The 72,089-nt window shown below is 42.9% G+C and overlaps 1 protein-coding gene and 2 long non-coding RNA genes across 3 annotated transcripts; 2 read left to right on the top strand and 1 right to left on the bottom strand.

Moving 5' to 3' along the window:
- The first annotated feature begins 27,485 nt into the window (after nt 1–27,485).
- LOC132323933 (uncharacterized) lies at nt 27,486–39,972 on the top strand. Its single transcript, XR_009485469.1, has 3 exons — nt 27,486–28,316; nt 33,833–33,991; nt 34,166–39,972. It is a non-coding gene; the product is annotated as an uncharacterized LOC132323933 (long non-coding RNA).
- Nucleotides 39,973–51,429: 11,457 nt separating this feature from the next.
- On the top strand, nt 51,430–52,625 carry LOC132324307 (uncharacterized). Its single transcript, XR_009485568.1, has 2 exons — nt 51,430–51,558; nt 52,575–52,625. It is a non-coding gene; the product is annotated as an uncharacterized LOC132324307 (long non-coding RNA).
- Nucleotides 52,626–68,224: 15,599 nt separating this feature from the next.
- On the bottom strand, nt 68,225–69,894 carry TMSB4X (thymosin beta 4 X-linked). The gene is made up of 3 exons (XM_059839772.1): nt 69,748–69,894; nt 69,061–69,174; nt 68,225–68,689 (listed from the first exon to the last, which is right to left on the bottom strand). Exons 2-3 carry the CDS (start codon nt 69,158–69,160, stop codon nt 68,655–68,657), a joined length of 135 nt encoding a protein of 44 aa, XP_059695755.1. The 5' UTR covers nt 69,161–69,174; nt 69,748–69,894; the 3' UTR covers nt 68,225–68,654.
- Between the last annotated feature and the right edge of the window lie 2,195 nt (nt 69,895–72,089).

Here is a 72,089-nt window from a genome sequence, read left to right as displayed (position 1 = left end):
ATCCAGTGATAGGTTTGGCCTCTACCCCCTAAGAGATATATCAGGCATGTACCTTCATGTTTATTTTAAAAAGCTCAAGCTGATCTCTCCTCTGCAGAGCATCATGTAGTGATTAGTACATGGAATTCTGAATCCACCCTCTACCTCCTGAAAAATGTCTCCTGCTGCAGGAACTCGAGCAGCCTGACACATCAGCTGAACCATGACCTCTCGAAAGGAGCTCACATGAGAAACTGAAGATTATTATAATAGGAGGTTACTGTGCAAACACCTGTGGATGCTTAAAATGTGCCTGCTCTGCTGGCAAGGGTGACTTTCCCTCAGCAGGTTGGCAGAAGGACTGGAGTATCTGAGCCTCAGCTGCTGCATTCCCTCACCTGGGCCTCTAAGGATGTGGTTTTGTATTACACCTCAACTAAATATGAGTCCTTCAAAATGGTCCTGCTTCTTGGCCTTTCCTTCTGTCTCAAACTGGACCTAGCAGTTGTCTGGATAAAGGATAAGATGTAGTAGCTGAGCTAATGAAAAATATTTTCATCCCTCTGCCTCCTGTTTTTGCACAGATGATCCCTGCCAGCTCAGACAGCTGAACTGACTCACCTTGCAAGGATGGGGAACCTGCACCAGAATTGGCAGGAGGGACCAGGCAGGAGCAGAATAGCTTTATGCCACAGAAGTTAAAACAACCAGCAGGACTATTACATACCACTACTGCATAGTGGTGTGTGAGGGATTGCCCCCCACCCAAGCAGAGCTGAACATTTCATGTTTCTCTGAGTAGTGCTGGCATCATTTGGTAATAGGTTCAAGTGACACTTTTTCTCTCCGTTTTAAGGGTTATGAGATCAAGGCTTGAAAAAATAGATAAGTGCTGCTCTCCTGTTAGCAGAGGTAGGTAATGCTTAACACAGACTCTCAGTCTCACTTCCCTTACACCAGAAGTACAGGGCATGTTTAGCTCTCAGACTCTGTAAACTAGTATTTCTTTTTCAGTCTCATAATGGAAAATAGCAGAGGAGCTTGTGGTGACACAAATTTTTAGTGATCCAATCCCAGCCTTGCTTCCTGCTTTCTGTTTGAGAAAGGTGGCAGGCATGTTGTAGCCTCATCAAGTGACAGCCATCTCCTTCAGCTCTTTAGAACAGCACTTTTTGGAGGAAGTGCCAGCTCCTTGCCACCTTTTTTGAAGGGTGCTTTGTCTGTGAGATGAGGAGAGATGCTGAAATTGTATGTACCAGTGATCCTTCATTTCTCTGAAGCACCTGCCTGAAGCAGTGACACAAACACAAACCCCAAAGCCATGGTAGCAGCATCCCCAGTGGGACTCCATGGGAGGGAAGACAAGGTGATTCTTATCTCCAAGACAATTTATATCTGAGCAACTTCTTTGACGTCAGCTCTGGGCACGAGCTTACATGGGTGAACATCAGAGCTGCAGTGCAGAGCCCCTGCAGGTGAGTACATGTGTGCAGGTCCCTGTGTGCCATGTCCCACTTGTCCCCAGCAGAGACCCTATGCAGGTGAGCGTGTGTGTGCAGGTCCCTGTGTGCCATGTCCCACTTGTCCCCAGCACAGGCCCTGTGCAGGTGAGTACATGTGTGCAGGTCCCTGTGTGCCATGTCCCACTTGTCCCCAGCAGAGACCCTATGCAGGTGAGCGTGTGTGTGCAGGTCCCTGTGTGCCATGTCCCACTTGTCCCCAGCACAGGCCCTGTGCAAGTGAGCACGTGTGTGCAGGTCCCTGTGTGCCAGGTCCCACTTGTCCCCAGCACAGACCCTGTGCAGGTGAGCACGTGTGTGCAGGTCCCTGTGTGCCATGTCCCACTTGTCCCCAGCACAGACCCTGTGCAGGTGAGCACGTGTGTGCAGGTCCCTGTGCAGACCATGTCCCAGTTGTCCCCAGCCCACAGTGTCTCTGCAGTGCCAGGGCCACCCCTCAGTGGCAGTTTGCTTAGGGGCTCCCCTGCACATCCACACCCAGCGCAGGCAGGGCCCCCACTGCACTGCTGGCACACACTGACTCTCTCCTTCTCCCTCTCATGGCTCAGGGGCCTCTGGTTTCCAGGAGGAACAAACTGAAGAGAAGTCATTATGAGAGGAGAGTGCAGGGGATGCAATCCACTGCAGTGGAAAGATTTCTATGCTGCAATGACATTCTCTGTTTGTGGCTGCTAGCTACCAGCCTTTGCTCTGATCTGAAGCATGGCCATGTTCATAACTTTAATGATGCTGTACTAGGCACCACAGATACCCATATCTTGTGCTCTTATGGGGTTTTTTTCTTCTATTTTTTAGGAGATGGGATGATCCTTTTGTGCAAAATGGCTTTAACTATTGTGAGAAGTTATAAGCTGGTTGAAATAGAGTTAATTGTAGATCCTTCACTGTAGTTGTACTAGAAATCAGCTGCTGTAAAGAACTGAGCTCATGCTGTGTGCAACCTTTATCTTGAACCAGAGCAACAGGAAACCTGTGTGGGTTTTCTTGCAACAACCCAACATATATAGTTGCTTTAGGAGCACCAGCTAGGGAGACTATGCACCACAGCTCTCAAAGGGTAAAAATTATCATGAAAGTTATCATATCTGTATAACATTTACCATGATTTGCTGCAATTTACAGTGATCAGCTCTTCAGTCTCAAAATGAAATTTGGAGCCAGCTCTGGAGAGTAGCCTTAAATCTCTTTAGGTGCACCAAGGTCCTGCATTTCCCAGTCCACACATTCATGATTTGGCAGTTCTTTCCTCACTGTTATCCAATGGGATCCTAAGGAAACAAAATCCACCTTTCCTCCTGCTCTGCACAGGCCTAAGAAAGGGCTAAGGATTATGAATACTCCCACTTGCCTCTCACCCTGTGCTGCCAGCCCACAGTCTGTGTCATAATTGCCATAATCTCTCTAAACTGGGGAAGTACTGTGTGGGACAGGCACTTTCAAAAGAAACTTTCTTAATGCATTACTTTCTAATTGTCATGTTTGGCTGCTTACTGAGGGTTAAAAATGAGGCTTGATAGCAGAGATTAGAGTGGCTATGAAGAGATTGTTTGTGGAGTCTACAGAGTCTACAGTTTTTCTTTCCTTTTTTTCTTTCTTTCTTTCTTTTTTTTTTTTTTTTGAGTTGTGAAAATGGTATCCATCCAGGGAAGAAAACTAATGAAACAGATTGGAACAGCATGTAACAGTTTTTGCATGTTGCTATGTATGCTTTTAGCACACATATGTGCTTAGTGTTACTAAATTTTTATTTGATAAACAGTTGGGATTCTTGTTGATGAATAATTTGGTCTTTAGAGTTTTCTGACAAATAGAAGAAAACTATGAAAAGCTGGGATTCCTCCTAGAAAACACTATTTTAAAAAAAGTTTTTCTCAACTAGAATTTGAAACTCTTTTTCTGGTAGATCTTTCTTCTTACAGTGCCTAGTCCTATCACTGCAGACAGATTTTCAAATAGGCTCATCTCCCATTGCCATACTAGATGCAAATGAGATTAGCTGAGAGCACTGGGGCTTTGTGTATTTTGGGGTCTGGCTAGAGCGTCCTCACTTGAAAGGGCAGAACCTGAGAAAGTAGATTTATATCTGAAAGCCAGCTCCTTCAGAATTGAAAACTGAGGAGCTATATAGCCAATAAGCTGTATGCATGGGCTCAGTTTTCTGCCACTTGGTTGTGTTTTCTGCAGAATCACTAATTGCATACTTCCCACCCAAACCCAGTCTTCATCAGCATTCAGAAATGGTAAAGATATCCTTTCTTCCATCATGACAGATACTGGAACTGAAGCTGAAAAATGAAGCACCCAAAATTGAAAAAATGAAAGAGGAGTCTTTTCTTCTTAAATTGTACTTTTTGATTTTGTCTTAGAAGTACTGGAGTAAAAATAAAAAGCCTGATACAGGAAGGTGTCCAGCTCCGTAGCTGTTAACTGTCTGTTAAAACACAGCATACCAGGTCCAGTTTTCTAGATGAAACAGTTGCATTGTCTAAATGTTTAATTGTTCAAACAGTGTAAAAAACTTCCTGCTGGAAGGGCCAGAAAGAGCCCCAAGTGTATTTATGTACTGAAGAAAGGCAGGTGGGAGCAGGGGGAATTGCAGAGGTGTGACCAATCCCTCCAGAAGGCTGTGCTGGCTGAGCCCCTGCCAGAGCTCAGGGGAGGAGCTATGGGCAGCAAAGTCCCTCTTCAGTTTCAAATCTGCACAGGAAGCACACGATGCTATTTTTTAATTTCAGAAGGCCTTGTGCAAGCTCTCTGTGGGACAGCCTGTGGCATGCCACTGAGAGGGACTTCCTGCCTGCCTGCCACGATGATTTGGACACTGAAGGTCCTTGTGCAGTCTTCACTTTTTTCTCCTGTCTTTAATAGTCACAGAGCCCACACTGTGGAGCAGGCAGGCAGCTTTTTTGTCAGACACATAGCACAGTTTCAAGTACCTTCACAGGAGGAGAGCAGTAGCTCTGAAAGCATAATTAACTTTAAAAAGAAAGAAAGAAAAAAGGGGAAAAATATGGAAAGGCTAAGGAGTTCCTTAGCTAATAAATTGTTGTAAGCATAAGCAAACAGAAAGAAACCATTGGAATAGAAAGTTGTAAGCCCTGCTTTAAAACCTGGTCAAGGTGGAGACTCTAATGTACTGGGTGGCATGCATGGTGGCTGCTGTCTTCCCTGCAGGGTTGCGTGGAAACTGCAGCGCCTGGCTGCCCTTCCCAAGGATGTTGTTGCATCCCAGCTCCCCCTTGGAATGCACAGCCTTCCCTCATTCAGGGGAGGTCTGGGCAACTGGGAATGTCACTTCTCCAACAAGGCCCCTGTTCTGTCTGCCTGGGGAGTCAGGGCTGTGAGGCACAGTGCTGAGCACAAGTCCAGATACAGCCTGGAGAGCACTGGCTTCCCCAGTCAGGCTGTCACCATCCTTTTCCCAGCCAGACTGGGTCATAGCAACCTTCCCTAATGGTGGGGATGCTCTCAGGATGCCTGTCAGTTTCTGTTTGCAGGTAATTGCAACAGGGCTTTGTGCAGAGCACAACTGAGGAATGCCAGCTTTGGATGCATGGATGCACCCAGAAAATAAACTAGTTCCTAATTCAGCTGAGTGGGAACTACAACTGCAAGCACTTTTTGCTTTCCTTGCTCTATCAGGCTCTACCTCAGGCTGCTGTGTGCAAGAACCTTCCAACACACCACCACGGTTTTTGTCTCCAGTTGGAGGGAAGAAAGTGAAATGGCTTTTCAGTCAGCAGTCTCTTGACTAGTGGTGAGCAACAGGATCCCTGAGTGCTGATGGCAATAGTACCCTGTGCTCTCTCAGCCCTTTCTTCTGTGTTCTTTGAAACAGAATTCAACAGTGGAGACTGTTGAATTTTATATGCAGATGTTTGAACTCTGACTCAGTTTATGTTATGAATAATAAGCCATCAACATTTCATCATTTAAAAAAAAAGAGTAAATCAGACTCTAAAAATTATTTGCATATTTTGCAATACCACAAAAATGTGGTGGTTTATTATGTCAGATCTGTCAGGATAGGATTATTCCTGTACATGTCACATTCTGGGCTCCTGCAGAGCCATGGCAAGTAAACTGCAAGAACAAAACCAAATGTGCCTGCTACTTAAAACAAGCTAATTCTGTAGAAAAAGCCTCCTCATTTTGCTGATTCCCTCTGTGTACTTTTACTTATATGTAGCTAGTCTTTTTTCTCTCTCAGGAACTATTTAAAAAGTAGTAAAAGATATAATAAACCCTAAAAGAGAAATGAAAAATTACCTTGTGACTGATCTCAGTTCCCTGTGTGGTCTGAGGCTCCCTCCAAACCTACCCAATGGAGACAATGAGCCCGGGTGGGGAGAAGGGGGATGCACTTCCCTCACTGCAGTGGTTTGGTGCTTTGGAGAATTATATCCAGTGGGATTGCTTGCCTCACCCTGAGGCAATCTGTGAGACTGTTTTTTGATTTGTTTTATGTTTTTAAATGTGGGAAAGCCTGTCAGCCTAACACCTTCTTAAAATTACCTTTAAGTCCTGGAGGTTCTTTAAAAATTATCACTTTGCCTTGGTTACCCCAAATGGAGCAAATCGCTAGAGCAGATGTTGTAGAATCATCTCATGTAAAAGATGATTGACATGTTCATAAAGTTGAAGTTATTTGAGCTGCTTATACAGAGTTAAGCCTAAATGAAGCCCTCCATTACTTTCTTTCTATGGTAGGAATAAGTAGCTTTGATTGTAAGAATTAAACAATATAAAGTGCCAGAATAAGTAAAAAGAAGCACTGGTGGTTCAGTATTGCTTTCAGTTAAATTTATTAAGGAATTCCTCTTGAATTTGTTGGAAATTAAATATTCATGAGATGTGCTACACACTTTTGATCTGTTATTTTTAAAATAAAAAACAGCCACACATAATTTTCACATAATCAAATAGATACACGTAGCATACCTAGAATTTGTCAGGTTTTGGATTATTGGTGTTATTTTTAATTGCAAATGCTTTCCATGAGAAAATACTATGCTAACTCAGAAACTTGTGTCCACTCTGACAAGACTAGGAGCAGCTTGTCAGGCCCAGGGATTCCTTGGTAAATAAAAGGGGTTGGGAGCTACCCATCAGAAATGGCCTATGGTGTACAGTCAAGATGCCAGAGACTCAGCACACCTCCAGAGCTCAGTCTCCCTGATGGAAATCTGAGTGAGGGACATAAATAGCTGCACCCCAATTGCAGTGAAATGTCAGCTCATAGTAGGCTAGACACCCATCTTTTCCTTCTTCGTTGCAGTTCTCTCACAAGAGAATATCTCCAGAAAGAGAGAAGCACTCATTTCAGATAGCTTTGAGATGTAGTAGTGTGAATCAAAGTTGGTGTAGGGATTTGAACCCTGGTTGTCTGCACCCTATAGCAGTGTCAAATTAGCTCTAAGGCACAATTACTCCCAAAATCAGCTTGGCTTGGCTTTAGGGATTCGTTTCCCTGTGGATCCTTTTTGGATTTGGTTTCCACAAGGTTCAGTTCAGCAGGTGGATCATAGCCTCCTGGTGGCTCTCAGACTACTGACCTGTAGGATTTCCTCCATCATCCTTTTCCCCATTCATTACAGCAGGGAGGGAAAAAAATGCTTGTGGAATTCAGGCTTTGGCTTGTGCTTTTGTCACTGGGGAGTCACAGATGCCACCAACAGTGATTGTTCTTTGGGCAAGCTTGCCTGACAAACAGGAGGGTTCTCACACCAAGACTTTGACACAGGCTAGAGGAAGTCACAGGGTGTAATACAAGAGTGACCCCCTTAGCTGGTACCAGTCCCCCACTGCACTCTCTGGTGCCCCAACACTGGTGTAAAATCTCTGTAGCTGGCATTATCATGTCCGTGGAGCAGCTTTAATTCTTTTTTACCCACTCCTCCATTTTGTGTTGTTGATGATTTCCAGCTGCAGCCAAGCTCCCCTGAGATCTAAAGGAGACGGCAAATTAGTGATAGCCAATCTGCTGGTGCTCATCTGAGACACCCACTGCAAAGTCTTCTGAGGTTTGGGTTGCAATAAGTGGCTTGGTAAAATTTCAGCAATTTTACCAAGCACTGTAGTTATTCTGTGCAGTATTTTGGCAGCACCAGACAGAGTCGTCTGTACTAAAATTCTGAAATACTGAATTACAGCTAGCACTTCTATAACACCAGGTCCTAGAAGCCAAGATTTTCTGTGATCATTCTTGAGGCTACATCAGCTGTTGATGCCCAACCTAACACCAGAGTGGTGTATTTTTCAGTCTGATGGCTGAATCACATTATATCTAAAGTACACTTATTAAATTGCATGACTTTAAAAAAAAAAAGAAGTGAGGAGGTTTTTAAGTTGTGCTTGGTAGAACCCAAATATTCTATTTAATCTAAAAGTAAATGCTAATTTCAGTTTTCAGTATTTAAACCCCCTTTATTATTGGCTTATTGCTCCAAATTTTGGTTTGGAAAGTAATGAGAATAACATTTTTTTCTTAGTATTCCTTTTCTACCTGGAGAAATCACAAGATTCATTAAATTCTAGGAACAGATTCTGTCTTCCTAAAAACCATAATTTTGATGAATAACATATCTCTCAACAAAATATCTGAATGTTACCTGGTTTGCAGAAAATGTCACAAAGTGCTAAGTTTTTGTCAGCAAAGTTGTTACTTCTTGGTTTAATCAAAAAGACCACTGGGAAAATGGGAACTCTGGATGTTATTCAAGATAAAAGCCTTGTGGGCTAGCTAGGGTGCTATGATAGGTACACAGCTCTTTTGTTATTAAACACAGTATAATGGAGCTTTAGATAAAAATTGTTCCAAGGAGGACAAAACAAGAGCATTGAGTGGTGTATTTATGATTCAGAAAATTTTCCATAGGATCAACTGAAAACAACAGAAACAGGAAAATATAAAGACATGGAATGTCAACCAAATATAGCACCAAGGGCACATAGCAATTGTCCAGTGTTAAGCCGAAAAAAAAACCCCACATAAAATCTCTTGGAAAGCTGAGATTTCTTTTCTGCATTCAGGTGCATGAGGAGCTCCCAGCAGGAGCTTTGGTGGACATCACACATGGCTGGTGGTGGACAGCAGCTCAGGTGTCCTGCTGGTGCAGGGAGAGTGGAAATGACAAAAGCCTGTGCAGAAACCAGGCCAGGATCATGGGCTGGCTCCATCTCCTGTCAGCTCAGTGAGTGTTAATCCTGCTGCTGTGCTCAGCACCCAGGACTGGATTCACCTTTCCTTTGTTCAGGGCTGAGCTGAGCTCTGGATCCCCCTATGCAAGGACTTTCCACTGTTTCAGATGGGGCCCTGATGATTCTTTTCCTAATTGCAGCACTTCACAAAAAAAATTCCTGGGATGGCTCTGAACCCAAACATTAAATTAATAAGATCTGATAACTCAGCATCTCTATTACATCTTTCATTTCTGTGTGTAGTTTGTTTCAGCTGCAAGATCTTTAAAGCAGCATCTGTCTTTCATTACATGATTGTATGGCATCAGGGACTGTGGAGTTAGGCATAAAACACAAATGAGAACTGTATTTAATTTATTTAACTTACATGTAACTTCATTGTGCTGAATGGCGGTAGGGAAGGATGACCTCCAAATAAATAGCCTGCTATTTACTCATGATGATTTTTATTCACGTCTGGTGCACTGTGGCAGTTTCTCTTCAGAGGAAAAGCCAACATTGAAATGAAAATACCAATGCTGTGTTATTGTGCTGTGCAGTCTCTCCAAAAGCCTCGCTAGCTCCGTTCCTTTTGTCTGGGAGGGCATTTTATGTATTTGTATGTGAATCGTTCCTAAAACAAAGATGCATTCTCACTCTCAGGCTGTGGACCTGGCACATATTTTCTTCAGAAAACACCAGAGCTGTCTGAATAAAGGCTACTTCAATATTGCCTTGTTGGTGTGCTCAGCTCCGTAGGAAAATGTACAATGGGTTTGTTACTAAAAGTGCCATAAATTATATTTGATTCTGCTTACTGCCTAGAGAGTAATTAAAAAGCCATTTAAATGGAAAATAAATGATGTGTAAAACATAAATTGAATTTTCATGCCACAAGATGGTTCAAGAATATAATAGCACATAAAGTTCATGGTGGAGAGTTGTGCTTTTTTTATTTATTGGACTTCTGAGGCAAACTGTCCCCCAAACTCTAATGAAATGTACACACATACACTTTCCCATTAAAAAAATCCATTTAATGATTTGTCAGATATGGCTATTCTTGTATAGCATATTCTGGATGCTCTGCTTATGTAAATGCTTTTCTAGTGCTGCCACTAAAAAGCTGAACACAGATACAGTCAAGATCAGCTCTGAAGGTAGCTATGTATATCATGCCAGAGATTGTGCCTTTTGGTTTGGGTGGGAGGCACATTTCTCATCATCAGGTTTTCAGCACTCTGCTCAGCTACACAAAACCAGTGGTAGTTATTCACAGCAGGACCAGCAGGTCCCTCCCACACACAACAGGCTGAGGCAGGTAATGCCAGCTTCTCAGAAAATATAGAAAACATTACCACTAATAAGCCTGTTTGCCTCACTCTGTTGTTTGGCTAACAGGAAAAAATGAGGCGTGAGCAGAAGAAGCAGAAATTGGGATCAGAGCATCTTTTGCCTGGAGCTTAGCATAGCACTGGGGTGAAGGAAAATCCTGCAGTATCAGCTAATTGAGAGATTTTGCAATGAATCAGAAACTTGTGGTTCATTCCTATTATCCTAGACATGCCTGCAGGGAAGGCAGCAGTGTGGGGTGAATGAAGGGTTTGCTCTTGAGTCAGCCACATCCCTTTGCTTTTCCTTCATTTCCTTGTCTGTGACTCTGACAGTCGTTTGGATCTGTTGGTAAAAATCTCCATTGGGACTGTGCAAGGCTGTGCCAGGGACATCAGTGGTGTGCTCCACACCTGTGAGAAGTTCATCCTTAACCAGAGAGCTGGATGAGATTCTCCTAAAAGGCTGAAAGATGGACGGCTGTGGTGTTGAATTGGAGGGACTGGCACAGTTCCTGTCAGGAGACCCAGATGACACCACAGCTGCATGAGAACACTGAGACATCATTTGCTGATAAGGTTTCATAAACTGATCTGTATTGTTGGGGCAAGGACAGCAGGGCCACCCCTAAGGGGTTCTGCCTGGGACTGGGGGATTACATTGCATCAGAGAATGTCTGGGTTATCAGTATAAAACCAATTCAAATTCTTCCTCCTTTTGAGCTGGATGTTGGTCCATGATAATGTCATCCCTTTGACAGTGACATGAAGGAAAAGCCACAGAGAGCCAGGCGTAAACAAGTGGAACTCAGGACAGTGTCACTTTCTGTCCTCACTAAGTTGTTATGTGAACTCAGCATTACTGTGGCAGCAAAAATACATGGGGAAGAGGCAAGAAACAGTTGCTGTATTTGAAATGTGTTAGACTGTTTCTAATTTTTTTAGGAGAATTCATTTGATAGGCATGGGTTCAAAACAGAATAAGAAATGTTTTAAGTGTTTGAGACTGCACTATTGTGACACATGTCCCTCACAGAGGTGCTGAGAGAGAAGCTGGGCAGTCTCATTGTCTCAAAACCTGAAGGCGTAAGGATGGCCACTCAGGGAAGAAAAACAGATCCTCTCACTAAAGAAATCCTAAAGATTAAAGGAAGTAAAAAAGCAAACGTTTTGCACCAGACAAAACAGGAGATGCTTCTGCATAGTAGATGGGGGCTAAATATATCCCAGTGCTTGAGGCATCAGCAGAGCTCTGGAAGGGGCCTTTGGATAAACATTGCATGGCACTGTGGTATGTCACTTTGTCCTGGGAATCCTTTTGGGTTCCATTCATAGCCAAAGGTTTTCAGGAGAGAATAGAGCTTGAGAGGAGCTGTGCTCTGTAGCAGAGCATGCCCCTGAGTCCCCAGCATCTCTGGAAGCAGTAGCAGTGGCATCTTGTGCGGGCCAGCTCTTAGCGAAGCCTCGGCATTGACCAGGAATTCCAGGGAGGGCAACTCCGTCCTTCACAAAATGTTTGGTTTTTGCTCATGAGAAAGCACTGTTAAATTAACCTGGCCATAAATTATGTCTTTCCTCTGGTGAACAGAGCTGATTTTCAGTTCGAAAGCATGAATTTCTAATCAAAAAGAAAGCTTGTGGGGAAAGCTACTTCCAGCACACTCTCTGGAGGTTTTGTTGAAAGTGCTGGGGAGTAAAATTCAGAGCTGGGGATTGTTATGAAGTGCTGTGACTTAAAAAAAAAAAAGCCATAAACAAGCAAAATCCTGCCACAGTCACTAACAAAACTCACATTGTTATTACCAGAGCAGAAAAAAGATGCTGTATAAAATGACAGAGATTGTTTACACTGCGTTGCTGACACAGCATGTTCCCTAGCTCTTTTCACAAGTGAAGGCCATGCTCTTGGTGGTCTGCTAACAGAATTGGCTGCATAGTTTTTAGATTTTCAGCAAAGGTATACATGGTTTAGGGATGGAAATACTTAAGAGAAGGATAGGGATTAATAGAAGTATTCTGTTAGCTCCACAGGAACACTCATGTCAAAGAAGTTCATCTGGCAAAAATGCAAGAAAACCAAGTAAAGGAACACATATTGCTATCATTGGGAAGAATTTGTTTGTTTTTTTGTTAGTTTGTTTTATTTAGAGAAAAGTAGCATAGGTAGGTTTAACTTGTTTGGAAGAAAGGCTGTTAGTCTCAAGATAGAATTACTAACTTTTCTAGTCGTCAGGGTACACGTGAAATAATAATGCTTGACGCACAGTTTGGTTGGCAAGGATTTTGACATAATATTACAATGGATATACCAACCCTCATCTATGATCCTCTGTGACCATTAAGTGAAGAAGGCGTCAAAATAATATGTCTCATAAAAATAGCATGGAGTCTGTCTCCAGTCTGTGTTTATCACTGCTGCTGAACAAAGCTTCCCTAGCAAAGCATGGATTAACACCTCCTGATGCTTAGCTCCCACAGAAAAAGGTGTGCTTCATCTTTGGACCTTTGTACACTTAGGGTACTTTTTTCTAAATGGTAATTCTGCACGAGGCCCCCACCGGCAAAACAGCTCAGTATAAGCAGGATTGCTGATACATTTTATTCAGACTGGACACCATGGATTCAAATAGCCAAAGAGTAAAAATACACAGGCTTGTAAAATGCACTTTGAGAGAATTTCCTCTTCTGTCTGGCTTCCAAAGGAAATGACACTGGTGCAACCACTCCATCTGCCTCTGCCCGACTGTTTGAAATCTGAGCCCATTCACAGGTGCCAACAATTTGTAAGGGGGCAGAAGTGTCAACAAAATCTGTTTCATGAGAGCCTGTGGCTGGGAGAAGGCTCTTGGTCAGTGTAGGAGAAAGGCCATGGTGAAACAGAGGGGAAAGGCTGGAGTCAGGGCTTATAAAGCCAGCCCCTACCACACCAGAATGAATATACAGAAGTTGGGAAAACACAACATAAAGCCAACACTTGATCAGAACTTGAACCTCACTAGATGTAAATCAGCCAGAAGACAAAAGTCTACTGGAAACAGATTTTCATAAAACTACCTCAATAATAAATCTAGTTTTATTGGGTAGCCCAGCATTAGCTATACCCAGTTTTTTATCCACTTCAAGATTTTATCCAAGATGTTTGGTTGCAAAGAGATTAGACATTAGCACAAACTATGATAAGATGTGTTCATTTAAGTCATGTAGGAACATGTGTGAGATCTTGGTAGCAGCAAGGCCACAGCTTTTTGTGTTTGTAGCAAGAGGAACAAAGTCTCTGGGGACCCAGGCTAACTTCACTAAACTGTATTCAGTTTTGGATTTGAAACAACATGCTAGTTTCCAGTACTAGCAAGGACTTAGCAAAATTTCCGTCTGGATTTTCCAATAAAGACAGTAAAAATAATGTTTCTATATTGTTAGAAGGGAACTGAAAAACCTGAGGAAATGGGGAAGAGCTGAAGCCTTATTTCACCACTCTTACCTTTTTCTCGAGTTTTCTGTATACAATGCTTGCAGGATGTAGGACAGGATTTAAGCTTCGGACATGAATAGCTGACAAGAAAATCTGCAATTGAAATGCAGCACTCAGAATCAAGTGATACCAGGAGGTACCTTTGCCTTGGACTCCTCTACACTTTTGTCCAGTCAAAAGTTTGAATCCACTGCAAGAGGGGAAGCTAGAAATTGCTACATCCAGCTCCTGTTTCTGCTTTTTTCCCTGCCACCAACCCTAGAGAGAACACTGAGGATAGTCTCAATACATGACTGCAGTTGCACAACTGCAATTGCACTTGTTGCCTTAAATAAGTCTTACCTTTCAAATTTTAAACATCTGTGGTCCTGGTCATGACTAAATCAGCTGAGGGTAAGTCAGGTAATCAGGCTGTATTTTACATCTGTTTCTCTAAGACTATTTTTTGAGGCATTGTCTTATACTATGCTTCGTCCACTTGTTATGCAATGCATCAAATCACACTCTGCTTTGCAGCACTAGATTGTAAGTTAAGCATTTTCCTTTTCACCACACTCACAAATATTTTGCCAGCAGTTGTTACAAAGTTAAGCTTTTTGACAATAACCAGTCACACCATATTAATGAGAAAAATTTAGCTTGGGCTCCGGAGTTCTACCACCCACAGACATTGTACCACCCAGAGATGTGTTGCTGTAACCTTGTCTTCTCCTGTTATTTTCCTTCCCTCTTTGAGCTCACACTAAGCCTGTGGGCCCTCCAAGAGCGAGGCTCCCTGCAAGCCCCTCTGCCCTTCAGTCCTGCCCCCTTGCTTTGCCTCACTGGGAGATCTGTGGGAAAGCACTGGGCTGCTTTCTGTGGGAAGCAATGCACAGGGAGCATGAGTGGGACCAAAATCAAACCCATGTTGATCCAGGTCCCAATTTAAAATTCAGGTGGGATCTGCTAGCTGTGTTCATCTCTACCTTCCAACTTGGAAGTGCATCTGGGTCTACTGCTTCAAGGTAGTCCAAAATGTCTTCTTGAGCATTTTTTAAGATGCTCTACAATAAATGTGGTGTTGAAGTATTTAACAGTTTCCTGCTCTCACAATTCAAACTACAATTGCTGTGGTAGATAACATATTATTACACACAGCTTTAAATGCCTCCACGTGAAAAGTACTCAGACAAGACAGAGAAAATTCTGAAAAGGAAAAAAAAACCCAAAAAGTAGAGTGAATAGTGAATGGCATGGGTAGAAAACTGCAGAGCACAAAATATGTGTTAACATTACATTTGGTGAAACAATGACAAGGCAAACCCTGGTAACTGTCCACAGCAAAGTAAGATTGCAAAAGGAGAAATGGGGGAGGAAGAGGGAGGTGGGGCAGAAATTATTCGGCCTGGCAGTCAAAAGCCATTCGGGGTGGTGGCACCACAAAACCCAAGAACCCCAAAAAAACCCCACCCCTAACAATCAAAAAAAACCCCCACCAAAACCACTGCCAGAGCCCCAGCAGCAGTGTGCATGCTCAGTCAGGCAGAAATTGCCTCTGTGGGTCAGAGATCTCCTGTTGTGCAGGGCCAGCTGCTGCCCTAGCACAAGGGACATGTGGGAGCCACAGGCACCGCTTCGTTTTTGCCTCCCAGACAGGATTGTGAAAGTGGAGCCCATTGTTCCTGGAGTCTTTAGACATTGCTTTACTGGTCGCCTCATTTCCATAAAGCTCCCTGGCCTCCCAGTAGCCCAAACTGATTTCATGAATACAGTTTTGTGTGTTTTAGGATTCATTATTCCCCACGTCCCACCCTCTCTGTTTTGTACGAGGTAATCTCGGTCCCTGAGCAGAAGGATCCTGCTGGAGCTTTAATTAAAAGCTGTGGGCACAATATAAAAGTGTTTTCCTTTGCTCCTCTGAGTGCCAGCCACATACTTCTGCCTGGTTTCCTGTTTCAGCTGAAAATGAACAGGAAGGAAGGAGACATCACAGCCTGTAGCCCTGGGATAGGCAATAATATGACTTGCAAGAACGTGGGAGGAGACTCCTATGCATCTAGAAAACCTGAATCCATGGAAATGTAAAATTCAGAGCGAAGAATGTAAGAGAAAGAGAGAATGAATGAGTTCTTCCTTCTTCACCCTTCCATTTCCAGGCATGCCTTCATTTCTCTGCATTATTATTGCAGCTTTAATTCTTGATGCAGAAAGTTTACAGCTTCTCTTCAGAAACTCCTTGTTGCACTTGCTAGATAGAGACCTAGATAATTTCTGAAGGTTTGAATTCAGCCTTCATTTTGCAGGCTCTTGATAGACCAGGGAAGGTTGAGGAACCACAGAGATGAGCTACAAAAAATGTATAGTCTCTTCCAAGAACTTTTGCATCATTTTGAAGATTCTTCATGCCTGTATGAAGTAGCCTTGACTGTTATATATCAGAGCAAGGTTGTGGAATTGTAAACATGTTAGAGCTAGAGGATATCAACAAATATTTGGCAGTTTTCACTGTCTTGCAGTCACAGTCCAGTTCAGACAACAACCTTCTGGTTGTTTTATTTACCCCAAAGACAGGAATTTTCCTTCACCTGGGGGCATCTTCATAGACGGTACCTTTAAGAACACTTTTTCTGCCATTAAATTTCTGGGGATTTTCCTCTTCTTTATCACCTTATTCCTGAACTGGCACCAGGTTAACAACTCCTTTATCTCTACTGAAGTCGGGCAGCACCATCATCATTCATTTGTACTGGTGTGGTGATCCAGAAGAAACCTGTCAACCTCAATGATGCTGTTTGGTGGGTAGAACCTTTGTTCAGCAGTACATCAGATTTAAGAGCTCACAGTTTCCTGTATAAATATTTGCAGGTGCTCCCTCAGAGTCAGCAAGACTGATATATTTAGTTCCTTCTAATAAGTCACTTGCTATAGCTCATTAATCATCTTTATTACCCTCTCAATGCATTTGGTGAATGTAGCAATATGGAATTTGAGTACCGGAAATAAGACAGCTCGTTGATTGAGGCAGTGCCTAAAACCACTTTTATTTTGCTATTCATTAACAAATCTACAAGTAGATTTTAATTCAACAGGATCTTTGCAGAATTCACTAGCCCTGTAAATATTTGTCTAAATAAGTAATTGTATTCAAAATACCATTCTGAATAGGAGGCCATATTTGCACAGAAGTTTTATCTGAATAGTGTGTGGGTTTGTGTCTATTTCATCTGCTTAAGGGATTAATGAAATACACTCTAAGGTTATTAACCTTGGTGTTTCAACAGAGGCCATATGTAGGAACTATTTTTCCCGTGTGACCTTGACCCTACTTGTGTAAAGCATCCTCAGGCAGATGATTAGCATCACCTATCATCTCAATTTTCCTTTCCTCCCATGGGTTATTTTCAATACTAATGAAGCAGAGGTGGAATTGTTAGAAGGGCTGAGGGGATCCTTGTAGGGTCCTACTGCTCTTTCCATTTTGAAATTCCAATGTATATCGTATTTTAGTTCAAAGGCACAATATAGCTGATGGGGAGTAGGAGACAGCGAGTTGTGTGGAAAGAGATGCTCCTCTAAGTCTTTCTTGTGGTCAGTCCCACCAGCGCCACAGCTTTCATCACACCACACCAACCTGAGACCCTAGCAATACTCCACTTTGTCTTCTGGTGAAATGTTTTGGTAACCTATGTCCAAATATCTCCACATTGGTCCTTGCTATACCAGAGAGCCAAACACAGGATAGTGATGCTTTGTTTCTTTTCCTCCTCACTCACATTGTGGCTGCACCTGCTCTGGATGTATTGTAGAATGTCTTCAGTGAAAGTAGGTATTAGTGGGATGGTAGGCTCAGATCTTCGTACTGTAGTGTAACTCTTTTCATTCATCTGTGTTCCTCCAGCCACTATGCCACTGCTGCCTGGGAAATGTTCCGTGACATAAATCTGCTCCTCAGTGCATATTGATATCAATGCATCAGCTCTGGTGCACTGCTAAGGCAAAGGAAAGAAAAATAAGATAAATGAGGTGATGGTTAATAAATCACCAAAAGACATGAAAGCTGAAGTGTTAATTTAGGCTTAAAGATCTGAAGGGACTATATCAGCAGTGGCAGCACCTACGTGTGCATGTTCTATGCACAACATCAATCTATAGGGTCATAGAACCATCTGAGTTCATTAGACCTTTCAGATCATTGAGTCCAACTGTGAAGCTTATATTGCCAAGTCCACCACTAAACCACATCCCTAAACACATCTACATCTTTTAAATACCTCCACCTGTGGGGACTCACTCCTTCCCTGGGCAGCATGTTCATGTTCACAGTACTGCATCCTGCACCTTAGGAGGTGTACTTCTGTACTACAGATTATATGGTGGTTGAAATGATTATGGGGAGGAGAAAAAAAGCACAGGCCTGGAACACAGAGATGTTTTCTTGCATCCTATGGTAGTGTGTATACAACAGAAAGGAATGCAGTGCTCTGATATCAATGGGCACCGTTGGGTAGTAAAGACAAAACCCTACAAAAGTTAACCATGTTTTTGAGGCTCAGTCAGTAAATCCTACTTCCTCCCTCTGGCCCACAGGAACCAGGCATCTACAATGCTGAGGCAGAATTGCAAATAAGTGGTTTTGTGTAGGAAAGTGTGTACATAAGCTAAACTGCTGCCCAGAGGGTGGATCTCCTGCTCTAAATGCCCACTGCCCCTCCTTTCTTCCTCTGTGCTCCAGGAGACAAGAGACAAGACTGCACTACACACCTTGCAAGAGCAGCTCGCATGGACTAATCCTGGGTTATGATGCAGCCATCAGCCTCTGTAGGAAGGAGAGCTGGCCATATAACCATATTCCCTGGCTCCTGGCCAGTTTTCCCAAGATTTCTCTATGTCTGTCAGTGGTGTGGTTTTTTCTGTGGAAATTTCCCATAGTGTCACCTGTTCCTCTAGAACATACTGTGCCATTGGATTGATTTGCATTTTCATCTGGACATGCTAATAGCAGGTATCAAAGTAGAATAACATTAAAGCAGTAGAGACTACTGGAAACCACGTCATTTGTCAAGGAAGGACAAAATTTACCAAAGTGGACATGGAAAATTTCAGGGTTTGGTCTAAAACTTTTTATCCTATTGCAGGTATGCTGAGTTGCTTTTTAAAAAGCCATGTGCAGATCATTTAAAACCACCCCTAACTTGCATTAGTATTTCATTCAAAAAGCTTCTATACCCAAGATGTTATTCCATGGTTCCTATAGATACCTTACATGCTTACAGGGAGGAAGTGTTCTCCTAGTTACACTGTGTGTAATTATTAGCAATCACTCACCAGCAACAGGTAATTACTAAATAATTATTAGGAAACAGAAGCAATCAGGCCATGCAAAAATGTCTCTGCTGGGGTCACAGCTAGAGAGAAATAAATGCAAAAAAAAAAGGGTCTTCTTAGAAGCTTAAAAAATTAGGACTTAATTGACATGGAAAAATTATTCAGCATGGCAAACTGAGGCTGCAAATATCCTTGAGGGATGCTGCAGCCCCAGCAGTAAGCTCTTTAACTCATAGAAACAGCAGATGCAGGAAGGTTATGATTAGCAGGTTTGCACTGTGTACCTTAAGAGCAGCAATCAGTTGGCAAGGAGGAAAGCAGGCAGCACCACACAGCATCCCAAACCACTGCTGTTTCCATGCAGAGGTAAATGAAAAGCACTGAGGGACACCAGGGCTGGCATCTACTACTCTCTAAAACTGGAGGGAGGGAGCAAGGACACAAACCCAAAATTGCTAACTCTTTTGGAAAGGCCATGTCAATTTTAACTCCTCATGGCTGAAAAGGTGGACTTTCAATGTGAGGATATCTTACTAAGTAAGTCTACATTCATTCATCCTCAGGGCAGCATAAACAAGGACCTCCTGTTTCCGAAACAGCCCCCTGTCACATGCAGAGCAGCTGATGGAACAAAGAACTGCATTTGTGCACGCCCAGAGTGACATCCATGGATACACATTGCTGCTGGAGCCTGCTGCAGCTGGAGAGGGATCACTCTGTGTCCATAGAAATCATCCTCTCACCACGACCCGTGGTGCATCCAGCCCCAGTGTTGGTATTTTAGTTCAGAAGGGTACAGCAGGCAGGGATGTAAGTGGAAGGAAATATATTGCACGAGAAATTGATGGATTGCTTCATACTTCACTCAACGTTGAAAAGCTTACTGCTTTTTTTCATTCTTAAAAGTGAAAGTTCTCTAACTTTACCACTTGTTATTCTATTTTCACCCGTGCCAGATCCCATCTCTAACGTCCAATGAAGCCTCTCCACTTTGGGATACAGGCAAGACTTGGGGCTGGTTTTCTCTTTATGAAACAGAGAAGTTAACTCTGTGTTGGGACAGCTGGGACATAGCTGTCAGTTCCTTTTCATTATCAGCAGCACACAGCTGGATGTCTGGAATTCACAGACACTGGGGGAGACTCATGTTTGCTTGAATTTTAAAAGCAGGTTGCTTGCTGGGAATGAATGAACATCCTGCAACAGTTGCTCAACTTTGCCTCTTGAAAAGTAAAAGCAATCGCAGTGGCAACTAAAAAGCAGAAGAGAAATCAAGCTACTCTTCAGTTCAGAGTCTGGTTAGTGCTTAGGAGTATTGCTTTTGCTGCAAAATAATCTGCACATGAAGTATTTTTTAAAAGACCAATACCCATAACAAAACCAAAATTAAGGACAAACCCCAAACTGCCCTTACTTGAAAATTAATTCCCACTGCCACTACCCTTGTGAGGTAAATAATTTTACAGCTCCAGTAACTTCAGGATTAGCTGGAATTTTGGATCTAGATTGGAGAATCTATTGCTGGGCACTTTAAGATCATAAATGATGTTCTGTTTGCCATATGTCAAATTAGCAACTTATGCCTAAGTCATAGTCCAAAGGCTGTGATTTTTGCAGTGGCAGTGCTTCTTGGAACAAGAAAATTTGCTGAATTTCTCCTAGTGGGTGCTTGCAGCTGGTGTCTAGGACAGGAGTTTAAAGTGTTTCTCTCCCTAATCCAAATTAGCTAATGACTTGGAGGAGTCATTTTCTTACTTGCTTCTCAAGTAAACTTCCTTATTCTAAACTTAGCTTGTCATCTGTCACAAATGAAGGCAGTTCCCTTAATGGGATTTCAGGCTAGCCTCTGCAAGGGCCTTCTCTTCATTTTGGTTTTAAACATACCTGGTTTCCAGGTATATTTTTTGCATGCACAAGAACAGTCCATCAGGAATCCCAGTGGAGACCTCCTCAGACATCTTTCTTCTTCTATTACTTTAGGTTGGGTGTTTTTGTTTGTTTGGAGTGGCTTTTTTAGGGGGGGAATTGTTTGTTTCTTTGTTGCTTGGATCAAAAATAGCTTGGGCTAGCTAGGTCATTTCACTCCATTTATTAGAGGTTTAAGTTATTTTCCACCTAGCTGAAGCTGTGGCCGTGCCTGCTGTTGAGTCTGGGCTACATCATATGCATAACACACTCTTCATAATGACTGAAAAATTTCTCCATGTTCTTCCTATAAAATGGTTAATACCCTGAACTAACAATTATTCAAAGGTACAACCAAACAGTGAGCTTAAATAGCCAGCCTGTGCTGGGGAGGAAAGTAGCTTTTTTAAAAAATCATTTACATGTAAGCCATACTGACCAGCAAACCCACAAAATAACTTTTATGTGTAAAATTATATAAGAATCTCATGACAAAATAACTCAGAGTACAAAAAGAAGGGATGTAGTGAATGTTAATGGCCAGCCATTCTTCTCACCATGCAGAGTGTGCAAAATAGGCTCATTCCAGCTAGCTGGTGCTAAATACGATTTATACCATTGGTGTGCAACTGCCTTCTGTATAAGTATTCAAAAATCCCAGTGTAATATTTTCTCCTGACATTCTTCACGCTTGTGCTGGGTCCCCTGGGAGTTATTTGGTCCTGCTTAATTCCAGACAACCAGCATCCAGATCACAACCAGCCAATAACTACAAATTTTGCTGGTGGTTTCAAAGCATTAACTCACGGAAACACAGTCTTAGCAATCTGTTACACATGATCAGAAACACATTGGCATTATCACTGTTCAGGATCTTTAGGAAATCCCAGGTGAAGAAAATCCCAAAGTTTAAGCAGATTTTAGCCCCAGCCTACAATGCACACTTTAGCCTTTTGTTGATTTTTCTTTTCTGAAGTTTTTATATTGCAGCATAAAAATGTTTCCCTTCAGTTATATTAAAGAAGACTATAAAGAAATGCAATATCACTTCACCTTGTCCCAGAGGATTCCATGATTCTTTGTGCTCTGCTCCAACCCCGAATTTACTGAGTTTCAGGTTTATTTAATATATGCTTGGCCTGCAGAAGGGCTTCTTTTCTTTTTCTAAAAGCAAGGGTCAAGGTCTATTAAAAACTCAGGCAGACTGATGATTTTATGAATGTTTTTTGGTGTTATTCTCTCTTCAGTGAGGCTTGGCCTCCTGGTGTGTGCACATGTCTATTCATGGCCACAAGTTTAGAGGAAACAATCTTGTGTCTTGAAAATACAAGCCCTCAGTCCACCTTACCAGACCACAGCTAAAGGTTCTTGATGTCCAGTGGCCAGAAAGAGGCAGCAATGGGAAGACTGTCATTTTTAGGTAAATTCAGTGCTGAGCATAGCAGAAAATCCAGTTTACTGGCTCATAGCTGAAAAGCAAAGATATTTTATAAGAATAAGCAGGCTGTTTTGTTTTTGGGCCTTGACTGACTTTGCCAGGAAAAGTTACAGCTCCCATTTGACTGTGATGAACAATACCAGAAGACAGGTGTGATTTGGACATAGTCTGGGCAAAAATGGCACTTCTGTTGAATAAGACATGGCTCCCAGCAAGGTGTTTACCTCATTCTTTTGGTTCTCTGTTCATACTATTCCAGCTGTGAAACAGAAATTGTCAGGGCAGAATCAGAATAGCATGGACAAGCATATACCAAAAGGTATAAAGTTTCCTGTGAGAAAGAGATTTTCACAAACATTTAAATCACAAAATAGTTGAGGTTGGAGAGAATATATCAAGGGCATCCCATCCTTATGGAGGTCATCTTCTCCAAAGTAATCTGGTGTTTCTACCAATTTCTACCAGTTCTCTGCACCATGGACCAGCTGGATGGTACTCAGCTCAATGTATGATGAAACTACAGTTTTACTGATAGCTGTAAGCATTCTACTTTTTTTTTTGTTTGTTTCTTTGCTTAAATATGCTTTGGTGACATGGATGAGTTTTGCAAGTTGGTTGAGATACTGTGGCTTTATGACTGCATAAAGGAAGTCCAGGGGCTTGTCTCTCACTGCCAAGCCAAGACTCATGTTCCACTACAGAAGAAATTTCTTTTGTTGGAATGGCCCAAATCAGGGTTTGGAGGTGACTTAGCAATGGGATAGGGCAAGTGAGAAGGCTGCAGTGTTGTGTGTCCTCCCTGCTTGGCTGTTACTTAGCACTACAAGCATGCTCATAAATAGTTACTGAATTCCTTGTGGGATTTGAACAGGTAAAGATTGCTTCAAACTACCTTAATAGTTCATCAGTCCTTGAACATCAGGCCACATATCCTTGTCCAACATAAAACACATTGCCTTGAAATGCTCTACTTCATAATCCCAGAATTTCTCCAATCTCAGCAAATATTCCAGCCATACTTTTTCTTCCCTACACAAGCTTTTATTTGGAATAGGTTCTAAATGCAGAGAAACTTTTCACAGGCCATCTGAGTTCTCCCAATCTGAAGACCTTTTTCAAAAAGCAAATAAACCTGAAAAAGACCTTTTGGGATTTCTCGTTATGTTTTCTTAAATGTTTTGTCAATTATCATATTTCCCATGTGCCAAACCTAGCAAATGGTCTGAAAAGTGCACCTGGCTCCAAATCTGAACTTCAGAACTGACCCCAGAAGATGAACCACGACCCTGAATTCAAACATCATTTCATAAGTACTCCTGTTTCTAAACATCAAATCTATACAAATTACTTTCTTTGTACCTTCTTTGTATCAAATTACCTACTTACTTGTACAAGAAATACCCTGAAAAAAATAGATTCAAGGTGACACTGAACTTATATTCAGCCTCCAAAAAACAGAGACGAGTGGGAGGGACTCAACAAAGAACTGTTCGTACTACCTTCTGTATCACTGTTGAAATCAAGAGGATCACTAAATCCTCTACAACATCTGGCACAAAGAATCTCATCTCTCTGAAAATCCTCAGAGATATTAATGGAGCTTACCTGCAGAGCCTGAGAAATTATTAAACCAAGCAGGCTGACTCGGTGGTTTTTCACCTGCATGAATTCTGTGCTACTGTGTTGTTCAGAGTGATTCAAAACAAAAGCAGACCTTCTTTTGTTGATGAGCTAATGCATCCAGGCAGGATCCCCTTTGCATCTGATCGTCTTAGAGTGTGTATCAAAGCATTGCAATCAAAATCTGCATGTTGCTTCCTCAATGTGTTTATCCAGGCCTCATCATTTGGCAGCAGCTCATCAGCTTGTCTTACGAATCTGTTTCTGTGGGGTGGTGGCCCTGTGAGGGTGTGCGCTCTGCTGCAGCTGGGGGAACACTTGTGGTGCTTTGGGTGTTCAAGTGACCCTGATTCTTGAAGATACAAACAGGAAATGCTCTTCAAATGGGGAGACACTGACTGACGAAATACTTCTACAGCTTCTGGTGGAAGAGCGTGTCCCATGGTAGGTGTCTCATTTTGAAACAAAATTATTTTATTATACCTGTTCAAATTATGAATAGTTACCTTGATCTCATCAGAACCAGCACAGACTGAATGAAACCCAACTTTATTCCAAAGACAGCTGTCCACTCAGTTTTGAAACTACCCCTCAAAAGTGAAACACAAGTGCAGATTAAGTCCTCAGGAAGGACAAGCCTGGACTTTATACAACAGCCTGGCTGTGGGAAAGGCCCCATCTCCAGTGCTCCTCGGGTGCTGAATCAAACCATATGTTCATCAGACCCAGGGAGAAGAGGAGCTGATGGCATTCAAGCTTGCTTTTGTGCCTTCCCATCTGGGCTAAAGTGCAATGGTTCCTGGGATACATAACCAGGAAGACAGTGCTTTGCCTCTTCCTGTCTTGCTTCTCTCATCTCTGACACGGTGAGCCTTTGTGGCAAAGAGGTGATTCAGACCCTTCTGGTTGACTGATCAATTAACACAATTCACAGCAAACATGAAATCTGTCACCTGTTTTACAAAAGCATGTGACGATATCGGTGAGAAATAATCAGTGGGTACTTATTTCAGTAAATGTTCCAGGCCAGCTTGGATGGAGCTTTGAGCAACTTGGTCTAGTGAGCAATATCCCTACTCCTGGAATGGGGATTACAATTAAAGGATTTTTATGGTCCTTTCTAGCCCAAAGCATTCCATGATTACATACTTCTATGACACAGAAAACACATAATGCCTTTGGTGAAGTGCCACTTAAGAAGAAAAAAATGAGATTTCCCTTCCTGTATGTATCATGATCAGCAGCTCTGATGTGCAGCCAACTTTCCTTTATATTTGGAAATAAAAGGATACCTTCTTATGGTAAGTAGTACCAAATGTAGTCAGCTCTTATGCTCAATTGTGTCTGAAGAGGAGTGTTATTACGGTGCCGCACAAAAGATTTATTGCATGGTGGCTTTTTCCTGAAATCAACAGCTGTCTTTTGTTTTAATCATTGTGTATATAAGGAAAAGAAAGTCATATGACATGGAGAACTTCTAGTTCTTAAGGGCACTCTGTGTTGCCTAGGAGAAAGCCCAAAGTTTGCATAACAGCAAGAACCAGAGCAGCCTTAATTTTGCAAGTGTGTAGTGATTTTACTGTAGATGAAAACTCCAAAAGGAAACCTCCATTCATTTCCAGCACAATTCACTTGTTGTTTGTGACTTTTGGCACACAAATGCCAGGAGATATAATGAGGTACTTTTCAGCAAGCAGGCATCCATTTCCTTCTGAAGCAGCAATAATCATTGTTGAAATCTACCTCTAAAAACAGGAAGCTTTATCATTTTGATTTTCTAGCAACCTCGCCCTTTCTTGTGAACCTGACCCTCTCTACAAATCATCTGCTTTGATTCAATCATGACTGTTATAAGACTGAAGCACAGGTATTTCCTATTTTGCTCTAAAGCACATACAGTGTGTGCTTAGAGACGTCCCTGCTCAGGGTGATTCATCCAGCCCTGCAGGAGCATTGGTTAATGGAGCTTTACACAGGAGACCCACATGTTCACGTCGTGCCTTTGTTTATGTTTTATTTCTGTGGAATAGAGGGAATGAAGCAAGACCTCTTGTGCTGGGAAAATATTATCGGAGAGCAAAGCAGAAGGAAAGTGCTGAGGGTGAATTTGCAGGGACCACAGCACAGATGATGTTTTTTGACATAGCAGCAGCAAGTAAATTACTCTCCTAGTGGTACTTAGCAAGAGGGCTCTCCACACAGAAATGTAGCAGACTCACAGCTGCACTGGTGTTGTCAGATACATTTCATCCATTCTGGAAGGGATCCTTGGCAGTGCATGCAGGGTTGGGCACACACTTGGTGGTGCTGACTAATTGCTCCTGAAGAGAGAAGCAGCCAAGACCACTGCCGTGCCAGCACTGGAGTCACTACACACCCATCTCCACTTCATGTTTTGGCAACATAAACATCCTCTGGGATGCCCCAGGCTCTGGGCTACCCTATGGGAGAAAGCCCTTTCACTCCCCACTGCACAGGAAAGCTGGTGCCCAGCTGAGGAGCCCCTGGGATATGTTAGCCTGGGAAACTGCTGTCATCACTTTTGTCACAGGCTTTTGTCTTTGGCTGGCTGTGAAGTAATCCTGGGGTGATGATGGTGGAAGAAGGGATACTGGCTTGAATGCAAAACACTGTTAAGACTGCTTTATTCCCAGGAGGACTGGCTGAACACCTCACTAAATCAACCCAGGGAATGGGCATTTAAATGGCTGACAAGAAGATCCAGAAAGAAATACTTTGAAAAGGATTGTAAATAAGGTCATTGTAGGTCAGCAGTAATCTCCAGTTCCAGTAGAGAACTATATCTGACATGGCTTCTTGCAGGAATATTACTGCTTTCCTTAAGCAGGCTGGAGAAAGATAATGGGAGGTGGTCTGGGAACTTAGTTTCCATATTGCCTTGTATTGTTTGGATAACCCTAAACATCTTTTATCCTGTGATCTTGCCCCTCTGTGTCTCCCACCCACTGCACAGTGGTCATCCAGAGAAGCACTGTGCAGGGATACAAGGGTCCAAGTGCACCAGCTCTATGCAGTTCCATGTATTGACTGAGTTACACTGAGGTCAGTGTACCTAAGGACAAGGAGAAGGAACTATGGTTTCCCATTCCAGCACATGTAGCACCTTCTTTATGGCATTGTCTGTTCTGTGCCATTGTGTCTCTGTGGTGTATCTGCTCCATACAGACATTAGCTGAGTTAGCTGCAGAACCAAAAGCCTGGGCTGTGCTGGAAGTAGCTGATCAACCTTGGTCAAAACTGCTGTTGAAATCACAGTCAGTTCCTGAAACAGTAGATAAGACATCCTCCAGCAAGCTCCACTCACTGACATCACTGCTTCTGTCTTTTGATGGCAGCTGTCTGCTCTGCCTCCAGTTCTCCTTCTCCTCCTGCCGCCTGTGGTCCCCAGCCCCTCTCTTGTCTAAACCCCTGGGAAAGTCCACCCAGGATCTCCAGTGAAGGAGCATGTAGGTGCTAACCATCCAGCCTGCTCCTGGTGCCTCCTGAGCACCTCTGCAGAGCTCTGCACAGCGTGGGTTTGTCTCCTGCATGCCCCCCAGCACACCCAGAAGTGACTGGAGAGCTGTTGAGGAAGCGATGAGGGCTGGCCGCGAATACAGATTGAGTCCTGGCTGTGAACTTGACAATCAGGAACTGCAAAATACTTCTGTGGCCTAAAGCAGCATTTTCAGTACTTTTTATTCTCTGGGGTTTCTTTTGCTTTGTTCACACCAGAGATCACTGATAACAGATGAGAAGGGGGAAGAGGAGGATTTCTCATTTGCAAACATGGCAGTCTGCTTCCAGCAGAGGAGATTTGGCAAATCCTTTGTAAGCAGGAGAGCAAAACCTCACCATGGAAAATGCAGCACACTTTACCCCCCAGTACCTGCATGATTACATCCAGCTGGCTGACAGGAACAGGGTCTCTTGAGCTTTTTTTCTGCTTACTGTCTCCAGGAGGTTTTGAGCATGCACATGTCACACCCCAGGAAGATGTGTAGCTGCATGACACAGAACAGAAACTGTTTCTGTGAAAGGAAGAAAACAACTTTACAGACTGGGAAGGAAACAAGCAATCTGGGCCAAGAGTCTAAACTCTTTCCCCTGAATGCTTTCCCAGTCTTTGACCTCTCATTATTTAATTATCACAAGAGAAATCTAAAGAGTGTATTCAGTGACTCCTGAATAAATGCTAACCTGCAACATGGGTCATACTTACACACTTCAAATTTTTACTGGTGCATATTGGACCTGAGCACTGTGACAAGTTCTGAGTCAACTCTGAAGAGCCAGAACAGCTGAGACACTGCTTATTTCAGCAGACCAATCAAGACAGACCAGCCCAAATGTTTCTTGATATTGGATTTTATATTTCTGCTTATTAGAGGTTCAATGGATGTAATGCCCAGCATCTTCACCTGTGGTTTCTGCTATGCCTGGCTCCAAGCAGAGGGCTTTCTAAAGGCCCTTCTTGGTCCCATTAAGCAGCTGTGAAGAGGATGGACATGCATGATCAAGCTCAAGAGAGCAAAGGAGGCAACACTGTGCAGCACAGCAAGCTAAAGGTATCACTTCCTTATTGTAGTTCAGATTTTTGTAAGCAACACAGCAAAGGATGTTTTAAAAGTTGCATTTAAAGAGCTGCACTAGATTCTGCTACTAGAGAGCAGTGGACACTGTAGTGAATACACTCAAAATCTAAGGGGAGGCAGGGGGGATCTGGTGGGCCTGGCACAGACCAGGTGATGTTCTGGTAGAGGTGATGTGCAGCACTTGCTTGTGTAGTCACACTAGGGTGCAAGTAGTGGGGTGTAGACAAAATGGTATGCCAGGAAGAAGACAGTCCGTGGTGAAATCTGATAAAGGAAGAAGAGGCTGCAGGAGTTGTGCCCCAAAAGCAGAAGGGTAGGGCAGCTGGTGACAGTTTGGGAGGGAGAAACAAGAGATAAACAGCCTCTTTCTTGTGGTATGCAGTGATGATTAAAATCTGAACTGATTTATAATGACTGCAGCTATTGCTGTCTCACTTATCCCAGTTCTTTGCAGCATAACCCCCTTCTCTCACCCCAGCCATCACTCTGCTCTTACTGATTGTGATTTTGCATAAGGAACAGGCTGACCTTCCTTCCCACCCACACACATTTGTTGGCTTTTTGCGTACAATAATGGTTCTTAAATCCTTAGGCACCAAATTTCTTGCTCCAAAATCTTCCAAACCATATTATTTAATCTTTCTAGTCTGCAAAGCACTAAGAAAAGTCATGTGTAAGCCTAGCTTTACCGTAGTGCAGAAATTCAATTGTTGCATGTTGTAGAAATCTTATGTGTCAGCAAATTTTACATTTTCTCATGCAATGGGGATGTGCATGCACAAATCCTGGCTTTGCATGTAAGATGTACACATCAGTCAGACACACACAAAATTGCAGTTCTGTCTGAGAAGCAGGATCCAAGCAGTGTTAGTGCAAGACCCTGCATTGCTGCTCTCACATATCCTTGACTGCTTGAGTCCCTGAGAATTGTCTAGCTCCTAACATAATAAGCCTTTTATAAAAGAAAGAAACAACCTTCCCTTTCTTTTTCTGAGGCCATGACAGGCTACTGAGACATAGATCCAGGAAACCCAAGAAGGATGTGGTTTTTTTAAAGCATCGACAGGTAGTGTGTAGGCAATTAAATCATTATCACAGTGTTTAAGCCAGGTTACTGAGTTGCACAAAGGAGTAGGCAAGAAAGTGGTAGAAAAGGTACTGTTCTTTTTGGTTTTTTGAACAAGCTTAGAACTTCAATCTCCTTAAACAAACTGAGTAGTTACTGAATTATTGAGGATACAAAAAGAAGTACATGCTAATTCTGTCTGTAATACATCCCTTGTGGATGCAAGAGGAGAAACTGTTCAAAATAAGATTGTCAATTTTTACATGGGTAGAGTGTTGCAGGCCAGCTGACTTGGTGCACACATGACTTGGTGCACACTGCTGAGAATTGTGGCATCTCTGCATCTGGGTCCTTTGCTTCCCCACAGGATGGAACAAGTGAAATGTTCACCATACCAAACAAGGGAGTGCTCTTTGCACCCTGCAGTCAGAGTGCTGGCAAAGGGGAGGGGAGAAAAGGAGGAAGAGAAAATCTGCATTTCAGAAGTGATATGGATTTGCACCATGCAGTCTTGCCATGCCTCTTTGTTTCCTTCAGATTGTACCATCCATTTGAACTGATTAACTAATGGGATAAAAATTCACAATGTTCCTAAGTAACAATCAGGTCTGTATTAAAGGTAACATTTTAAACTCCTTCTATCCCCAGCTTTTTCAGAGTGAGGCTGACTCTGGCCCAGCCTGGTGCCCTGGCCCGTGTGCCATGAATCCCTGTTACTCCAGGAGCTCTCTGCACTCCCACCTGAGCCCATCAGCTGCCTCCTCCCCTGGGCAAGTCCCTGTGGGGCTGCTTTAGCAGTGGTAGGCAGATACATCTTTTGTGACCCCCCTCTCATCTTGCCATGCCATCTCACAGGGGAGGTACTACACAAAACCTGAGCTTTCCTCATGTCCTCTTTCTGGCACTTCATCCTATGGCTATTAAAGGGGAAAGGGGTCCAAAAGACCAGGGAAGAAAGAATGGAAAGAAAGGTGAGATGTATTTTTCCCTCATCCATCTGAAATTTATTCTACACTCTCCACTTTGAGAAGAATTGGTCTGTCTCATATGCCTTCACTCTGATTAAAAAGACTACAACCTAAAAGAAATCAAAGTGACTACTAGATTTTTCTCTTTTTCTTTAAAAAGCCAAAATAAATTTAAGGAATAGTTATTATGAGGAATATTCCCAGGTGAGTTTTCTTTTGATGTCTTAGTGTGATCTTTATTTATTAACTATATATAATGCCCACTCTCAGTTTAGTGGGTATCTTTGCAGTTTATACAAATGTAATAAAAGGATGCCAATGTTAGAATTGTGCTTCAGTCCAGCAGGCTGGATAGGAAGGAAATAGAAGGTTTAAATATGGCAAGGTGTGGATTGCTGATACCAATGCATGACTTCTGAGTTTACAGCAATCAGCAAAAGATACTCTTTTGGTTTAGAAGGAGAAACATTTCTTGAATGGTGAGAGAGGACACAACTACATGTTGGTTTTTTTCAGAAAAGCTTTTACTCTCACATTACCAGGAGGAGAGATGGAACCCCAGCAGACTCACTTTTAAGCACTTGAGGAAATAGTAAAGTTTCAGAGTATTGGTATCTTTTCTTATAACTGAAAATTGCTTGATATTTTTATCCTTGCAAACATTTTTAGCATCCAGATTTGCTTTAGTTGATTTCCTCAGGCACTTAGGTAAAGAAAGTAGCCCAGTATTATTCATCTTTATCTTGCTTCATGCTGTGCCTGGTGACAGAATGTTGTTTTTCAGTTTCTCATGCTTTTTAATGAAAAATGAGAACACTGAATTCTACACTAAACAATGTAGTTCTGCAGTTTTGTTTATATTGTAAATTAAAATCCTGGTTCAGCTGTGGGCCTAGCAGCTTGTGTTAGTATTGGACCCAGAAGCTAGTGTTAGTATGGGGTAGGTTTGGCTGCTGCATTCCTCCAGGTAAAGCATGGTTGGCAAGCCTTGGATCTTCATGCACAAAACAGCCTTTTCTGTAGCACAGCAAGCAGAGAAATAATACAGGATTAAGTTCATCCATCGAGTTTGCTGTGGTGGTTGAGCTCCTAACATTGTTCAGTGTTCCAGAAGGGTGAGGATCACTGAGTGTTGATCGTGGAGGATAGGAGCAGAAATTTCTGAAGAAGGCCAGAGGGGAAACACAGACTGAACAAGAATGAGAAGAGAGAACAAGGGAAGAACAGAGTTGAGGGAGAAGAAAGAAAATGAGAAGCAGACAGTGCAAGACAGAGAAATAAGTGAGACACAGTGGTGCATTGCCGGCACAAAAGCAGAAATGGAAGTGAAAGAGGGGGTGTTTGAAGGGACACTGAGCACCAGCCCCAGTCACGCTGGGTCAGCATTTCTCAGCCATTACACTCTCAAGCCCTGTACCATTCCCTGGCCCAAGCCTGGAGCAGGGGTCTCTCTTGTGACTGCAGCTAAGGACACTGCTGTGCCAGCTCTCACAGAAACAGTCCTGCTTTACTGCCCTTGGTCAGGCAGAGTCATACTGAGTGAGGCATCTGGAAAGAGAGGTTACTGCAAAGGAAGGTGGGAAATACCTCCTGGCTAAGACAAATAGCCTGGGGTTAAAACATGCCAAATCTCAAAGCTTTCCATCACTGCTATTATCACTCCTGATCTATTTTTATGCTAAAGCAGCTTTAGGTATGGTTACTGCAGTTGGCAGTTAGGTTAAGAAACTGAAAAAAACCCCTAACATAGCCCTTCCACATAGTAAGTAGCCTCCCAGCAATTAGCCAGCTGACTGGGAAAGAGGAGCCTTGTGGAGTCACAGTCACTTGTTATTTTCATTCTGCCTCGTCAGCCTTTCCTCTGTCCATGTCACAGAAAAAAGTCAGTTGCCTGAAACTAACTCCCGTTGATCTGAAGTCTGAACTTACCCTGACCCTAATGACTCATTCCCATATTTTTTCCTATTTTTTCACTAGCCAAGAAAAGTTCCCCTTGGTTTGCCGAATTTTCAAGATTTTCAGAATTTTCAGTATTTGGGCTGGAAGTTTGGAGAGATTTTCCTTGTGGATAGTTTGACTTGATCTTTGTATTTGTTTGCCTTTCTCTATGTGGTTATGTGGTATGATAGGCTGGAGCAGACAGGAATGTGGTCCCTTAGCCCTTGCACATTTTCACATTGGTGAGAGATAACTTGGAAGAGAAAACTCTCTTCAGGAACCCAAGCAACACATCCTACTATTCAATTGCCCTCGTAGCCGTGGAGAATGTGAGTGAGGCCAGTGCTGCTTATTCTGAAGTATTTGTCTAGTTGTACTGTGTGAATCCAAAGGAACAGCTGGTCTAAATTTCTCTAGAAACGTTTATCTCTGAGCAGATTCAACGAATTTAATTTCTGCTTTGGTTTTGGTCTGTCTGGTCTCCATGTCACCTCACCACTGGGACAGCCACACTTGGAGCAGAGCTTTCCTTTGAAAGATGTCTCAGTGATTCATATGCTCCTACCACAGCTCCCTGCAGCACTGCAAACAACCACTTTATTTGCACAATAAAACTCAAACCAGAACTAGGAAGTTCACAGCCAGTTTGCTGTGTAATACATTAAAAAATTAATCATGCACTCAGTTTACACACTCTTGTTTTGTCCACACAAAAGATTTGTGATGGCACTTTTGTTATGCTAGTTAATGCTCTTACACCACTTTACCGGCTGGTAGCTTCTCCTGTCAGTGATAAGGTACACAACAGGGCAAAGCATCAGTGGCAAAGCCTGAGCTTTTAATTCAGGAATTCATTTAATGGTAAGACTTTGAAAAAGTTTGAAGAAAATACCTTCTGACTGAATCACAGCCTTGATTTTTGCAAGGCCAGATTTTAACCAGGCTGCTGCTTTCTTAACTGCCTATTGATTTGTGTTTATCATAGGCTATATTTTTATAATTTCTGTCAGAGTAATGTTTAAGGCTACCACAAAAATTCATTCCAACCCTTCTTTTTGCAGTGACCTTTCTGTGCAGATGTTCTGCAGAGAACCCAGTCCCCAGAAAACCCGACAGGGATGAGCCAGGAAATGAAATGCTGAGAATCTCAGGCTTGATCTGGAAGGCAGCCAGGGCACACTCCCAAAAGCAAGCAGCAAGGCTTCTGCCTTGAATGTAGGTCACCACTCACTTATGGAAATTCACTGCTCATGTGAAGAGTGCCATGAAGCAGTGCTTTAGGGAGAATAGACAAACATGTAATGCTCTCTCTGCAGTAATTACAGTGGTGTGAGGAGGAAGCTCCCAATTGTTTTGGCTTTCTCTATTCCTTTTTCACCACCTCTGTAGAAGCAAGGCATGTTAACATCTGACATCACTAGAGAGATTCCTTGAGGGCACATTTCACTTGGAAGCATAGTTTAAATACAAAATTTCTTGATACAAATAAAACATCTGTCTTTTCCCTTTTTAAACAGATTACATCCAAGAAGTTGTTCCAGGCTAAATTCTATTGTCAAGGTGAGGAGATGCCAGCGAGCTAATCTCCCCATTGCCTCCAGATCCCTGCCCACAAGCCTGCCAGCAGCAATTGATGGGGATCATTCCACTCTTGAGGAATACAAGCACACACACAGGTATTCATTGTGGAGATCTGACTTCTCATGGGCTCTACTGACACAACCTGCAGAGCATGCTTACTGTTTGCATGTAACCATACAATTCAATACACTGGTATTGCCCTCTGAAAGCAAGGAAGAAATAACTGGTGTGGTCAGAGCTGACAAACTTCATCTCTTTTCATTTCACAGCATACTCATCAGAAGAACATCTTCCTTCTTGTATATCATTTAGTTCCAGGAATGCCCAGTTCTCTGCCACTTTGCTATGCCTTGTTTTGGAGATCCACCACCTGCCACTTAATGACCTACTCTGCTGGCCACTGTCATCACAGTGAGCCAACATCCTGAACGTTCAATAAACTGTACTGTATCTCAGGCATGATGATGCAAAGAAAATGTAAGTGTTCAAAGAGAGGTCTCAAGAGACAGCACACTAAAAGTCTTGTATTGATGCTTCAGCCTCAGATGAAGCCATCAAGGTCTTTCATACTGGCAATCTGTTCTAAAAAGGCAGCATCTCCTCCTGACAATGGTCCCATTCCGGCCTTTACATCTCCCAAAATGTATATAGTGCCCCTTGCATTTACACTCTGTTTTTTTTCTTAGTCCCTGCATGCATTCCTGTCTGTAACACTATCTCTTTTGATAAAATTACTTTTCTGTCCACCATACCACTAACAGTTGCACTTCCCAGAAACACACTCCTGATAAATAATGCAGCTGGGTTGCATGATGCACACCTGTCTAACATGGTAGCTCTGGGCCTCAATCAGTAGTTCTTCCTTGTCTGTGACAACAGGTACTATAGAAAAAGGCCTTTATCCACCAGCCTAACAGGGGCTGTAGAAGGAAAGTGTTCTGCTTGGCTGACAAAAGTAGGACATCAAGCCCCAGTCTCACACAGTCTCAGTTCTGGCTCAATGTCATGAGTATTTCATCTTGCTGGGAAATACTCTGGTTGCAGACATCCAGCATTCAGTTGCTCCCAGCTACAAAGAGAAACTCATATGAGTGAGTTTCAGATCCCAATTCTGATACATATTGAATACAATTTTTAATACAACTGTCAGGACAAAAGGCTTTACTGGCCAATGACCATTTCTGGAGAAATACATCAAGGATTTAGGGAGGACATAGGGACCTACGTCCAAAACTAAACTGGAAAAGAAAAACAAAACAAACAAACAAAAAACACCAAAAAACAAAACCCAAACCACTGGTTCTGACTCTTTGGGAATTTTTTCCTTACGCTTACTGGTTTAAATTCCTCCACTCCTAGAGGCGCAATGCTGAGCATGCCTAGAAATGCCTTCCTGCTAACCTGGTTGAACAGGTTGCCATCTAAGCCTAATCAGTTATCAAAGACTGGAATACAAATTCTCTGTTCTATTAGCAGCCAGCAAGACAAATCTTCCAGTTCAATCTTTCAGGCTTAATACAATTAGTTACAGATTTTCTGAAAATGGTCAGCATTTCATTGCAGGAGCCAGATGCAACCACAGCCCTTTCTGCAACATAAATCCTGAATTGCCTTGTCACTTGTGCTCCAAAAAACCTCCCACTGCTCTAGCCGGAGACTGGGCTCCAGCACTCCACTCAGCACTTTTAGCATCCTCACAGCCCTGGTTGCCAAGATGGGGAGAGGTTTGCTGTGAGCTCATCACATGCTGAGAAACTTTGTTCAGGGTTTGTGCAATGACACATACAATGGACGGTCCGTGGGACTTGTCTACAAAGCCTCTAGTTTCAAAATACAAGCCTTCACCTATTTAGCACAGGAATAGCTCCATTAGATGATAATATCAGGAAATTATGTACTTTATTCAGACACCTATAGGAGAAGGGTACAATAATAAGTGTCTATTGAGAAAAAATATTAAAAATAAAAATATAATAAAATACTCCAAAATCCTTGGTGGAAAGAGCTCATAGTCCTTGAGTTCTCAAGGAGCAAATGTTTTATGATCCACCATTCTGAGATCCTCCACTCATCTTTATGCCGTAGAGAGGTATTTCTGTTAAGCAGCTCTAGCTAGTTGGATATCTAGTCAGAGATGATTGTCTAAGGTCACATAATAGCAGATATGTAGCCAGCTCCAGAGGAAGAGCCACTCCTCCCCACTCAGGCACCTCCCTTAGACACTCCATATTGACCAGAGAAGCTGAGGTGACTAGTTCAGACCAGGCAGCTACTTTAAAATGATGGGTTCCCAGATACCACCCTGTGTATGCAGCTAGACCCTGGTGTGGGTGCAACAGAGAGCCTGTTGCTGCCCCATGCTGGGCCAGGGCTTGTTGCAGGCAGGGCACCCTGCCCAATCCTGCTCCCACTGCCAGACTTGCTCCACAAGCACCTGGCTGAGGAAGCTAATTCTGAGTGGAGTTCTGAGTGGAGCAAGAGATTAATGGTCTGGGAAAGATGGTGTTGGTGATGATGATGGGGTGAAGGAGATACAAAAAAAGAGTGGTGGTCTCTCCTCTCCCACTGACACTGGCAATCCCATTGACAGCCAGGTATTGTAAATCCCATCACACAGGTCTCACACTTCCATCTTTGTACAAGCTCATTTGTTACTGTGAGTGGGCATGTAGGAGATGTGGCTGCCAAAGCAAAGCTGCTGGAGGGAGGAGAGGCAGTGATACCCCATCTGCAGACCAGAACACGCTGCTCCCCATGCTACAGAAAACAACCTCTGTGAGGTACTTATGGGAAGGACAGGGAGACAACCAGCATTCAGATGTCCTGAATATGCAGATTTATATTTGGAGGCTGTTAGAAATAAAATATTTTAAAGCAATCACATTAATCAGGGACTTCTTATGCATTTGCTGCAATGAGACCCAAATGAAAGGATCACGAGTGCACACTGCATGTAAAGGTTAATCAAAGGCAGCTTCTTCTTTTGGCAGCTACTTTCTTCTGCTGATCTTTGCCAGGAAGCATGTACTCCATTGTTTTTCTTTCTTTTTTCTCTTTTTTTTCCCTTTCTTTTAACTATATATGTGCAACTCCCACTCTCAGGTTTTCTAAAAGTTATATCACACCCTTTTTATACACAAGGAGAAGAAAATGGTGAACCTGTAACATTGCAAATGCTACTTTGAAAAATGGGTTTCCAGGAGTTTTGATTGAGACTTTTCTATGTCTTTTGTAGAAGGGGCTGATGGATCCTTTTTCGCAGACATTGCAGGTAATCCCTTTAAGAAAACCACCTGAGCTAGCAGAAAACCTCAGAGCATCCCCTTTGTCAAGCAGCTGTGCAGGCTTGTTGATATATTTGTTCTGGGGACAATGCCTCTTACACACTTACCACTGGGGAGCATTTGGAAACACTTCATGGATGGATTCAGCATTAAGCAATGGGGTTGGCTGCAGACTGCAGTACAAGATCGTGGTATTTCAACAAGCCAATGCCATTTGTAGGTGACATTTACCTGGTAGCATTCACCTTGGGGAAGCACAGATATCACCTGTGCTCTCATTCACACAGGCAAATCACCTAACACAGCTTCAATCACAGCTAAGCCATCACAGGAGCCCTGATGGCAGAAGTTGCAAGAGAAGCATTAAATCAAAGCACCACCATTCAGCTGGACAGTGTACCTGTGCTGCTTCTGCTGGAGGTGGAATGGATCTGTCTGTGTGGGTCAAGACTTGTAGGGCTTCTCAGACCCTCCTGCTGCTGTGAGCCAGTGCTAGGACAAATCCAGGTGGGGATGCTTGGTCCTTTGGTCCAGAAACAGGGCTGACGTTGGCTGCACTCTCTGCCATAAGCACCACACTTCCCATAAACCATTAATTTTTAACTTCTTTCAGTCTATGTCAGAAACTGTAAAATAACCCATACTCAATTTGAAAAAGAGACTGAGATAAACCAAGATATTACCTTTCCTCTTTGAAGGAATTTTACTCTCCAAGGCCTAGTAGGTGCAGTAGGACTGTTTGCACATTCCACCATCTCTGTCCTTTCTTTCTAGCTCCTCACTGGGCTTTTCTCATCACAGAAACTCTCTAATAATTTTCCTCTTCATGTTCTTATGCCATTTCTAAAATTTACTCTCTGAACTTTCATCTTGTTTAAATTTCTCTTTATCTCCTTTTTCCATTACTAGAAAAATATAAAAGCTAAATGAGGTGAATGAGAGTTTAACCCTACAATGTAGTTGCACTTTCCCAGTCAAGCCCTGGTTCTTAGACTCAAAATTCTTACAATAAATTTTCTCCTTAAAACTTAGAACAGATGCAGCTAACATGCCCAAAATTTTGAAGGCAGATTTCTGAGTTCATTTCAGCCCTCTAGGTTAAAAAATGTCTTCTGGCTCTGCTCTCAAGATACATCAAGTGGTCATGCTGTCTTCTTTCAAATCTTCACCTGCAAAGAGTCTCCATCTTGATTTCTTATCCACATTTAGACTATTTATTTTAAAATTTGTAGTTCATCTAGTAAGTTTGCAAGGAAGGTATAAGTGAGATCAAAAGTCTACTTTGGTTGCTGTTATTTGTCCATGCAAAGCAGTATAGTACAATCTCAGTGCTTTTTCCCTTTAGATGCAGTGTCTTTAAAAGCAGTTGATACCATTGCAGCATGTTATCTGCACCTGCATTAAAAACATCACTTGGGTTGTCCCAAGCACTCGGGGACATTCTGGTGACATTTAGATGGGTACAGCACAGCAGAAGGGAGGTGGGGTGTTCTGCGCCTGGGCTTAGCCATGAGACATGGTTGTTGTTGTGCCACACAACCCTGCCCCTCCAGCTAGCTGGGATCCATCCAGAGTCTCCAAGAAGGGATAGAATACTGTTTCAGCTTCAGCATGGAAAATCTCCCTGCAGTGCAAAAATCCATAAATACCCAACCCCTGTCAGGGGCTGGCAATTTTGCTGGAGGTCTTGTTCATGACAGCTTGTCCATCCAGGTCAGGAAGAGGTGGATGGATGGATGGATGGATGGATGGATGGATGGATGGATGGATGGATGGATGGATGGATGGATGGAGTAGCCCTGGTAAACCTGTATGCTGCCAAAAACCCATTCAGTGAATGACTTCCATCTTCCATGCAGTTTCATAAACATTTTTAACAGCATATAAACTGGAGAAGGTCAGGATTTCTTCTGGCTAAACAATATTGGTAGTCTGTGATCTAAGAATGGTTTTGTTTTAGTCACGGAGCAAAATTCAAATTTTCTAAAACAAAATAAACAAGGTGAAAGAGAATAAGAGAAACAGAGAGAAGGGAAGGGCTAAGATCTGATAAATGTTGGAGACCATGACCTATTACTTATGAAATTACTGAGCTGTGAAAATAAAAGTTTGTTCTGTTCTGCTTAGGAATTTAGGTACACAAGACAAACAGCATTTCTCTGATCAAATACAGCTTTTCAATGGAGCAAATACATTGGTAAACATCACAAGCTGTGTTCTAAAAATTTTTTATTCCACCAAATTCTCCTCAGTTTCTTTGGCCATCTCTTATTATCTTCTTAGTGGACACTAGCTCACAACTTTTCTATGTATGCTGTTTGTCTCACTGGTATTGCAGGACAAAGTGCAGCCATCCAAGATATGTCTCCAGTGATAAGATGATTCAAAACTGTTCATATGACTTATGTGCTACCTATCCCTACAGATATTTTATTTTCCTTCACAGCTGCCTTTCCCGATTTTATCTCATTGCCACTTACCAGAGTGTTTGTTGTGTGGGTGTATTGCTAGTGAACACAGCCTAGCTAGATTTACTTTAAAATGCTGTAGTAAGTTATTATGCCTTATCAAAGTGCAAATATTATGTTCCTACCCACATGCCTCTTGCTAAGCTGCAGGTCTTTAGACTGGAGTCCCTTCCTCCTACCCAGTTGGTGTAAAAGCTTAGACAGAGAGTTAGGTATCTATTTATGTTTGGAAAGTAAAATCAATGAGTCCAAAAGGAATTTAACCAATATTTTGAGTTTGTGTGCACATGTATAGCCATGGTGTATATCAATAAAAGCTCTTTATCAAAAAAATTCCTTCTTTCTCTTTCCTATCCCTTCCTCACCTCCACTCACCACAGCTCAAGTGCACAGTAAAGGTCACCTATTAGAGGAGTCAGAAACAGGAATACAATGTGTCAAAGTCTACCTGGCTTGCTCTTGCAGAGCAACCCATGGGGAGATGACACAACATGATGTCAGTCCCCAAGAAGGTTCAAAGCTGCCTTCCCATCAGCAGCCTCCCATCCTGCCCTTGCTTTTCTGGTCTGACAGTCAGTGCAGCTCAGAGCCTGGCTCTGCAGATGAATTTTAACAAAGCCCTTTGAAAATTAGTGTGGCCATTTCCATTCAGGAACCACATGAGTTTTACTCAGGACCTGCACTGATGTACATGAGCTCTTGGAAATACAAAGCTGGAATTTTTTTTCAGTTGGGGAATTTTGCCTTTTTCTCTTCAGTTCCTATTGCAATTTTTGTCATAACCAAAGAGACCTTGAATTCTGGCAGATAGCATGGAGGAACTGGGAATCCCTGTTCCTCATTACAGAGTTAGACTGGGCTGTTCCCAAGGTGTTATGAAACACTGCAGTGGGGTCACAACAGGAAGCACAACTACCATCAGCAAGTAAAACTCTGGCGTTCCTTCCTATTCTAAGACTCCAGAACTTCCTTATCCTCCATCCCCAAATCCTCTTACAGCTGTTGCATTTATTTAAAGCATTTCTTTTTTCTTATTGCTTCTTGGGACACATTAAGAACCCAACCCCTGCTCAGTCCTTCTGCATGCAGAATTTGCATGAGAAACAGGCAGAAAGAAAATAAAAGATGCAGCTTAACCAATCCCTGGTGGAGATCTTTAAAACTCTGGTCAAAAGTCTGCAGACTGCATTATGTGCTCTTCTGGTTCCACCTGAGCTCCTGCCAGAGCTTTGTGTCGTGCTCCTTCAACCTCATTTCTCTTTTTCTAATTATGTATGGTGTGCCATCAGGATGGAAAGTAATCTCACAGCCTGTTTCATATGTACCTGTTGACTCCCACACAACAATTTAATCAGAATTTGATAAGGTTTGGAAAAACCCCATCTGTTTAGAGGCCAAAAAAGTACAAGCAGTCTGAGAAACTGCACTCAAAAACCATAGAAGGGATTATTTCCAACTAGATGCAATGCCTGGGTCAGATCCTATTAATTTTATTTCTATGAGCAGTCAAACCATGAATGGAGTGACATGACTGCACTACGTATCAGGATCCAACCTATTATATTCAGCTCCCTCAACATGCCTGGTCCTCATCCATCAAGAGTTCCAAGGACCTTTTGACCACAGTCAGGCAAGACAAACAGCAAGTTTAAGCCCAGGATTGTCTGAGCAGTTAAATTTAGGCACATGCTTAAGCATTTCCTGAGTTAAAACTCAGAGCAGTTCTTGGGGTTTGGTCTTCTGTGCTCTCATTTGTGGATACAGTTTCCTCTGTAAACTTTGTGAAAGTTGTGGCTGCTTCCAGCTTTCATACAGATTAACATAATACAGTCCAACATTTTTTTTTGCCAGCTGGGGAGTTTACTGTGTGAGAACTCCAGCTGCACAAAGAGAATCAATAACAGTTACCCCCATGAGCTGGATTTCTTTTTCCTCCTTTGAGGCTGACTGTCTGCACAGGCAGAGATGTAAAAGGACTATTGCATAAATCCAGGAGGCTGAATGGTTCCCAGGTATATCATGGCCAAGTACCACTGCTGTTGGCTGCAAAGGGATGGCTGCAGCTCCTGGCTAGGGCTGTGAGTGAGGAAAGGGAGCCCAGCAGTGCAGGCAGTAGTCACACATAGTGTGGGAGCTGCATGTCTGCCTTCATTCACCACTGTGTGCTCAGCACCTTCTTTTAGGAGACAGGTACTGCCTGCTCCCTCCTTAGGAGAAAAAAGTTGGCGAAAATATCAATCTGAACATTTTTACTTTATCCTTAGTTTTCTGATCTAATTAATACTTGAGCCCACAAACAGACTACTGGCAAGTTGCAGATAAGCTCTCAGTGCCCATCCATAGTGCTCAGCTTTTGTTTCAGGGTCCTGTAGCTGTTCCAGCTGCACCAGACCTCAGGGCCTCCCCCTGCAAAGCAACCTCTGCAGCTTCAGGGTTATCTGGCTGGCAGGGGCAGGGGCTGTTGACTTTAAGGTTGCCTGGCTTCTCAGGCAGGATGCTCGGCACAGTGATACAGGGTAGGTGTACACCACAGCCTCTCAAGGTTAGTCAGCAGCTATTATTAGCCCTGAGCTGTTGATCCAGTGACCCTTTCTTTAACTCTGTAGGTCAGGTACAGACTGCAGAAAAAGTTGCAAAAGAGTAAGCAGTGACAGACAAACTTCAGAGGGCAAAAGCGCTGTGATCCAGATGGGTCAGCCTCCCTCAGGCTTCTTGACTCTCCATCCATCCTGGAGAAACAAACATTAGTGCTGGGTTGCTACAAAATGGTCAGAAAAGGAGGGCAGGAATATAAATTGTGAATTGTGGCTTTTCTTCAACTCCTGGTAAAAAAGCATCTACAGCCTGAGGATTTGATTGACCAGATCAAACCCATTGCACACCCCCTACACCTATTGCCTCAGGTTTTGTAGGATTTTGCAGAACACACACAAATCTAAGAAGCAATGTTTATATTGCCAAGAGCTGTTCTGACTGAAAATGGAACTGCCTTGCTGCCTCCTGCACCAAAATGAAGATCACTCTCTGAACTCCACACATACATAGAAAGAAGGCTTGTGTGAGCTTCTCCTCATCCTCTTCAGAAAAAAATGCACTAGGTTATTCCACCTTGCCCAGAAGAATGCTGATTTCCAGAGCAGGTGATGCAGTGAAAATTGAGCTCTTTGAAAATGTTGCAAATCAGTAATTCAGAGTCTCCAGACACCGTTACAAAATGTGAACCTTGAAATTTATCAATCAAAAATTCTCCATACTAGCACTAAATGATTCAGAACATGTTAGTAAAATCTCATTGTGAAGTAAAATGATGCCATGCACAGACACCCATATGTTCAAATTCACTCTCAGACTCGACTCCAGTTTTGCACATTATCACTGCTTGTGTCTAAAGTTCTGACAGATACCAAGACTTCTTTCTCCCAGCAAATATGAAGGAACAATACCTGAAATAATGAGCCCAGTGACTAAATTTAAGCACAGCACTGAAAAACATCAGGTCATCAAGATTCTTATACTTTTCCTTGTTAATATGCTGCTTCTTTGAATGCACTGTTTAAAACAAAGTTAGCAAACTTCACTGAAAGTATTAACACTACAAAATGCAGTTGGATTGGATTAAAAAGCAATGGATATTTCCTGAGATAAGTGCTTGCCTGCAAAATTTCAATTCTGCAGTAAGTTTTATGGATAAATAATTTTTTTTAGTAGATATAAGTATCTGAAGTAGGAAATTTAAAAAAATAACAGGCACAATGGGCACATCCAGAAGATGGATGCACTTATCCACAGAAGTTCAGTTTCAAAATACTATTTCTTCCATATTTTTCTTTTTTTTTTCCTCTTGGAAATTGTGAATTTCATTTAATATTCTTATGAGTTTGTCTGGTTGTGAGTCTCATAAAAATATTCTTTTCAATCTAAGCTGAAATAGAATGACTTAAGCCCAAGCCCCATTGATATTAGCATATAAATGATTCTTACAGAGCCAGTGTGATGTTTATTGTAAAGGGTTGATGCAATACAGCATGATATTTTGCAGGTTCAAAAACTACTAAATTTTTAGTGCAAAATACCATTTTTATTACATAGGTATGCATTGCACTGTAGTACTGAGTGCATGCATCAAAAAAATCTATGAAGCATTATTTTTTCCATATTTTTGCAGCCATTTTTGCTTCCATACAAGAACTGATTTTAAAAGGTAGTCTGCAACTGCTCATCACCAGCAATTATTCTTAATAATATATTTCAGTCACCAAGCTATTCTGCTAGACATATGTAAGGTAAGACACACCTCAACAAGGAATGGACTATGTTTTAAAGTCTTTTTCTTTTTCCTTATTCTTTCTTTTCCTTAAATATCCTGCCTAGAGATACACTGAAGTGTTTTTGAACTCCTGAAATAAGAGGGAGGTAGAGAAGGAGCAAGCAGCACGGGGAACGAGCTGGTTAATAGGGTGATCCGGAGCAACAGCTCAGATCTCAGCTCTTGAGGTACATTGGTTTGCAGTTCAATTCTATAAACATTAGTTCTTCAAGCTGCCAACGACTATCATCATCCTTTTGTGTTTATAGCAAAATGTATATATATATTAAAAAAACTCAACTAGTTCTTTCCCAGGCTGTTAGTATAGTAAAATCTCTCTCTCCAGTCTGTGTCTGAAGTGTAAATGACCTGAAAAGGGCTGATGGCTTGAGTGCTTCTCCTACCATTGTTCTCCATTGTAGGTAAGTCAGCAATTACCCTGTGTCAGCTCATCTTATCAACTACCCAGGATGGGGCCAGTTCAGTTCTTGTGATACCTTTGAGAAAACTCCTGGAGCTCTAGAAAGTGTAAGTCCTCATTTGTCATGGGATTGGCCTCTGTTTGATTGCTTTAATTACTTACAGACCAGCAGGCAGGATGGATCACCAGGGCTGCACTAAGCCTTGCACACCCTCAACCAATTCTTCCTGAGCAACATGAGGGTCCTCAAGATGCTTCTTTCAAAAAACACAGACACAAAGTGTCCCACCCAGGGGACCAGGCACCCAGAGCTCAATGCTGTCTGAGGCTGACCAACACCCCATAGTCACAGGCAGTGGGCAGGAAAAGCATGATCCAGCCTGATCATTGCCTTTTCCACAAGGCACAAAGCCTTTTCAGCTTCCCCATTCAAACATAAGGGCCAATCCTACAGCTTTACAGAGAAAGTGAGAAATCAAACTCCAGTTTTACCACTCTGGGTGCTTTGTTAGTGAGTTTATAAAGAGCCAGTTGAGAATTCTCATCTCTATTTCTTCAAACTTTGCATTTTCCCTCTCCCAGAAATCCCTCCTGAACGGATGTGTAAAATTGGTTTATGACCCCAGTTCAGATCATTAGTCTAACCTTGAGCAAATCAGCAAGGCATGCCAAAGTAGCTGCCAGCAGTGTTCACCCATCTTCTAACTGAGTCCAGCCTCTCAGGATAAAGACAAAGGTAGAAATCCCCTCCCACATCTTCCCAAAACTGGTCACTCATTAAGAAGGAAGTTGGCAGGTTATTTTAACAAGTTTAGTTTCTAAATCCAGAACTGATTGTACCATTATTCTTATTCTTTACTTCCCCCCAATCTTCTTTCTCTTTAGTATAAACTCTTTGAGTAATGTGAAAAGTAATCCTATTCTTTCCTTTCTCTCTGCTTAGCTAAATAAGCCAAGATCCAATAATATCTTCTCATTTGTTACTCTCAGTTTCCTCATCACCTTGGTAGAATTCCTCTGGTCCCATTTCAGTTTAAATTCCCTTTTTTTCCAAATATAAAAAAGACTGATATTCTCCAGGTGTTGATACACAGGCCTTCTATAGTTGTACTAAAACTTCCTTTTTTCCTGCTGAAGGTGCTTGGATTGATACATCATAGAATTGGAACAATGTAAGGTTGGAAAAGGACTGCCTGGGACTACCCCAGACATTCAATCCTTCTCTTCAGAGTCCCTGAGACTGAATCCCAGCAGTATCACACTGGTGGTTCATGGATCTTCAGCCACCATTCCACATTCCCCCTCTCTGCCCTGCTGCCTCTGACACAGGGACCCTGCTCATGAGTCCATGCTCATGGCTTTGCACTTTCTGCTTCTGCAGTTCCCTCTGTTTCTGTTGCTCTGATGGGTCCTCTGGTCCTCTCTAATGAATGATGCTCCATCCTTTTCAGCATTAGTGACCCCATGCCTCTTCATATTACTGACAAATGCCTTAAGCTTAGGCCACGTTTTGTAGCAGGTGAATAAGGAAAGGATTGCATTGCACTGGTTTCCAAACACATTCTTGAAGAACATCACTGATAACTTTGCTGATTCTGGCTCCCTGTGACATGTTCACCTGCTCCCCACACTAATTCCTGTGTGAAACCCTCTCCCCTATTCCATAAATGGTTGCCATTACATTTCAGCAATGCTCAAGGCACATTAAGTTATTCACAGAAAGCCTAGTAAATAAGTGTTCAGTAAAATATTCTTCTGGCTTTAAAAATGCAGGTTTTTGCTTTTGACACAAGTAATAATGAAGGCAAGACCTCCTCTTGTATTCTAGGGTGAGGCTATTGGACAGTTTATTGTTTGAAATCCTTAAAATTAAAAATCAGAAGATGCAAACTTAGGATGTATAAATATAATTTTTTTCTTGTTTTCTGGTGCACTCTAAAATGCTAAAGCTGAGCTCTCTCTACTCAATAACATTAAGACTAATAGTAAGAAAAATGTGTTCCTAAATGCAAAATGACAAAAGTAAATAATATGTACATAATGAAAAGAAAAAAACTAGATAATAGTTGAAAATACATAATGCAGTATATTTTTAAGAAGTTTAACTTTGGCAAAAATATTGTGCTGCTCTTGTGCAGCTACCAGTGTGACTTGAGATTTACCTTGGAAATTGTATAGCAGATATTTATTGTGACTTCTCCCATCCTCTATTTCTCACCCTCTTTATAAGGCTTGCAAATAAATTGTGTTAGCAAACTGTAAGTGTGAGAATTTTTGAAACAGCTAACCTTCACAGGATATTACAGTCATAAATTACCTTTAAAAGTATTGGGGCAGTGATCTGGCTTACAATACATTATGCAGTTATTGGGAAGCACCTCCAGAAGGTGTTATTAATGGGAGCAAAAAGCAGTAGTCAATGAAGTCAATGAGTTTTTCTGATACAGCATTGTTAATACCAAACCACAGAACTTCTTCAATGAATTAGCAGGGAAAAAAAAAAAAAAGAAAGAAAGAAGGCTATCTGATCCCTGCCAGCCATGATATAAAAAGAAATGTATTTTGGATGAAGAACTATTGTATTTCTGAAAATTGCCACCAAATTGTCTCTGGAAACATCAAATCATCCTTTTGTTCAGTTTTGTATTTATTTACCAAACCACTTATGGAGGTCTGAAATCAACAGCCTTTTCTTAAATCATCTGAAAATGCCATCCAGTGAAATTTTCAGACAATTTCCTATTAAAACACAAAAAGACAGCTTTATAGTTAGAAAGCAATTGATTTATAGTTGAATATGAAACTTGGCAGCTCTGAATGTGAGATAGAAGCAGGGAGATGACTTTTGTGGCTATTCCTTTCCTTGTGCCTAAAGATATCTCTCCCTATCTTTCAGAAACATTCCTTAAGGCTTTTCCCTGACAGGCAGGTTGCTCTGAGCAGAGCCCAGCTGAAATACAGGGTCCAAATCAACCGATCCCAGCCTTCCTCTTGCCAAGCAGTCCACAGGTTTCCCTCTACCAGCCTTCTTCTCTTTTAGTTCTTTTTTATTTTCACATTGTGCCACTTCAGACAGTGCTTTGTTAAGCAAAACAAAGCCTACTGCTCCTGATATTTTTTATCCTCCATGCTTTAGCAGACCTCTCTTCTGTCACTAGTAAAAGGTGATGCCTTTGGTGACTTGATGCAGAGAGGGCTTTAACTTCATATATATATATATATATATTCAAGGAAACCTGCTCAGTGTTCAGAGACAGCTGGCCTTTATTCAAGCAAACCAAGACTTTAACATAGGTCACTTCTAGATGCAGGACCCCATGGCTGCCTTTGCCAGCTCAGCATCACCTCGCCAGGTCTCTGGGTGTGCTCACAGCCAGGAGCCAGACCCAGAGCCAGACCCATCCTCTCTGCAGTGCTTGTGATCTGCTGGGCTCCTAAGGTCTACTAAGGACAGGTTTCACCAGAAATTGAGTGAATGCAGTGAAAATGGGTGAATGAAAGGATTTTCACACCATGCAGTAAAATTATACACCATTCATTTATTTGACAAAAGGGAGAGGCTCCAGCTAACAGACAGCACAACTGAAGTTACCAGTTCGGGTGGCCAAATTCAGAGGCATGAAGCTGAGCAGTGGGAAGCTGGTCACAGGCAGCAGAAGCCATAGTTAGGAGAAGGGCAAAGGCCACAGCAATGAGCCACTCTCCTCCTTCCCACACTGCTCCCAGACCTTGGTGAGAAGCACAGCAGGGCATATTGCAGTGATAACGTGCTGTAATGCAGTTCCCCTGGTGAAATGTTGGTTTGGGGTTGACAGTGCAGCCTCAGTGTAAAGGGTCAGAGCAGCTGCTGAGCCTCAAACCAGAAATGGGGACGGATGTGGTTCTATATAAGTTTTAGGTTGCATTTCTGTGATCAGGAGTGAAGGGAAAGTTTAGAAGCCAAAAGGGGTTGTCTCCAGCCCCAGGTATTTGAATCCCTGCCTTGGATTAGGGTGGGCTGGTAATACCTCTTTTCTTGCTCTGGGCTAATGGATTTGTGGAAATCCTAACCTTGATCTTCCTTTTATTATCACATTTGGGATAAACAAAGAACAATCCAGTGATCTGCATGTATCTTTGAAATAAATAATTTTTAATCACTTCCTCCTTGATTTGATACAAAGATAGTGTCTCTATGGACTGCTGCCTTTCTCTGAATTCAAGCTCACAGCAGCAGAGACATGCAGCGTCCTCTCCTCCTTCAGCAGCTGAAAAGAGGTATTGGCAAGCCTGTGCTGTGGGGAGCCGAGTCACTTCCTTACCATGTTTGGCCAGAGAAAGAGATTGCACCAAACACGGAAGCACTCATCATTGTGTAGTTCAGGAAAATATTTCAAGCATCTCTTTTGCCTTCCTGCCCTTTTTTTTTTTCCTCTTTGGTAAAGGAAGATGCATATGCTTCTGTGTTACATCGTTTGAAAACAAAAGGCTGAGCCGACTCAGACTTGTCTCAACAGTTTTATTTGACCAAGTAGGATTCTGCAGATGAACTGAAACTGGCTAAAATGCAGTGCAAGCTTCAGCAAGCGCCTCAGGGCACTTACTGAGCAAAGTGATGGAGGACCAAAGCATGTCCCTGCCTAAGTGAAGTTATACCACAACTGATAAAAAACCAGCTAGGGTATGAATGAGATTAGGCATGGAGCAGGAAAGCAGGTACCACTGAACAAAAGGAGTGCTTTAAAAAAACTGTTGTTTCAGCACTCTACATGAAAATTAAATTAAAATGCAGTTATTTTCAAGTAAGCTCTGCTGGGGTGTGTGCTACTAGCTGGGTATTGATTTTAAAGGCTATCAAAGCTGTTACTTTATGGCTTTTTTTTTTTTGGTCTGTCTCATAAGAGATCAGTGTCTCAAAGAATTTGTATTAGACTCCCACCCTGGGGGCAGAGTGCAGATGAGTGTCTCTCTTGGTGTAGGCAGTACCCATGAATGTTTATGAACACCCTGGGGTGTGCTGTCACTCACTGCTGAGGCATGGGAATGTAGTGCAAGTACCTACACCACATGTGGTGGGTTTTCCAGTGTGAAACAGCTCAGTGAGTGCACTCAGAGCGGAACACTTGGTCCTCCAGGTTTGGCTGGCACCACTGAGCAAGTGTGCAAGGCACAACAGGCTTCAGACTGAATTGTAGGGATCTAAGGAAGGCTGAAGGGTGCCAAAGGGGCTACCTAGGTAATGTTCCACAGGTTGCTCAGGAGGGAGCAGCTCTGGAGACAGGGATGTCTCTCTTATCCTGAATGGGTGCCCATACACCTCCAGTCCCCCGTGAATGCCTCCTGCCCCAAAAGCAATGCCTCCAGCAAAACAGAGTGCCAGCATGACTGATTTGCAGGAAATCAGTGGTTTTGCTTTCAACACACCTTACCCCAGCAGCAGGACAAGTTCTGCTGTGGTGAGAATGATCTGACAGCAATGTGCCCAAGGCATACAGCCCTTTTGCTCAGCTGCCTTGTGCTGGGCTGTGAGGTGCCTCCCTTTGCACAGCCCTACAACTGCAGCAGGAAGTCTGCAGCAGAAGGAAATCCATCACTTTCCCAAGGACAGTGCCCCACATATGTTGTGGCACTTTGTTTTTTTTCCTCTCACAGGATGGAGGCTTCAGAGGGCGTGCATGTTGCATTTCTAATTTCAAAATCCTCAAGGAATTCTCCTCTATAGGACTGGTTATGCCCTTGTCACAGGCTCGTGGTGCTCCCTCCCAGGCACGTGAGCAGTGCTGGTGAGAGCAGCCATGGGAGCAGGATTCCCAGAGAAACATTCTCCCTTGATTACTGTTCAGCAGGGCAGGGGCTCAGTGCCTTACACTGACACACCACAGCACAGGGGGTCAGAAAAATCCCCCTCTCTGGGAAAGCAGTTGATCCAGCTTCTACCAGGGAAGCCTTTCAAAGGCAATTGAAATGAAAAAAGTGCCATTCTTCATTATTAGTAATAATAGCAACAACAGCAGCAACAGCAGACTGCATTCATCATTCTCTCCCCTGAAAAGCTTTTAGCCTCATCTGCCTTAGTTTTTTAATTAACAGCATCTGGGAAATTAGAGCTTATTGATTCCCTGGGTTTAATCCCATTCCTTGGGATTCAACAGGGGTATGTCATCACTCTGTGACTGCAGCTGAATTGTAGAGCAAGCCTGGTGGCACTCCACCTCTGCAGATGCTCATGGGCTTCCTTCAGAGGCCACCTGCAGAGCTCCAGAGCCTGCCCCAGCTGTTGCTAGAGACCAAAGGTGTGCCTCCAGGAGGAAAGTTTAAGAATTGTCCTCTCCAAGTCCCTGGAATGAGAAACAACAGAGCAAAGATCTTTCTCTGATCACCATTGATCTTAAATAAGGACAATATTTTCTGGCAACTATCCTGAGAAAATGTTGAATTCTTCATTTTTCCTAGTAGCAGTCTACAGAGAAAGGGTACTCCTGTACCAAATCTAGGAGTTTCCAGTCACTTCAGAGCTGGCTCTTTCCTCTATTCCCAGCTGGCTGCTATCCCACTCTGAAATCCCAAACATTTTCAGAGGATGCAAATAAAGATTCCCACCCCATCTCCTCACAAACCTCCATGGCACCCTCATGGCACAGAGAAGTATACAGCTGGAAGGGACAGGACAGCCTGACTGCTGCCTGTAGCTGCTACTCTAGTTGATACTCCTAGTAGTTAATAGTACTGCTGCCTGTAGTATTAGCTCCTGCAACTTATCTGAGATCATATGCCACCTCACCTTTGCCACTCTGAGGCTCAGTCTGGCCTTCTGCCTCATTCAGTGTAGCCCCAGCCTCTGAAATTCATGAGCAGCTTTCCCTCCTTTTCCTGTTTTTTGCACATTTCCCCCTTGCTTCCTGTCACACTTCAGTGCTCCCTGTGCCTGAGAACCAAACTCTTGACAAATGTCACTGGCAGTTACCACCACGAGCATTAGACAGCTGAGGTTAACCACCAACCTCTGTTTGCATGCCACAAGCACCTAAAAGATGAACAGCAGCACTTTCAGGGACAAAATGTTAAAAGCAAAGACTTTTCAGTGTCAGTGGCACCTCCCAGTCCTGTGATCACCCTAGGGGGTGGCTCAAAGCCTGCTCCTGACCACAGCACCCGTGGAGGTTTCCCAGTGGAATTAAAGAGTAAGGAGACCCGGGAGCACCAGGTACAGCTGTGTGTTATTTGTGCTGTCTTTCGCTTTCACTTCATGATATCAAATATTACTCAGTTTATTGCTTGACGGACTGACAGTCACTCTGCGTGGCAGCTGGTGACTCAGTGGCAGTACCCTGTCTGTGACACTGCCATGGTCACCTTAGCCTACACCCACAGGCTCAGGGATCAAACTGACATGGGGGATGGTGGGAGTGAAAACCTTGCTGGGCAGAAGCTACGACACTCACTGAGCACCTACTTCTTAGCCTCTGATTCATCTTGAAAACAGTGCTGCTGGACCCCACAATGCTCACACAGCTGCTTGTCCAGCCAGATGTCACCCCTTCACCCTCACCCTTGCCACAAATGGGGTGAGGCAGAAGTTCTTCCAGACAAGAAAAGCCTGACTCACGTCACTAAACACAGCCAACGGGACAAGTTTCTTCCTTGTCTGCTTGACATCCATCCAGCAGCAGAGCTCTTGAACCAGTGGCCAGAAGCAGTGTCTGGGTTTAAGGTGTTGCTGTATGATGTGCCTGATGAAACTGGCAGAAACTACTTCAGGGTCCCTTAAATTACCCACGACTCAGGCATCTATGAAGTCATGCCCCATCCCTGTTTATCTTCTTTTATAATTTTTTTATATATTGTCTGATAATGTGTCAGCTCTGTGTTTTATTATACTTCCAGGTCAAGGGTTTTGAACCTATTTGTCATTACCTAGTGTAATAAAATAAAGTCTTCCAGCTTGACAGCAAAAAATGTTGGTTTTCAGTGAGGATTTCAGTATTCTTTGTGACATATGTAGTTCTCCAGATGTCTGAAGGCTTATAGAGTCAATACAGGCTTCCAGCATTTATAATTAACAGATTACATGTGTCTTTCTCCCAGCATGTCTGAAGTTCCTTCTTCATGGCCTCTGACTCCATTATTTCACGTCCTTCTCATATGTGAACTCTTAAACCTAATACTTAAACATTACCCTGGCTGAGATAGTATTTTTGGTTTATGTTTTATTCTGCATAGCTCTGGAAAACAGGACTGGAAAGAGTTTTGAGAGGTCATGAGAGAGAAAAAGAGAGAGAGAGAGAGTGAATTCCAGCCAAATGTCTCTTAAATGACGTTCAAATGGTAAGTGACTCTGCAAGCTCACAGCATTCTGGGTTCTGGGACAAGGGTATCTGCAGAAGGAAATAAGTCAAGGACACTGGCTGATACAGGTACAGGCTTGGGTTTGCTGCATCAAGCAGGAAAGCTTGAGCTTCTTGGATATGTGAGGTCTCTGGTGGATCTTCCCTGTTTCAGACATTGGTCAGAAGGAAGTCCCTGCCACTGGCAGTGAATTAATGGTCACCATGGGACTACACAGGGAAAAAAATGATCCTAATACATTGGGTTAAAAGGGTGAAATGCAAATAGTACATGTGTTTACCTTAATATTTTCAGAGGTTTTAAATGCTGAAAGTTGAAGAAATGCTTGGTTGTTTGAGGCTGGTCTACCTGTGGTCACTGCAGGAGGGTACAGTTTCACATAACAAGATATGAACACAGCTGCAGTTGTTATGTGACTGCATATTGCCCACCTGGTGCAAATAATGCCAAAATAGTCACCACATTGCCAATATTAATCTCACTGCTTGGAGAAAAGCAATGACTGGCAAGCCACAACCAAGTAATGCATTACAAGAACCACTGCAGCTCTGATCTGATAGTGCTAGTCTAGTAACACACCCAGTAAAAGAGCAGGGAAATAGTTCATGCCATGATGATCATAGGATATAAATTATGTATGGCTTCAGCTGCCCTGTGCTCATGCTATCCCCTAGCACACAGCTGCTAGTTCCCTGCCTTCATAGCGTGTGTTAAATTACTATCAAATCATTTCGTTTGCAAAGGAGGTCTTTGGGTCATCTGCTCCTACACTTCACCCAAAGCAGAGCCAAGCTTGCATTTGGATGATCAGAGCCCTTGGAACTTTGAGGACCTTTGGTGATGGAGGTCCCCTCTGCTTCCAGTGTTGACTGTCCTGATTATCATAAGCTTTTTTCTAATATATAGTAGTTGCAGCTTGTAGGTGGAAAGACTGGTTGTCTCTATAACATCCCATTAAGGCTGGGTTTGCTCCAAGATGTACAAAGCCTGATGCTCTTGCAGTCTTTCCTCTTGTATGCTCAAGTCCCTAGTTGCTCTCAACTGGACTTGCTTCCATATGTCAATAAGGTTGTTGTACTTAGGAGCCCCCCAAAACATTTTCCCAGCTGTAGTTTCTAACGCTCCATTGTTTTCAAACTTGTAAGCTCAAGAATGATTAATCTATTTATTTAAAGGAAATAAAAGAAAAAGTCATATAAGGGCACAATCCCTGGGCTGTCTTTGCATTTAGCATTAGACAGATGGCTCGCATTCCACCTGAGTCTCTGGAGGCAGATGCAGCCCAGATCTAAATGAGGAGCTGCTCAGCTGTGGCCATGTCAAATGCTGACCATATGTCACAATGGCTAGTGTCAAGGGGAAGAGGGGAAAACACAGCTTTACAATCCTGCTCAAGTGTCCTGCAAATCAGCAACAGAGTCTCTTGTACTGTCTCCTGTTTGCTGTCCATCTTAGAAAGACAAGTAAATTTTCTGTCATCAGCTGTCAGGCAAATAAGTTCCCTCAAAGGATGAAAGTCACAATACATAACATCTCCTAATGGCTCCTTCTGGAGTATGATCCCCTTCACATGGGACCACAGAAGCAGAAAAGTGTCACGGGCCACTTATAAAGCAGTAAACTTCATTTGGAGGCAAGAATGCAAGCAGTAGCCCATATGGAGGTGAGTACAGGAGGATGGGAGAGATGGCAGCAGTTGCATACAGCCTGGAGTAATGGAAAAACTCAGACTGGTGTCTGTCTTTTAAAGGAAAATGTTTCTCACTGTTAACTGTATGGAGAGCCTCAGCTCTGTACTCACTGCTCTGCATAAGCATTAGTCCTCCAACCTCAGCTAAATTAAATGCTAAAACCTCACCCAGCCATTCCAATAGCATCACTCAAGATGCATCCCAGGGTCCCATTTCTAAAAATGCTACACAGCAAACACAAAATAATACAGTCAGTACATAAAAATTCAAAAAGCATCATCACATCAATATTGATGAGCGCCATATCGCTTTACTACTTGAATAATACAGAAAAAAAAAAAAAAGGTAATTGTTTTCAAACTACACTACTGTAGGCAGCAATGTCTATTAAATATACCCAGGTGTCTGGACAAAAGTATTGGGAAAAAGTACATTTGGAATGTCCCACAGACTTACATGGTTATCTTTGACAGGCAATCTTTGCAGTGCTCATCAAGGTTCAGAGTCCATTAATGTGTTTTACTTTGGGCACTCAGACTCATACACTGTCTTACTAGACAATAAGAAAATTTTAAATTGAGCTGGACAAATATCTAGAAATAAAAAGCAATGGGTCTAAACACACTATTTTATACTTCTGCCACAAGTAATGGCCAGCAGTTGTACCACAGAAACGACCGTCATATCAGTGCTGCCCTGGTGGCAGTCCAAAAATAATTGTACCATTGCTAGGCATGACTCAAGAAAAAAGAATTACTTTTGTAACTGGAAGGAACCAAAGGGCACCACATCCATCTGCTTGCCTTATGGCAGGCTCAGTTTGCTATTTATCGCGAGTGGCGCGGTTGGATTCCAGCCCCTGCAGCTCGCACCTCCGCTCTGCCCCCGGCCGGGAGCCGGTGCGGAGCGAGCCGGGGCTGCCCGGGCGGTCACCGCGCGTCGCCGGGTGCCGCTGGCTGCGGGGGAGTGCGGCTCCAGGAGAAGCCGCTTCTCAGAGGGTGCAAATTACATGCTTAGCAGCCCGGAGAAGGTGCAAAGCACACCCCACCGCGCTGTTCTGGAGTCAGCTACGCTCCTTCCCGAAGGCTGCCCCCTCTCCTTCCCCGCGGAGCGGAGCCCTGCATGGCGGAAAGGGAGCGGCGTGGCAAACCTGGGAGGGAACAGTCTAAATGCAAGGGAACATATAGCTGCTGAAACTGGAATTACTGTCTTGGTGGGAGGTTGAGAATAAATCTATCATACTTAGCCTCTCTTTCAGCTATTGCAGAGCCGGGCATTACATCTAACAATGAACCCAGCAGGTAGCATATAGGAACGATATGGCCTGAGGGAGCAGCCACTCTGTTGCTCTTACAAGTATTCTCGGATGCTTCTTTATATAGTTTTATAATTTTTATTATATATATATATATATAATTTCTTTATATGGTTTTAAATTTATAGTTATGTATGCTTACATAACTAAACTCATTATTTATGCAAGACTAGAATCCCAGATTCTTCATCTTAACAATAGCCAAAAGAACAAAAATCTTGCTGACTGTTTAGCACCTTCAGAGAACAAAGTAAGGAGGAAAGTGGGAGCTCCCATTCAGCTGACACGGAAAGATGCAGTGGCACTGCAGGCACATTGGCTTCACACTGGGGTTTCCAGCTTCTGTTTCTGCCGGAGGGCCCCAGTCCTTCTCACCCTGCTTCCCTCCCACACCTGACAGAATCAATTCCTTGCTATTATGGAGACACCCATCTGTTGCTTCAGCTAATGAGTACAAAACTGATAGGAAAGCTTCATGTAAAAACTCACCAAAATGGGAATACATGGGCTAGTTTTTGTCAGAAGTAATACAATGTCATAAAGTAACTGGGAGTTTTGCTAACTGTGAACAAAGGGGAAAAGTAGAAAGGATCTGAGAATGTCCTGTAATAAAAAAAATGAGCTGAGAATCTTATGGAGAGACAAAAATTGACCTAGCTATACACTGAAAAAAATGCCTATACTGAATTACCTACTGAAAATGTGAGGTTATTTTTATTTCCCAAGCCACCATAATACCTGCAGATCACAGTGCACCTGAAAGACTGTGGTAGACTCCATAGGATCTGCTTTTTAAAATTTATCCTCAGCCCAGTTTTTAAGGGCCCAGTCCTTTAAGGATGACTTTACAGAACAACTGGAGCTACTACCAAAAGAGGGGGTTTCAATGCACACAAGTGTTCAAACAAGCTGGATTTTTTTGCAGATCTGTCCCCAACTGTGGATACTAATTGATTTCCAAAAGCTGACATAAATGTAATGTAGAAGATAGTCCAGGTACTCGGGCCAGTTTGTAGTCTAAACATGAGAAAAACATGAGAAGTGGCAGCATAATTAAGATTTTTTTTTTTTTTTTTAAGAAATACCAGTTGTTGATGCTGTTAACACTCTGAGCACATTTCCTAATTACAAGATATGCACTACAGTCCCTTCCCTCAGTCTGTTTGCGTGGGTGCTCTGGGATCCTTCACTTCAGCACTGGAGTCTGCCCTTACAAATTAACACAAAGGAGCAGAGTGTGAAACTCTGTAAATCAGGAAGCGTAAGGGAATAAACTCAAGGAGAAAGACAAAACAGGAGGAAAAACTATATTCATAAAGGCAGTATGGCTAGGCAAATGTTACATTGAGTATATAAGGCTATATATTACACTCTAAATGCTTCACATAACTAAATATTCCATACTCAGAACTTTTAATACTCTGTGTAGATTACATATATGTGGTCCTAAATACAGAACTCACTCAACACATGAAATACCCCTGCTAAAACAATTGCACGGGATCTAGGGGGAAAAGCCAAATAAAACTATCAGTTAGATCCTTTTGTATGGGAGATCAGCCATTCACACATTTCAATGTTCTTTTAAGTTACTGGAAGAAAATCAAGACAACAAGATGTTAATGACAGTTACAGACCTTGATATTTGGTCCATTTCACGGGGGATTTGTAAGAAACATATTTTATAATGTGTTGACTAAGACTGCTTTCCCTAAAGTGGGCTAAGCTTCTGTACTTTGACCATGAACTCCAAAGTCACAATCAACCAGATAATATCCATAAATTGCACTTTTGTAAAGAGGAAACAAGGCACTGCCCTGTCCCAAATTTTATCTTCAAAATGATGGAAATTCCAGTTATTTTTTGCACCTGTGGAAATTATATAGAAAATAATTCTAATACTGAATAATACTGCGTAAGAAAGGTGTGCATTTGTATGGTACAAGCTCCACTATTGCACTAAAAAGACTGAATGTTTACCATTAAGGTAAACTAACTAGAAAACCCAGAGGGTGAGAAAACACAGGTGAAATTAGAGGCTTTTAAGATAGCACTGAAAAAGGGCAGTTATTAATTTCCAGTCCTGTGAATTTGTTGCTGAAATATGACTTCCTACTGTGAAACAGAATCACTGGCCACAACTGAGAAAGGAATTAAAAATATCATAATGAAACCATTTCATTTAATTTTCATTTAATCCTCATCTAGTCATACCTGCTTTCTGAAAGTATGCATATTCTTGTCAATTTAGCTACTGACTGAGTTAAAAGTGTGGGGTTTTTAAAAAAATTGTCATTAAGGGATAATGCATGTATGATTGAATTGTCTGAAAAGCTAAGAAGGATCATAGTAGGACCTAGAGAAAATAGAAGGTGGCATCTTACGTGTCTGTTGAGTTCCTGATTTTGTCTAGCTCCAGACAAACACTGAAATATGAATTAAATACTTCTCTAAGCAATGATAGTGCAGCCTCAGGCTGCCTCCTTATTTTGATGGGTGTGTTTTGGGTTGCTGAGGGACGAGGAAGAAAAAAGGACTGCTCTTGTACAAGGACCAGTTTCCTCAATCTTGAGAGACAGGGATGGAGATGAGGAGTGCGGGTGGTGGTTATTCCCACCAAAGGAACATTCTTTTGCTTCTGCTTGTAGAAAAGTGTCTGTGTAGGCACCTTTGTTTTCCTAACCAAATCTAGTAATTTCAGGCAGTAAATGATGTGCAAAAGACATATAAATTAACGGTTCCTCCAAGCTCAATTTGCAGAGCCATCCATGCTCTCAGTCCAGCTGAGTATTTGAAATTGAACCTGCAAAAAAAAAGAGTGCTCTATTAGGCTGGTTTGGTGATCTAACTTTTGTACAACTTGAAAGACCAAAACTAGCAGACAAGGTCCCTTTTAATGTCAACAGAGATGTCTGAAGTAGCTAGCTGCATATCTCCTTGTTTGTTGAGATAGAACTAAAGCATATTTTAACATAAAAAATATTTGTCAGCTTGGTCAAATACATAGTAACTCTTAAAATACCACCAAGAATGTTATATGCAAATTAAGAGACAGTTTTTGTCTATATATACATATACTTTTTCAAGTGTACACTAATAAATGGGATTCTGCAAACTTTCACTGCAGATATTGAGTGCATTATTGAGTGCTGTAATGTTTGAATGTTCAGAAGGGCAAAAGTATGTTTGACTACCTTGCTGGAAATCCTGTTTTGTGTGTTAGGAAGGAAAGTCTGTGTGTGATATGCCCCTTCTAGGCAAGCTATAAACTGTGGATAAATTGTGCTGGATTTGTAATAATGGCCTCACTACTGTCAAATGCAAAAATAGTGGCTGTAGTTAGCAAACAGTCCATTACCAGATTAAAAATCTATACACTGCATCTATGGAAGAAGCAATTTATGAGGGCCCACCAACATATATTCATATCATAAAGGATAATTTCTCAGACTTCATTACATCTGTTGAAAGAATTTAGAATGTATGGCTGAAATTCAACATGGTGCTATAAATAATTCACATTGGCAAAGACCATAGCACAGGCCTTGATCACAAAATTCATTGATTTATCTGCACAGAGAACAACTGCCAAATCTTTGTTCATTGGTGTGGTGTTTACTCCTGTGATTCGTCCTGCTGGTTACTGCCACCCTTTCTCAGCCTGGAGCATGCCCATCCCATAAAATTCCTCCACACAGGAGTGGACAAGGGTGTAAACTGCTAGTGATTGCTTCATCATCATAAGCTTGTATTTGTTCTCTCTGGTGGCCCCTTTTCTTTTAAGAACAATAACATTTTAGAAAGATACCATGCCTGAAGACACCTGTGATTAAGGTGCCCATAATACAGCAATGATCTAAGCTATATTACTTCTGTAAAATATCAATTAAAAGGAATTTTAAAACATGCTAACTACTGCATGGTGCTCCAGTTTCCTATCTGCCTTTAATTCCACATGCATATTTGAATACTGTTCTGTGTGAAGGATGATGAGTGAGATGTTCTGTTCCAGGAGAACCAGTGCTCTGGGTAGAGCCATCCTTGCTGTCTCTGGGCCAGCAGCAAGTAACAAAAATAGCAAACTTTTCAAGATCACTTACCAGAGCTGGGCATGAGAGAATGACCCTCTCCCCCTGCCCTCTTCTAAAGCACTGCACTGAAGAAAGTTGCCAAGGGCCAGGCTCTTGCTGAGACTTGCTCCTGTCCTGGACATAATCAGCTGAAGTCATGGCTGCCCTTCCCATCACCTGAGGCTCCATTTTGTCACCTGCACTGGGGTGGACTCTCACAAAATCCTGCAGAAACAGCAGTGGTCTTGGCTGCTGAGTAAAACAGTGATCAGGGCTGCTTCTCTAAGGAAGGTCTTGAACGAACAGTTAAGCCTTTTTCTCTCAGCATTTGGAAACACACTCCCCTTGGAATTTCATTTGTTTCTCTGTGTGTGTGTGCACTATAAACAAAAGGTTCTCACATTCATTCAGGCCAGTTTTGCATCAAGCTGAATCCTGACCAAGAGCAAAGCTGTCTCCTCTCCCTGCTGACTCCAAAGAGAAGCAGCAATGACTCACTGGTCTTCACATGGAGATTTCACAGGTTTGCCTTAGCATATATGCCAGTTCCACTACATACAGCCTGTTTAGCTTCAGCACTGCTGACTAGAAGGATGTACAGCACCTCCACATCCCTGCTGTGCAAGATAAGCATACGGTACTGATATGAAATGTAATTGATTTTACTGGCACAGCCTGTCCTGCAGCTCACAGGCAATAATCTCAAATAATTTAAAGGAATCAGTAATCTGCTATTGAATTGCAACTATTAATATGTGATTTTTTTTTTCAAACACCCCAGTGAACTATTTGCAATGGCTTCCTTTCTTTCTTTGTAACTTCAGCCTCCTTCTTTCTTTCCCCTTCCATTTATATCCTTCAAATATACTTATGTGAGCACTCCTGCAGGATGACATGTAAAAAAAAAGCTATACCAAGACATAATTACACTGGCACAGCTAACAGAAAAGACCTAGATGTTTCAAATGTCAGAAGATCTGAAGATGTGTGGGCTGGATTTACAACACTGGTATGTTGCCACTGGTAACTGACTGCATTTTTAACCTCCCCACTGCTGGCTAGCAGTGCAAAAAAGGATAAGTCCAGGAATTTAGCCCTAGAAATAAACAAGCTCATTACAACCCTCTAAAATTTATTGTTTTGAAGCCGAGACAAACAAGAGGAAGGATTGTATAAAGGTTAGAGAGGAGCTTTTTCTTCCTGACAGGCAGCCTACGCAGCACCTAACCTTTCCAGTTTGCTGGCATGCAGCTGTTTCCTCTGCTGGATCACCCGTGAGGACCAGTTTTGGTCACTCCATATAGATGGGAAAGGAAAGAGTGAAGCTTTTGCTGGCAAAATTTTAAAGGCACAGCCATCTCAGGCAAAAGATACTTGATAAGAGTTCCACTGTCAAAAAGTTGGCAGAAGTCTCCTGCTGGGAGTGAGCAATTTGGAGACACCAAGCAATCTGACAGACTATTAGACCATATAGTGGAGTCAGACACATGATCTGAAGCAGGGAGCAGTTGCTGATGGGGTGTTACACCCACAGCTTGGGTTTGATAAGTGAGGACCAAGAAGACCAGACTTCTTGGGCACATAATGGTGGTATTATTAGGGTGCTTATCTAGATGGAGGAGGACAAATTTAGGGCAGGGTTCCATGAAAAATTAGAATATGTGAAAGGAGACAGTGAGAAGAGAAAGCCTTGAGATATGTGATTGCACTTCATATGTTGTGCAAAGAGGGGGGGATACTCCCATTCCTTCTGAGAAGTGCTCATTGCAACAGAGTCCAGGCCAGGAGGCCCCATACAAGTAATATCATAAACTGGGGAGAGTTGCATGGGACTAAAACGATGTTTTTACCCTTAATTAGACACTCAAATGAAAAACAGCTTCATGTCTAGAAAATTCACTGAAAGGAAGGCAACCACACCTGCTCAGCACCTTGGCGTTTCATAGGGACTTCAGCAAGGAGGGAAATTTCACTGGAAGGTGTGAGCATTCAACTGCTCCATTACTGTTAACCCTAAATGTGCATTTAGAAGTCTTTTAGGCAACCAAATTAAAAACTGTGTGAAACCATTCCTGGTCTCAAAACACTACTTGCTGGTTTTTTCATGATCTTGGAAAGAGCAAACTGTAGATGTCACAGCATTGCCTTTGCTAAAAACAAGCTCTGTGCCTATCAGCTCACAAATTCCAGCTGAGAATGATATAGAAGAGACAGCTCTACTCGTGCTGCAGTGCATGTGATTTAACAGCTCTTCCATTTAAAGACCTTTAGGAGTATGCCAGTCTGTTCCCAGTTTTAACCTTTAAAATGCAGCAAGGACTTCAAGAGCGGCTTTGGCATTTCTCAGTGTAACCCACACCTCCCACATGCATCAGGGATGACTTTACAAGCACAGCACCAGGGAAGCAGACATGTATGAATATGTACAGTCTATGGACCCCTGTAAAGGGATGCATATCTCCCAGAATTTCACCTCTATTACTCTTGGCATCATTCTAACTCCTCATGCTGAGAAGTGGTGTCATTTTTAGCCTCATTAATTTTCAGGGCTTCCCCTTCCCCCCTCCACTTAATGCTGGCAAGTCAGCTACCACAAGTAAAGCAGGCAGCAGATTTTTCTGTGTCTCTCAGAGTGGTAATTAAAGTTGCTAAAAAAATAATTTAAAAAAATTAAAGAAACGTGAAGTTCTTCCCAGGAGCAATGTTCTCTGTGTGATCCAAGCATCAGCTGCTTTTGTAGTTACGAGCTATTGAGATGAGATTGTCTGGGATCCATCTGTCCTGCCCCAACATGTCAGAGTCATGGGGTATAGCTCAGCTGCTAGGAGATTTCTTATTCCTAATTCATTTTGAAACAATACTGTGGGAGCAAAATCATTGATGCCTTCATCAACTCAATTTCTTGTTTTGTTTGCTATTGCTAGGGAATAGAAATTTTTGTATAAAGCTGATTCATCTTTTATTGCTTTCTCATGAAAGTAATTTTTTTATGCCCTCCATGATGACTTTTCATGGGACCTTCCAGCCTTTGGTGTAATGTAAGGACAAGATTGAAGAGGTAGGCATCAGGTCCCCATCAGCCAAAGCCTTCATGCAGGTTGCAGTATCCTTAATCTAGTAACCAATTTCTTTAAGTAATGGATTTGAGCTGTTTGCCCTGTTCTTTGGGTGCAAAGCCATCACTGGGCCAGGACCAAAAGGTTATGGCTGGTCTGCATTCCAGCCTAGTACAAGTAGGGCTCAAGCATTTTGTGTTACTGCTCTGTGTGGCTGAAACTTTGTGACTGAAGTGAGGGGAAAACTGAATTGAAATGTTGGAATAAAAAAGTCTCTGCTGCCCTGGGGAGTGCTCTGGGGCTGCCCCTGGGGCCCACCCTGTGACACTGCCAGCAATGCACTCCCCAGGGTGACACTGTGGGTGACCTGCCAACAGGTCCCCCTTCACAAGAACCCAAAATGGTGTGAGTAAACCTGCTGTGAGCCTGGAGGCTGCTCAGCCTGCTGAAGATGGTTTCCACTTTGGCAGCGTGAATGCCTGGGGTCATGTCCACTTTTCTGTCTGAGGATGTCACTCTGCAATGGCCTCTTTTTTGCCACTACTGGTTCTCACATTAAACATCAAGAATAATGTGCAGTGCAAAGAATGGACTATTTTATTCACACTGCACAGGGGGTCAGTGGCATTTCTCAGAGGCAGTGTCCAGTTTAGGTAGAAGGATGAAGAATATCCCTCTGTTGGCTCAATTTTCTTGTACAGACCACATGGTATAGAGCAGGTGAGGGAAACTAAGATGCATGAAAAATTAATCCAGCAAATTATTTTTTCTGATTATTATGTGGCTCCACAATTCTCTACATTATCTTATATCAAAAACCAGCTGACCAGAAGGCTTTAAATTCAAAAAGTTCAAGTGATGGTTGAAGAAGTATTTATCAATTTCAAAACATTTAAAATGCTATACCTGACTAATATAAACCATATTATATATAGTTATACGTCAGATGGAAAGGAAGCACCATTATAAAAAATAAAGCATAAAGCAGTATCTATGGAAATGTGCAAAATATATTAGGTAAGATTTGAACCATCTGAGAATCTGAATTTCATACTTTTGGTCTGTAGAGTAGATTTCAGCGATTTGACTTGTTTTAGAGACTAGAACGTTACTGCAGTAGTTTCACACCACTAGAAGATACTAGGAATAACTAAATTGCTCATGGCAGGTATTATAGAACACACAAATGCATTCCTCTTCTTGGTTTGGTGTTTGTTGAGGGAAGTTGTTTTGATTTTTGGGGATTTTCTTTCCATTTTCAAACATATCTCTAAGTGTAGTACGTGTACTGAATATTTGACAATAACATGCAAACAAAGAGCACTGCAAGTGTCTGTTCATGGAATCTGCAGTGTCTAAAAATCACATGAGATTTTTTCCAGGCCCAAATTTCAAGCCCATGACCACATACCAAAGATAAAATTATGAGAATTACAATAGTGGGGAAAATTTTCTTCATCACTGAGAAGTCTTTGGTCAATATAATGATGATTTTTGGTTTTTTTTAACAATGTTTTGATGGGAAACATGGTGAATATTTGGGGACTATTCAAATGCTGGAAATGTTTTTAAGTTGGAGTAAATCCACTCACTCAATTCCAAAATATTGCTGAAAGGAAAATCTGTGTTAGGCAAAAAATAAATCTAGAGCTATCAGAAAACCTGAGGTCACAGGAATTGGAAATAAAACAAAAATCCCATATTTAGTCATCTCACTATGCCATTCTTTGCATATTATTATGGCCTGAAACTAAGGCTATAGGGCTATATTTGACCTTGCTTAGCCATCAGTATCCACTTACTGTGAGGGAGAAGTGGTTGCAGAACCTCCAAGTTGCCAATTCTCATAACATTGCATGAATCTTGTTGTGCCTGACAGTTTTCATAAAGGACAAGCTCCATGAGACTGAAAAATCTCCTGAGAACTCCAGTTTTTGATTACAAGGAGAAAAAGCGATGTTGTAATCCTCATGACTGTAGAAACAGGAGAAAAAATTATCTTTGCTCTGCTCCCAATATGCTAAAAGCTCATTAACCCAGAGGCAAATTAAGCATCTCTGGGAACCCACCATGTTTAATTTTTTTTTTTTTCCTTTCTAAACAGGAAGAAGAGGAAGTCAGAGAGGGTTCTGATATTTTTAAAACCTAGTAAAAGCAATATTGGAATTCAGGTCATTAACTTTAGCTGAAAACAGAGAGAAAAACAGACTCCTGTCATTAAGCCACAGAATTTTGAAACAGGTGTATGGTAAAGCACAGAGTGATTTTTGGTTTTTTTTAAATCACTATATCATAGGGACACTGGCAAATGAAACTGCCAGACAGCATACAATAATGAATAAATGTTGTCTGCAATTCCTTTCCTCTGAATTAACAAAATAGCCTGTTTTTATAGAATTTGATTGCCTTGCCTGTTTGAATTGAAAATGCACAAAGCTGGCGCATCAGAGGATCTCACAGAGGGACAAGCCTGACATGGGTTGCTTTGCATAGTCATCTTACTGTATATCAACAAATAAGCAAGAGCTGCATTTTTTATTTCTTCGCACCCATTTTAGTATCAGCCCCGTGGAACTATTGCACTGAACACTGTATCATGTGCTCATTGTGTTTTATATGATGCTTGGAGTAGGGTTCCTCATTAATAAAATTCTGCTGTGCAGCAGATGTATGTGGCAGCCATATATGATCACAATACACAATAGGAACTGCTCATTTCTACACTGTTTCTAGGGAAGTAAAGGGTTACCAGGGGAAGTGGTGCTTTATCACACATTCAACATTGCACAAAAATAGCCTAGAAGACCAAAATGCTTACACTGAAGTCTCCACATTTCTGTAATTATTACCACAATGATCTATTTTGGATACGGTTAGCATATGCTTTCTGTCCAATATATGTATAGTTAATGATATCTGGGGAGGTGCATGAAAGGGAGAGAAAATCTTCTGAGAAATACTGAGAAAGGAAGAATTTGCTTCAGTACTGGAGGGCAGAGCTTCTCACCACATCACCTCAGCAGAGCTGCCTCTCGGCTGGGGGTGGGGAGGCAGCAACATCAGACACCATAAGTCTCATAGGGCTGGCAGACTGTGCCTGCACTGAGTGTGAGATCAAAACCCATATGTTTCTCTTTCTAATGACCCTTTTTCATAACCAGGTTTTGGGCTGTTGTTTTTTTATTCTTCTAGTTAATTTGTGGATGATGAAAATTTGTAGACTGACTGCTGAAGAGACTGATTTTATTAACAACACCCAACACAGTCCTGAGTATTACAATCGATTCCAAGCCTTGATGTTTCACATCATCAATTGCATTGCCATGAAATAGGTGTCAGATATGACCACCTCAGTACTGCCTATGCAAAGCATGGCAAAGACCTGCCACATTTTTATTTGATTGTATGAAAAGAGCTGAACAAGGAGCAAAGCAGGGGATGATTGACCCCAGTCAGTAATCCCTGAATTTGACCTGGAAGAGTTTCTTCAGAGTTGGTTTTGTAATTTTGTTCAGTCCTTGATGGCAGAAACAGTAGTAGTGGCTTTGTGCCTTATCTCCTGAAAACAGATCTGAGCTTCACCACCCCGAGCTGCAGTTGGTGGTACCCTTTGACCAGCACTGATCACTTTTGATGTGCAGTTCTGAAGTCACAGGCCTCATTACTCATTACATTTTTGCTGAACTATGCTGTATTACAGCATGCACTTTCATTGACTTACACGGAGCTGTGTATACCTCATGCTTTGCCTCCCTCAAAAACCTTGCTGTGTTTTTCCCAAGCGCTTGCCTCTATTCCTCTGCGCACGTGCAGCTCATACTGTACACTTCTGCACCAAGTCATGTCTCATCCCATGCTACCTGATTAGGATCAGTAGCTGGAAGTTGATTAATTGATTTTTCAGAAACTCAGCTCATAACTTTCCCATCTTTCCCATTATACATGCGGAATAAAATCAAAGTTTAAACAAGCACAAGAAATGGTTCATTTCCTTCCTGAACTCATCACCCCAAATTACTGTGAAGCTCCTTATATGACACCAGGACTTCCCAAATTTTCCCATGGACTGCATCAAAAAATCTCCAGCTTGAACCGAGATTCTTATCAAACATTCAATTCTGCAAGTTTTCCCCTGCTGGGGGGCTGGGGACTGTGCCCACAAGCATGTGGCACCCCTCTGGCTCCCATCTTCTCCAGAAGCACAGACATCCACCAAATCTCCAAGGAGAGGAGCCCCATTGCCCTCAGTGGTGCAAAACCAAGGACAGCTTATTGTTGCAGTCAGATGCTTTTAGGAAGCAGTGATAGGATGAAACCCCAAGTCTACGTGACCCCACCAAATCAGCAGCCTCAGCAAAACTCAAGCTTCCCCAGAGGGACTAATTTTGTTTTATAGGAACTGGCTGAAATTAATGCAGCCTCAAATCCATATGATAAAAGTAAGGCACTGCAGAAGCATGCTCACCACCCTCCTACAGGTTATCTGACAGCATTTTTGTTTCCCAGAATGATCATTACTCACTCCATTTTGATGAAATTCATGACTACTAAAGACAACTCCTACTGATCTCCCTGGATCACAGGTTTTACCCGCAGTCATTTGAAGAAAAATAACCAAAAAACCATCCCAGGCCCGAAAGACTTGTCGTAAACCAGCAATGGCGTGCGGCTATTTGCATGCCAGATTTATTATGCTCTTTATTTTATAAGTTACCACAAATTTTTTTGTCCCCAAATGGTCCAATTTGAATTTTTAAGAACACTGTAGCTCTATAAACTTTGAAACCAGTTCTTAGGATCAAGGAGACTGTTACAAGATGTTGTTCAAAACATGAGCAACATAGTAGCAAAATTATTTTTGTTTCCATGGGAAATAAAATAATTTATCACCAACCACCAAATTCTTTATGAAATGCAAAAGCTTATGTTCAACCTTGGACTTAAAATTCAAGTTACAGCTTCCTTTAAATACTGTATCAAAATAACAAGCCTTAATTATTAAACAAACTAATTAGGGGTTTATACAACTGAGGCTGAACCTCTGCAACAGTACAGAATGGTTCTCAATAAAAGAGCTATGCTATGGGTGGGGCAAAGCAATAAACGCTGCCCGATTTTTTTGCCTTTATCAATCTCTACTTACAAGAAATACTTAAAGGAATATACTCACATGGTGAAAAATTATAAGATATGCAATTTTTTAGTGAAATTTGTCTAAAAACTAGCTTCGAGGATCACAAGTTTATGTATTGGTGAGCACTCATATTGAAAAAATGAGAATGGTGACTGATGTTTGAGGCATCTCCAAAGGTGTTATAGTATCCTGTGTCTCAGGCTCTTATGCTTCTTATCCATTGATATAGTTCTCCAAATAGAGGACATAAATACCATCCAGGTTTTAAAACATTTTATTTGCATATTAAAAAAATTGTGCATTCCAATAATTAAAATCATTTGAACAAAAAAAAAAAAAATGGCACTCGATTAACTGCATTTTACAGCTCGCAGGACCTTGATACAGCTTTGCATTTATTCGTGTGTTACTCTAGTTTACTGTAGTCCCACCCAAGTTCTTCTTTCATCATCAACATGCAAGCTCTTTCATGCCACCAGGACCAAAGCCAGACAGGCAGAGGGAAAGGCAGCGCCTTCATTCAGTGTCAGTAGTTCTCTCTATTCTTTTGATGTGAAAGGGGCAGTACAGTCATTTTAAACTTTATCCAACCTCTTTGCATCTTACAAAGTTAAACAGCTAAAAGAAGTAAAATAAGAAGGCAATGCTTGTGGAATGTACAGTGCATAATTTGGAAGGGCAGATTTCATTACGATTCACCCGCTTGCTTCTCCTGTTCAATTGCTAAAAGGGGGGGAAAAACAGAAAAGGAGAAAACAAAATGAAAATCGAGAACCTGATATGCATTCACATGACAATTGCTATAAACTGCTAAAATAAATGTATATTTTTAGCTACAGATCAAAACAGGGTGTAGATAATTGTAAATTAAGCACTGCTAGGCGGTGGGTTCAGGTTTTTGCTGTCTAGGACAGACGTAGCCGTGAATCCTGCCTCCACCCGCCGCACCCCGGCTCCCGCCTGCCGCCCCTCTTTGTCTCCTCCCGCCTCCCCCCCTTCATCCTTTCCTCCCTCCCTCCCTGCCCGTCTCCCTCCTTCCCTGCCTGACTCCCTCCCTCCGCGCCTGCTCCTCCCTGCCGCCTGCCCTCACTCACTTTCTTTTGAAGGCAGTGGATTTTTCTCTTGCGTCTCTGTCTTCTTCAATTTGGACTTGTCAAATTTCTCGATCTCAGCCATGTCTGGTTTGTCGGACATGTTGGCAGGTGTCTCTGCGCACGGAGGGGAAGAGCCCGTTACCCCCGGCCAGGGCTGCCCGGCGCCCCCGCGGGGCCGCGCCCGCCGCACCCAACGCGGGGACCCGCGGGAGAAGCACGCTCAAGCTCGCTGCAAGTTAAAGGCTTCACCCCCGACATATTTAAAAAATAATACTAATTTTTGGGAAGCCTCTGCATAATCCAGCATCCCAAGCGTTGCGGTTCGCCGCCAGCCTCCACCGGGGGCAGGTCCCACTATCTGCGTGCTGCGGAGTACAATAGAGGGGACGCCCCGGCGCTGACCGCGTTTTTAACTCGCTAAAGGAAAAGTAATTTAAAATATAGCCCCGTGACGGCAACAAAGCCGCCTTGCGCCTAGCACGCCACAGCCCTGCAGCAGCGCGCCCTTAGACAATACCCCCACGCGGACAATAGCCCCCCTCCTTCCTCCTCGCCTCCCTCCCACCCCCCCGGACAAAAGCCCCCACGCCCTGCCCTGCCCGCAGTCCCCCCCCGGCAGGGGTGCCGGGTTCATGCTGCCTGTGCCGAGGGACCCGGGGGGGTGGCTGGGGGTGCGGCGGGACCCACCGGTGTCGCCGCGCGGTGATGCTCAGTCCCGCCGCTCGCTGCTGCCGCCGCTCCGCACGCCAGTATAAAGGGCGCTCGCTGGCGGGGCGGTTTTATCCCCGCGCCTATGCAAATGAGGTGATGTCATTTTTGCCGCTTTCCGCGTTTTTCTCTCTCTCTTTTCTTCTTTCCCCCCTTGCTTCCTCCCCCTCCCTTCTTCGCCCAGCCCTCCTGCTCCCCGCGCACACGCGTACACGCACACAAAGCTACACACACACACACACACACACTCACACACACACACGCACACTCACACGCACGCACACAGACACGCTCTGAGACACAAGCACAGCTTTCAGCTCGGCTCGGAGCCGAGCATCGCCCCAGTCTCCTCGGTTCCTGCCCCGGCGGCCACTGCCCCTGGCTCCCGGGCCATCGTCCCGGGTCTGCTGCGTGTCCGGGGCGGGCCGGACCGGGAGCTGAGACCAGGACAGAGGCAGGGACCGGGACCAGGGCAGGGGCAGCCGCCGGCCGCCTCCCGGCGGCGGAGGGCTGTGCTTGGCTGGAGCCGGGCGGTGGCTGTGCTCCACGTCCCTGCGTGACGCTCTCCTGGTTGAGCAATATCATCTCGCTGATAACGTTACTCAAATGTCGGCATTTAGAAGGAAAAGCCGAAACCCTCGTCATTTCAGAGCTCCGGGAGCTGTCGCCGGCTTGCCCCCCAACCCCCCGCTGCCTTTGCATCCCGATGCAGGGACAGCAAAATCCCATTGCTGATGTCGCTGCACCCCTGCTGCAGTGGAAGGAGGGAACCACCCCACAACGCCCCCAGGCCAGGCTTTGGTGCCGGGCCAGCAGACAATGGCTCTGGCCAGATGCCGCCGGGCCCAGCCTCCCAGCCCCGCTCCCGAGCAGCGGGGCGGCCCCGGCCTGGCGCCGCCCGCCCGGACCAGTCTGCCTGTGTCCGGAGGGAAAGAGGGCTGGGACCAGGGCTGGGGCCGAGAACGGGGCTGTGGGGGCCCTCGGCTGTGTCTGGGCTGCTGCCTGCCCCCGCTGCGGTGTTCCAGGTGTGCTCAGCGGCTCCCTCGGCTCGGGGGATTCAGACAGGCAGCCCCGAGCAGCAATAGCTCCCAGCCGCAGCATCATCTGTCGTGGTGGGCAGCTGCTCTAGGGGAGGGAGCAGAAGAGAGGAGAGGATGGGACGCGTGATTCCTGTTTCTGCAAATACGGCATTGGGAAATAACTGAAGTGTTCACGTGAAAGAGCCGAGAGACGCCTGGGGGAGCATGTGTGTGTGTGCGTGTGGCTGACTGACACGGAGACGGGGAAATCTCTGCGCCTTTGTCTGGCAGCAGCTCTGCAAAGGCACACTCGCTTTCGAGGTCTGAGGGGGTTCAGGAGCAGGCATGTGAGAATTCATTTAATTTCTGCTCCTTCTGCTGTACCTGAATGGAAACCACGGAGCGTTTTTCTCCGTGCTCCTTGCCCTCCTTTGATGTCTTATGACATCAAATACCCCTCCAGCAGGGTATTTGATGCAAGTGTGATTGATGTTGAATTAAAAGCCCTGAGTCACAAACAGTATTAATACATGCAAGGAGAGCTGTCAATACATTTCAGTAAAATCCCTGGGGATGCTGCTTTCTCTGTTTCATGGTTGTCCTCTCCCCCTTGGCTGGCTATTTTTCGTAGCATTTCCAGAGCTATATTTTTGAGGAGGTAAAATCTTGTCCCCATGGCAATCCCAATAATACTTTCTATAGTAAACCAGGATTTCCAGTCAGCCCACAGTCTTTCTAAAGTCGAGCTCCATTGCATTTGGAGATGTGTACAAAGTCTAGTTTCCTCCTGCAGTGCATGACCACCTCCAAAACTGAGATGAACATGGTGTGAGTCAGGAACTGCGCAAGACTGAAGGCCAAAGGAACCTCTCAGGAATGCAAGGACCAGGAATAGATCATATAAATTAGAGATATTTACATATTTTCATAATAATGGCATAAAAAAAAAATTCCCAAGGCTGCCTCTGCTAGCTTTTGAGCAAATTCTGTAAAACGAGGTTATGGCCGTTCACTACTTTGATGCTTCAGGGCATTGGACCTCATGACAAGGAATTGTGAAATTTCCCTGATGATCAGTTCATAAGCACCCCCAATGATGTTACAGACCCAGACTTTTCAGTTTTGCAAAAGATTTTCCTGATTTTTAAGTGAGAGTATATGTAATATAAATATTCTTTAGAATTTTTCTCCTCTGTGGATTCACTAACTTCTCACAGATTTGTCTAAGCAAGTCAGTATTCCCTGACTTCACTGCAGGAAATGTTCTCCTGAACTTAAAGAAGAGCGAATGTTTGTATGACT

Source organism: Haemorhous mexicanus, chromosome 2, assembly GCF_027477595.1.
Source record: "Haemorhous mexicanus isolate bHaeMex1 chromosome 2, bHaeMex1.pri, whole genome shotgun sequence".
NCBI lineage: Eukaryota > Metazoa > Chordata > Aves > Passeriformes > Fringillidae > Haemorhous > Haemorhous mexicanus.
The sequence above is the reverse complement of the archived record's forward strand: the minus strand, read 5'-3'. Positions and strand labels throughout refer to the sequence as shown.

What these genes read in the sequence shown, in the direction of transcription:
- TMSB4X (XM_059839772.1), bottom strand. Translation starts at nt 69,160, where the DNA reads ATGTCCGACAAACCAGACATGGCTGAGATCGAGAAATTTGACAAGTCC. An exon ending in TCCACTGCCTTCAAAAGAAA is followed by an intron (nt 68,690 to 69,060) that starts GTGAGTGAGGGC and finishes CCCCCCTTTTAG; the next exon opens with CAATTGAACAGGAGAAGCAA.